General features: G+C 36.6%; 2 protein-coding genes and 1 long non-coding RNA gene across 8 annotated transcripts; all 3 read left to right on the top strand.

The window, feature by feature from the left end:
* Positions 1–14,901: 14,901 nt before the first annotated feature.
* Positions 14,902–16,198, top strand: LOC139784879 (uncharacterized). Its single transcript, XM_071724055.1, has 3 exons — positions 14,902–15,520; positions 15,596–16,031; positions 16,078–16,198. The coding sequence occupies exons 1-3, from the start codon at positions 14,902–14,904 to the stop codon at positions 16,196–16,198; spliced, it is 1,176 nt and encodes a 391-aa protein (XP_071580156.1).
* A 502-nt stretch (positions 16,199–16,700) lies between these two features.
* Positions 16,701–19,521, top strand: LOC139784881 (uncharacterized). Its single transcript, XR_011721708.1, has 2 exons — positions 16,701–16,791; positions 16,870–19,521. It is a non-coding gene; the product is annotated as an uncharacterized lncRNA (long non-coding RNA).
* Positions 19,522–20,138: 617 nt separating this feature from the next.
* Positions 20,139–67,712, top strand: LOC139784880 (neprilysin-1-like). Of its 6 annotated transcripts, none has more exons than XM_071724059.1 (6): positions 20,139–20,899; positions 23,512–23,847; positions 25,189–25,417; positions 26,649–26,687; positions 60,613–60,858; positions 67,280–67,712. In XM_071724059.1, exons 2-6 carry the CDS (start codon positions 23,734–23,736, stop codon positions 67,612–67,614), a joined length of 963 nt encoding a protein of 320 aa, XP_071580160.1. In that variant the 5' UTR covers positions 20,139–20,899; positions 23,512–23,733; the 3' UTR covers positions 67,615–67,712. The 6 variants fall into 6 exon arrangements, with proteins under 6 accessions (XP_071580160.1, XP_071580157.1, XP_071580158.1 ...); XM_071724056.1 differs by having other exon boundaries at positions 23,446–23,847; XM_071724057.1 differs by having other exon boundaries at positions 23,403–23,847.
* The last annotated feature ends 4,377 nt before the right edge of the window (positions 67,713–72,089 follow it).

Below are 72,089 nucleotides of genomic sequence, written 5' to 3'. Positions count from 1 at the left end.
CCGAGAGCGGCCAAGTCTTCCCCGAATCTTTGCCTGCGGTTTGTGAGCGCGGAATAATAATTCTGCGTTAAACGCTCCTCGCCGAAACGCAACTCGAGCTTCGTCTTCAACTCCGCAAAATTAAGACATTCAATGTCTTGTACCGTCTCCAGAATCGTGCGCGCCTTCCCTCTCAGACTCGAAGCCAGTGTGACGGTTTTCGTCGCGTCGTCCCAGGAATTTGCTCGCGCAATCAAATTAAATTGTGAAAAATACTCCTGCAATGGGACTGTCCCATCGTAAGTATCGGGCTTTAGCTTATAGCCGAGCCCGACATCTGCTCCTGTGGCAGCGACACCCGCATGTGCGGTTCGGATCCCGACATTGGCCACGTTCGTGCCCCTCCCACTCGAACATTCGACGAAGTCACTCACAGCGCTCGCGGTCGTGCTTCTCTCAATCGGACGTGTGTCTCTTTCACTCGCGCCGTCCGCGTCCGCGCTTCTTTCGGTCGGGCGTGCGCCACTCTCACTCGCGCCGCCCGCGATTGTGCTCCCTTCAGCCGGGCGCACGACGCTTTCACACGCACTACTCGCGTTCGCGCCCCCCGCGCGCGCGACCCGCGTCCCTTCGCCGTTCGCGCTTCGTGCCCCCATGTCCCCGGACGCTCTAATAATGGAAAGACTTAGCTGGGGATTGTCGTTGGAGTTCGTTCCTCGGAGTCGACGGAGCTCCTCCTCCTTTCGGCGGATCGTCGCCGCGTACTCCTCCTCCCTTCGGGCCTGTTCCACACGTAGTAGTCGGACTTCTTGAATGACGGCCTGGAGCGTCTCAGTGAGCGTCGTGATCAAGTCTGGCCGGGGCATTCGTGGAGGACGGACGTGCCTCACGAGCGCTCCGTATAATATATAAGAATAAGTGTCTTTAATATTAGTTTTCGGAAATTCCTATGCGTAGTGCTCTGTACCGTGTTTTTATATCACGTCACATAAATTTTGGTGAAATATTGTTTGAATTAAGGATATTATTGATAACTATGCATGTGGGATACGTACGCGTGCGTATGGGTGTGGCACTCGTGCTACACATCTTATTGTTAATTATAATTACGATCTGTATAATATCCTTAATAATGTGATTTGATTCGGTTTCTGGATATACATACGCAATTAACGATATATATATTATTAATATTTGTTGTGAATTTCTCCTATATTTAAACAAAATCTCTGCCACGTCACGTTACGATACCTCTCGACACTCATATAAGACCCCTGTAAATTAGTAATCCGCCTTTTATCCTAGGATATCCGATATTAATTATGTTCCGGGTGTGCTGGAGTGCTTGAGGATACATGTATATTTTGTTAATTTTCATAATTTTTGACAGCAATTTTGATAATTATCTGTGCCACGTACACGTGGCACATGGCCGATCTTATGAAGGGACGAAATGGTTTTGATGAGTGGACAGATATGGAGAAATGTGCTTTTTTTGATGCCTATAGCCCGATTCTGACAAGATGTCGTTTATTAAACTTTATTTTGGTGAGTCTTTGACCACCGTGTGGGTGCTGTGTTGCAAAATTGTCTGTTCTTAATGTGCCGTATAAGCAGCCATTTAGAGTACGTTCTCGTGTTACCGTCGAACGACACGTGCGATGCCTTTGGTATAGATAATGAATTAATTAAATTTTTTAAGACTGCCGAGCTCCATCGTTTCTCATTCGCGATACACGACGTATATATGCGTATCTGGCTTATAAATTTCATCTCTGCGCGTTCGTGGTCATTACATCATTCCGGGTTTTAGACGCGATGTCTTTTGAGGTTAAGTGGTGCTTGTATCTGGTGCCACCGGGATACTATGAGCTTGTGCAATGCGTGTTTGGCACACGTATTTATTTATATTTAATGTTTCTGCGACACAATTCCTTGTGATAAAATGTTTAAGGCTATGCGTTAGTGATAATTGTCAACTATACTATCTGACTTGAGTTACTTTAAGAAGTAAATTTAGTATTATTATTATTATTATTTTAAGCCCTAATTAAGCTCTCCTGCGTTAACTTTAAGTCTCGTTTGTATCTAATACGCGCTTAGAGGATGACAGGAAACTATACACATGTTATTGCTGTGATCGGGCTGTTTGAATTTGAATATGGCTTGTCTTTGTGACTGTGTCTTGGTTTTATGTGTATTGTTTTTCGTGTTGAAGCTGAGTGATACTTATTGTAATAAAAATTTATTAACTACGTTGATCTCACTTTATTTTCTATGTATAGAGTTATAGGATATATATACGGTCTGCAAAGCTCGAATAAACTCGACTAGAGTTTGCTATTGATTGATTGATGTAAAACTATTCGCAATAAGTGTTGACTTTATGCTGTTCTGGGTTGTTTTCGTGCTTCGAGTATATACGTTGAGATCCAATACGCACTCAATACTCAATATAAGCAACTTTAACGACGAAACTGTTATAATTTGACAATACATTATTGTCTTTTTGGCATGGGTATTTCGAGTTGCGTACTTAATCAGTATTCTTTTCAGGAGGCATAAAGGAAAGAAGAAATAAATAAACTTCTCATTTATTTATTATGAACAATATATATATTATTTACATGTGGATCTCTTCGTGTTCGTGTTTTAGTGCTTTGTGTTTAATATATGTACTTTTCACAGGCACCCCCCCCCCTCACATTCCTAAACTTTACTTATTTATTGCAATAAGTGATAAAATACACTTGTTACTCGATTGTTGTTGCGATTGGGTTATGTTTTTCGATAAGCGCGTGCGAACATCTAAGACTATGAGTATGAGTTTGAAGACATGCGGCCTGACCAGATATAGGGATTTCTTGCCTTATGGCCAACTCTCATGTGTGAAATATGGCGGATCTGAGGACGAACTAAATGATTTAATAAACTTAACCTTTTGATAATGTTATACTGAATAAACATATTTGGAATCGTCAGCTGATGACTTTATTCTAGATCAACCAAACAAAATTATGTAATATTGGAGAGATTAGTGGAATTGCGCTGCATTTCTCGGAAAAATCGTTAAACCGCGGATTCAATTGTCGTGGTTTTACTGTATTATTGTACATTGCCTGACATTTGTACAAGGAAAAAGAAAAACAAACAAACAAACAAATAAACAATTACACAAAATAAGCAGAACAAAAACATATATACAAACAAACAATTATAAGCAAAACAGACTAAACAAAACATTTTCACAAATGCCAGGCAATTTGATATGAAACAAATTCAAATTTAAGTGAACTCAGATAAATTTTCTTATTTGTGCAAGACACTGAGAAGTGAAGAACAAGACACTGACTTAGAAATAAATTAGATTAGTAGGCAAATTTCGATTTTGTCAAACCGCAGACGGCAGCTACGCATCAATTCTTCTTCAACAACAAAATCGAGCGAACCTCAAGATGTTGCGAATACTCAGCAAATTCGGACCCCTAGGAATGCTGGCAAGGAGGCTCCGCGTCGTGGCTCTAACAACGCCACTAACGCGGCTACCAAGGCTCCCCGAGGCACCCCTCGTCGTAGACCGCCTAAATCAGCGGCCGTAACTTTAACCAGCATAGACCCGGAGAAGGTATCATACGCCGCAATTCTTAAACAAGCGCGTGAGAAAATTGAGCTGAGGTCTTTGGGAATCGAAGATTCAAAAATACGACGCGGTATCAACGGTGGTTTCATTATTGAGATCCCCGGTGAAGACGGTGCCTCTAAGGCGGACGTTCTCTCAAGAAAACTCAGAGAGGTTTTGGATATTAGCACCGTACGTGTTAACAGACCAACGGCAACAGGCGAGATTCGTCTGTGGAATTTTGACGACTCGATATCCAGGTCGGACATTTTAGACAAGATCTCAGTCACTGGGGATTGTGACGAGGCTGACATCAAGATCGGCAATGTGAGACCGTTGCGTAGCGGACTCAATTCCGTATGGATAAAGTGTCCGTTGGCTGCGGCGCTCAGGATTTCCGACTTGGAGCGGATAAAAATCGGATGGACGGTGGCCCGTGTGGAGCTATTGGAGAAAAGACCGGTCCAATGCTTCAAGTGTTGGCGATTCGGTCACGTGAAGAACACTTGTAGTTTCCCGGAGGACCGCACTGGGTCCTGCTTTAGATGCGCGGCCAGGGATCACCAGATCGGCCAATGCAGTGCAGCTCCACACTGCGTTGTCTGCGCCGAGGCTGGGAAACAGTCTGGCCATCGTTTAGGCTCGTCACCTTCCTGTTTCGGAAAAGAAGGAAGATTAAACTCGCAACGAAATAACAATGGATAACTCGAAACTCCAGATTATCCAGACTAATTTAAACAGAAGTCGGGAGGCACAAGATCTCCTCTTACACCATGCTGAGGAACTGGGAGCTGCGATATGCGTGGTGTCGGAGCCCGCCCGCACGCCGAGCTCCCAGCAATGGTTTCGCAGCGATAATGGACTTGCCGCTCTCTTTATTAACGGTCGAGCTGCTCTTCATCCCGCAGTTTTGATCGCGAAAGGCCATTCTATTGTTGTCATAAGATACGGCAACATTTATATAGCATCTTGCTATGTCTCGCCTAACGTAGACTATAATGGATATGCTGGCTTTCTGGACGAGCTAACCACTTTGTGTCCGGCATCCTAAACAAACATCTTCTTATTTGTGGAGATTTCAACGCCCACGCAAGACTTTGGGGTTCGCGCCGCCGGGACTTTAAGGGCGACCTACTCGAGGACTGGGTGGCTCAGGCCGACGTTCGCCTGGCAAATGTTGGGAATTCGCCTACCTTCATGTCCGCCCAGGGTAGCTCTGTTATAGATCTCACCTGGGCTTCTCCAAGCCTGTTGGGGAAACTTCACAACTGGACGGTTCGCGATGACATGGAGTCACTCTCCGACCACATCTATATTACTTTTGACATTTCTGATTGTCCTCCGAGAAATCCTATAACAAGTCAGGCTCCACGTTGGAGCTTCCGTAATATGGATGTGGATCTGTACAAGGAGGTCCTCGAGTGGACATGTGCTGTTACTCCACTTGACGACGAATACTTGCTTCGGTTTGGACCGGATAAGTGGATCCACCGGAGTATCGTAAACGCTTGCGAGGTGGCGGTCCCGCGAGCCCGTAACCGCGAGCATGGAACATATTGGTGGAGCCGGGAAATCGCATGTCTCAGGAGATCGGCGATTGCGGCGAGGAGAGCGTGGACGAGGGCCCGTAACAAGGACACGCCTGATGAGGTTGCGCGGAAACGTATGGCCTTCCAGTTGGCAAATCAAGAGCTTAAGTCAGAAATCCGCAAAGCCAAGACTAAGTCCTGGCAGGAGCTAGTCAAAGCTCTGGATGACGACCCGTGGGGCCTACCTTATAGGATCGTGATGAATCGACTACGTAGGTCAACACCCGGACTTACTTATACTCTTGAGCCGGATGTATTGGAACAACTTCTAAATAATTTGTTCCCTCCTGGCAACCCACTGAGAGATTTGCATTTGGATGGTTCTGGTGAGGTTGTGCCGCGGGTTACTGTGGGTGAGGTTTCAGAGGCCATAGATGCAAAGAAGAGTTCGAGTACGGCCCCGGGACCTGACGGTCTTAAATTTGCGGCGCTTAAACAGCTACCTCCGGGCATGAGGCTAAGACTCGGCCAGTGTTACCACTTATGTTTAAAGTATGGTATTTTTCCACCCGCGTGGAAAACAGCCGATTTAGTGCTGATTCTTAAGGGTGAGGCTCCTCCTCTGGGTCAGGTCCCGAAGGCAAGGCCAATATGCCTGCTTAATGAAGTGGGGAAAACTTTTGAGCGCGTTATCGCCGGCAGGATGCACAACTTCTTGGAGGAGAATCTACCATCCGACCTATCAAGTAATCAATTTGGCTTTCGCAGGGCGCGGTCAACTACCGACGCTCTGCGCCTGTTTAAGGAGATTGTCACTGTTGCACGTGATAATGGCCGGGTCGCTCTTGCCTTCTCGTTGGACATCGAGAACGCGTTCAACTCCCTCAAACTTCCGGGAATCAGAAGGGCCTTGCGGGTCAAAAATTTTCCAATCTATATCCGCAAAATAATTGACTCTTTCCTTACTAATAGAAGGGTCAGGTTTAACACCAGCGGTGGACGACGTTTCCGTCGAGTAAATAGAGGCGTTCCACAGGGATCTGTTTTGGGTCCTCTATTGTGGAACTTGGCGTATGATTACGTCTTGAGAGCCCTGCTGTTCGACGATTGCCATCTTATCTCTTTTGCGGACGACACTTTGCTGGTGGTGGTTGCCGATGACTTCGACGACGCCTGCCAGTTGGTCATCGAGTGTCTGGAGAGGCTCCTTATAAACATCCGTTTTCTGGGCCTCCGCGTGTCCTGGTCTAAATCTGAGGCCATGTTCTTCGGCCGTGCACCGCGGAATTCATCCTTTGATTTTGAGGGAGGTAGGATTTGGATTAAGAATTCTATGAAGTACCTGGGTGTCCATATCGACAACAAGTGGGCTTTTAACACCCACTTTAAGTATCTGGCGGAGAAGGTCGGTAGGGTCGGGCGAGCGCTGTGCGGGATCCTCCCAAATCTTAGGGGACCCATCGAATGCAAGCGTCGACTCTATTATAGTGTTATAACATCTATTATCCTGTACGCCGCTCCTATTTGGGCTGACGAGCTGCGAAATTCTGGAAACAAACAACGTATCCTGCAGCGCGCTATTCGACTCATGGCCCAGAGGACCATAATGGCCTATAGGACGGTCTCGTACGAGGCGGCTACTCTGCTTGCGAGAATTCCGCCCATTCATCTGTATGCCTCTTTTATCAGCCGGGTGTATTATCGTCTCAGGGAGCTTAGACGGACTGGTGCCTATACAGTGGATTCTCCGTCGGACGTGCGTACGGAGGAGGAGTCCGTTCTCAGGAGAGAATGGGCAGCACACTTGGAGCGCGACGTATTGCCTGGAAGAAGAACCAGAGATGCGATATTGCCTAACCTGGTTGCTTGGCTTGATAGGCGGACTGGGTTTCTGACTTTTCGTGTTACTCAGCTGTAGACGGGGCACGGCTGCTTCGGGGCCTTCCTTCACAGGATTGGGAAGGAGGAATCCCCGATCTGCCGCTATTGCGACAGCAATGTGCCTGATACTTCGGAGCATACCCTGTCGGATTGTGACAGATGGAGTCTAGAGCGTGGTGAATTGACGGTTGCCCTCGGTCAGGATTTGTCCCTGGCAGCAGTCATTAGAGAGATATGCGGCTCGTGCGAGTCCTGGAAGGCCCTTCCGACCTTTGCGGAGAGGGTCATGTGCCGCAAGGAAGAGGACGAGAGACTTAGGGAGCAACAGCGACTTTATCAGGATCTTGCGGCGGAGGACGACGACCCAGACCCTCCGACTTAAATTTGTATTTCCCCTGCGAGATTTATCATTGTAATTCGTTCTTTTGCGCTCTGTAAATGTCTGTTATATCATGCGGCGTGGATCCTTCGTGGGCTCTCCCGGGTTTTTCTTTTGGGGGGGCGTGCGCCGGTCGTTCTTTGGGCTGCTTCCCTCTCGGGGTCCGGTGTGTCTCCTCTGGCGACGTTCCCGGATCTCTGGGGGGGGGGGGGAGTTCGGCCCTGGGGCGGCCGGCGCTCGCTCCCTCTGGGATGCCTGGGACTCTGCGTTTTCCCGCGAACATTCTCTCTTGTACCGGGAAGCCCCCTCCTCTGGTCGTGGGTCCTCCTCTTGGGGTCGGCCGGCCGTGGGTCCGTCACCTGCCGCTGTTTGGGCTCTGGACTCATTGCACGCCAATGGGCTCCACGAGCCTTTTGTGGTGTCGGGGCGCGGTTGGTCGTCCCCTGGGGGGGATCGCTCGATCTGGGACGGTGACTCTTCGTTGCGTTTTCCTTCGCTCCCTTCTCCCGGTTCTTGGGGTCGGGGAGGGTGAGCGATTTTGCTGTGGCCGAGCACTGCGATGGTTTGGCTCGGACAGGGTTGGTGTACCTGGTGCCTTCTGCTGTTGGTGATGGGTTCTTGTGACTTTGAATCCTTTTGCGCGGACGGATCGATCTTCGATTCGTACTATTGGTGGTGGGTCGTTGACTCTTTTGCGCGGACGGATCGGCTTAGATTCGTATATTGGTTTGTGAAATTCCTCATCCGGATGAGGAATTTCTGTTAGTTTTGTCCTTCGTCCACCTGGTGCACGATCCCGATCCTGGATTTCGTTTTTCACTGGAGGAATGGTCTCGTAACCGATGAAGAGATCCCGCAATGGTGTGGCTACCCGCAGCCACTACCATGCGGTTTCTCCGAGGTGGTCGAATGACGACACTTGTGCCAATGTCATTCAACTAGAGAGCCCTTCTCCCGGGGTTCGCGAGTCTGGTACCGGTAATCTTTCGTTGGTTTTCGTCTGGTTTACGTTTTTATTATCGCCTCTGCGTGAGGACCGTTGCGTGATGTGAAGTGTACCTCCAGTGTTCCATGTCACGTGACTTGTGTCCCGAGTGCTTTGTTTAAGGGAGAGGATGTTTAGTGGGTGCAAGCCCCACATATCCTGACGGCCGGGGTCAGGAATGCGCGAGGCATTTTACCTCTTCCCACGGAAACAAAAAAAAAAAGAGCGTCGTGATCGCTGGCGCTTCGGTGGCATCCCGGTGAGGCGTCTCCAGCCAAAGCCTCTTCCTCGTGGCCATGAGGATATTCCTGACCGTCGCTCGTCGTATCCCGGACGAGCCCCCAAAATGTTACGCTCGTCGCGCGTCCACCGCACTTCCACACTCACACTCACGCGCGACGCGTGCTCCGACACTCACACAAGGAAGTAAGGCTCGTTAAACAGAGAAAAGGAACTTGTTTATTAATCTAGCTCGTTTGTACAGGGAGCTCGGGTAAACACGCCCGAACGTGACGGATTCCCAGAGCGTAATCTGAACATCAATGATAAATAACAACCGTCGCTAAGGACGATTCGCGTCTTCTTTTACGGGAGAGACAGAATTCCAGAACATAGCGGGCGACTCGCATGACGCGCAGCACGGGCGTACAGCTCGGGTGTAACAATATAATTATGTCTATATTATGTTTTTTTTATATTTAAAACGTGCTCTACTGTGTATAGCAGCGGAAAATCGAAAAGAAGTTGAGCCATTAAAACTTGGCTGAGACGTGCAAAAGAAAGAGCAGGGAAAGAAGCAAAATAAAATAAATTAAACATATTCTTCATTGTAAACATTTGCATTTGCACATGCAATTTGTGAATTTATTTCACTTTTGCTCATTTTGAGTCATTTTTGTTTTTAAACAATGCAAATGTGTGAATTTGGAGTAAAATTTCTAGAAAATCTGGAATTTTTTTTTATAAAATTTGATTGTGAGTAAACACCCTTATTGAAATTTCCACATTAGTTTTTATAACTATTTTGAACAAATTGCTGTTTTCTTTATTTAATTTGGAATGCACGTGTGCAATACGTTTAACAATGTGTGTATGCAATGTTTGTGTGGATACATATATGTATATAATTTTATATAATTTTTAAAATAAATATTATTTTAAAATATTTATATATTTTATTGTTTTTATCTTTCTAATGTAAATTACAATTCTGGATGTTCCCTTTCATTTTGTCCATAGGACGTCCATCGGATATCCTGTGGACATGTTTTAGGGGTATAAGCATGTCCACCAATTTCATAAACAGAATACTATGAACGTCCATAGAATGTCCGAAGAACGTAAAACGGATAACCTATGGATATCGTCAATATCCTTAAAGGACGTTTTAAGTCTTAAGCCGATTCTACAATACGTTGCAAACGATGGCAACTGCTAGTTGAAAAGTGTTATTTCCACGTTGCGCTTGTCAATTGCGGTTGTCAAAAGAGAGTTGGCAAACTTTTAACTTTTTTGGCGACGGTAACTGGCAATCGGTAATCAGAAATAACACTTTTTAACTAGCAGTTGCCATCGTTTGCGACGTATTGTAAAACCGGCTTTAGAGTCAGAGGGTCCTCACTAGTCCATTCGATCGTCAATGTCAATCAACGTTGGGCGCAATTACTACTAGGGTGACCTGCTAAGAGAGCGGATTTTTTTTCGGGCGAACGCGCGGCTACCAATACAGACCTATTCAAATTGATAAGACAAAATGTGGCTATTTTTGAGGAATCTGATTTATATTTATAGAAACTTCTCCATTTCAGCGGGATAATTTCCAGTCAAATATAATAAAAACTGATTTAACATAGTTCGAAAACGCTATAAAAATTATTAAAAACCAGATTGTTTTTTTAATGGCATTTTATGATTAAACTCAGCCAAAATTAGTTGACTTCACCCGGGAAAAAATATCTCTGTAATGTCTTATATGCTCATATTCTGGCTATTTAATCTCTCTTCAAAGAAATATGGCCCTATAACTTCGTCACCAATAATACCCGCCCATACCGTGCAACTAAACTGTTGTTGATGCCTCCTTTGATCAATTGCTTTAGGAGATTAAATGACCAGAATTATGTACGATTTCTTAGAGAAGAGTTAGGCCACTTTCTTGAAAACGTCCCTTTAATATAATATGACAAAACATGTGGTTCATGCATGACGGTGCACCTGCGCATTTTAGCCGTGTAGCCAGAGATCATTTGAATCGAAATTATGGCCAGAGATGGATAAGGCGATAGGTCCGGTTGCCTGGCCCCCAAGATCACCAGACATGAATCTACTTGATTTTTATCTATGGAGTCACATAAAGTCAATAGTTTACATAAATGCGCCCAATAATATTGTTGACTTAAGACAAAGAATAAAATTCATGGATTCGAAGAAATAAGAAGGGATCCAAATGTTTTTCAAAGAGTTCGGAATTTCTTTGATAGAAGAATAAGGGCCTACATTCGTGCTGAAGGTGGTCATTTTGAACAACTTATTTAATTCTATAAATTATGATTTTTTAACATAAAAGTGGCTATAACTCGGAAACGACTTATTTCCGGACCTATGTTTATATAGCTTTTTTCCTTCTTTTTGGGTCCCGAATCACGTCTCAAAGTACTGCGGGCGATTTTCCGGACACCCTGTATACCCAGACAGCACATAAAACTAAAAGATGACGAAAAGATGTCTTTTTATAGTCGTCTTTTCGGCTAGACGAAAAAATGTTTAAAAGACGTCTTTCCGACTACACGAAAAGTCGACTGTTTAACTGAACGAAAAGTCGTCTAAAAGATGTCTTACTTGACGCTTTTTGTAATGCGCATGCGCAAGTTATGGAACAACCACCTAACCTAAAAGTAGGATCGACTTGAAGCGGAGTTCCGCTCGAACCGCCGTGCGAGTCGGACGGGTTTTGCTTTCGCTCTCCCCATATAGATAGATAGCTATTGGTGTGTGTGGCCTCATCTTTTCGCGTAAAACTTTTCTGCGCTCCCTGTCTTTTCGGGTGGGTTTTGCTCTGGTTTTTGTTGCTCCCCTTTCTGAGGGGGAGCGTCTATCGTAATTACTAATTAAGGATGGATTTTTCGGACTTGGATAAATCACAGTCATTGAGTGCTGACAACCGTGCACATGGTGACGACACACAGTGCAGTAAAAGACTGAGAACGTGTGTCTCCGAGGAGGAATTTAACGAATTCACGAAGGATATTGTAATTGACGAACAGCCAGATTCCATCCGTGCTGGAAATATTAATCGACGTATGACCGTTTCAAGACAACAGAGGGAGAAGGAGTTTTTTAAGAGACGACACGTATCTACCGCCCACGAGAACAAGATGGAAGTGGAGATTAATATAAATAAGGATTCTGACACGGGGGATCGCGAGCTTTTGATAAATAAAGCGACCCCGCCAACTAGTTTTTTAGATGTAGATAACAATAAGACACAGACTGATCGCATGATCGGTTCGTGCGATCACGTGAACACGAGCGACGAGCCGCGTGATACCAGTGCGGGACTTTCGACACTGACGACCGACAAGGAATCGTATTATGTTTACGATTTTGCTCTTCAGAAATGCTCTTTGAACAATAATACGGAGACACAGCGGTATGTGAGATTTGACGACGATTATTCAGGTAACGCTAAAGTTATTATTCGGTTCCCGCCAGAACATTCTACTACCAGAAAGGGCAGGAATAAATTTAAAATGTGGATGACCCTTTCTGAGCTTCAAATTTGTCCGTCCTCACTGGAGATGATCAATCATTTCTCTGCCGAAGCTGAGTTCGAGAAAGCAACTGACGCCAACCGGGCGCTTGATACCATAGATAGGATGCATGTCAAAAAAATTAAATCCCACGTTGAGCAACGCTCATTTATATGTAGAGGAGTTATTTCAGATTGGCCGGCTGGGATTCCTGAATTGTGGGAGGAGGTGCAGGACAAGTCCAACATCCTGAAATTAGAAAGGATGTATTGTCAAAAATAAAACCCGATTGAATCAAAATCGTCTCTGGTAGCCACCGATAACATCATAATTACTTTCAGGTCCAACAAGATCCGTGACCTGAAAATTTTTCGAAGCGGCGTCGGCCTAAGAGTAAGACCTTTTATTTCTCAAACACGGCAGTGCTTCAACTGCTTTAGGTTCGGGCATACGAAGATTGCATGCAAAAGCGAAACACGTTGCATAGTTTGTGGTGACAAATCACACGGTCATTGCGAAAAATCGGTATGTTGTCATAACTGTGGTGGACAACACAAGTCCACATTCCGCGGTTGCCCCGTGCATGTAAAAAATAAAAATATTAATGTTATTATGGCCTATAACAACATCTCTTTCCATAGAGCTCGACGAATTATGGAGGGGGAATCTTCAGTTCCCACTAAGCCAATGGTTAGCAGTGTGAATCCAATTGATTGGCCTGTTTTACCGACTCATAATTCAGTGCCTCCTGAGGTAACGGGCGGTCGGGAGAAACTGTAGTGTCCGACCGACATATGACCGGAATATTGCTCCCCGACCTAGAGAGAAAGAACGCGCCTTGTCCAAGGGTATTGGGAACTATTTTGGACAATTTAATACTCGAGAGGAGGACATCACTTCAGATAGGAGAGGCCTTGCACTGTCCTCGGCTCGTAATGGGGCCTCTTGGGCACAAGTACTGCAGCAGGGTACTGTTGGGGTCGGCGATAGCACGGCACAAGGATCGGTCGGCGAAATGGTCGATAGCATCATGCTATTATTGCGGAGATTCCCATCGGCGAGGGAGTGTTTAATTGACGCTTTGAGGAGCGACGGGTGGACTGCCTGCCCGCCTCGTAGGGATATGCCTGAAAGAGATGAGAGAAACAGAAGATCAACAGTAGATAATAAGAATAAAGAGCATAACATGGTTGGTTCGGGGGGGTCCACACTCCCCCCTTCAGTATAATTCCAGCTTCTCCTATGGAATTGTCGAGGCTATGGCAGCTGCAAGGAAGAGCTATCTAGACATGTCATGGAATACGACATTGTCGTCCTGACAGAGACCAGATGCACGGGTCCTCGTCGTGTTTCTTTCCCTAATTTTAATTCTGTATGCAGTGGTAACAGACTGGGCAGCGGAGGCGTATCTGTGTCCTTGCGAAGCACCCTGGGTTTTGATATGGTGCCTGTTCCCGGTGTTCTTCCCGTTGGATATGATGTTGTGTGCGTCAAAACTAACAATCTTACTCGTAATTTCAATATTGTTGCCATTTATAGGCATCCCAGCGAACCGATGACCAGACGTGATCTAAGACCTATTTTTGACGCTATTGGGGAGAACAGTTTAGATACGATCTTCCTCGGTGACTTTAATGCTCGCAATGTGGCATGGAACTGCCCGACTACAGATGCTAAAGGGGACTTACTGCAGGAAATCATGGACGACGAGGGCCTCATCTGCGTCAATATCGACACGAGTTCTCGGAGCGGAGTCAGGGGACAACGTGACTCCAATCTGGACTTACTCTTTGGCTCGCCTTCTGTATCGGGAGACATATCCTATTGTCAACTTGCGGACTCGTGGGGTAGTGACCACCACCCCATTTCCTTTTTATTTGACAATTCTCCATTAATTTATGGGAAAACTACGAACCGGCTGTCTACCAAAAAGACCGACTGGAGTCGATTTACTGAGCTTGTGAAGACTGAGATCAAGACATTATTCTATACTTGTCGGGATTTCTTGAAGGAGGACTTTGAATCGTACTACTCTACATTTATCGATATTATCAAGAATGCGGTTATAAAGGCATCGGGTAGACGGGCTGGGACTCTACCAGCTCTTATCGCTCCTGAGAAGAGAAAGCGGTCACACAAATGGTGGGACGTACAGTGTGATGAGGTTATCCGGAATAGAAGGAAGTCTTTGTCCACGTTTAAGAACTCCAAGAGTCTGCGAGATTGGTTGATATACAAGAGGGACGCTGCGATAGCACGACAAACTATCAAACTTAAGAAAAAAGTCAGTTTTGATAAGTTTTGAGATAAATAGATTCACAAGTCTGTCTTACGTCTGGAAAATTATGAGCATTATCAAGAATGCGAGAAAAAATGTGGACTGGAATGCTTGGCCGACTAAAAATAGAGAGGAAGTTGTCAGATCGACCATAGATGGACTTGCTCCCCCCTCGGCGGGGGTTGAACCTGTCACGGATTTTGGCGAATGTTGAGTCGACGATGAGTTGGATGCCCCATTTTCCCGATCAGAGTTTGACAGAGCAATGGAAATGATTAGGAGGGATTCGTCTCCTGGCTTGGACGGCATCGAGTACCAAACTATCAGGGCCCTCCCGGAGAATGCCAGGGAGTGCCTTTTGGATATCTTTAATAGAGTGTGGGCCACGGGTTTCCTACCCAGTGACTGGCTGAATTACTAGGTAATTTTTATTGACAAGATAGGCCGGGAGAAGGTGCGGCCTATATCACTGTCCTCCTGTATCGGTAAGCTTATGGAAAGGATGATAAACGAGAGGTTGATCTGGTGGGCGGAGAAGGAAGAGAGGTTTAGCCCGTCGCAGAGTGGTTTTCGCAGAGGCAAATCCTGTATGGACAACCTTACAAGAATCGTTGCTGACATCAGAGCGGCCATGTGCTTGGGTGAATATACCCTTGCTGCCTTTTTGAATGTCTCGTCTGCGTATGACTGCGTTGACTATCGGATCATGCTGGCGAAGCTGTTAGCGCTTGACTGCCCCCCTGCCATAGCCAGATTCATCAGCAACTGGCTGTATCGGAGAAAGGTGCGATTTATTGTAAACACCCGGGATTTCGTGGATCGCTTCGTCTATAGGGGGCTCCCGCAGGGTGCTGTGCTGAGCCCGGCACTGTATTCGCTATATACGCGGGATCTATGCGCGGACCTTCCGGAGGGTATTGAAGCGGTGGAGTTTGCGGACGACATCGGACTGTATGTTGGCGGACCTAACCGGGAGCGAAATCGTCTCTTACTTCAGCAGGCGGTGAACATTATCGCTGAGCGTCTCCGCAAGATAGGACTGGATCTTGAACCCAAGAAGACCGTACTCGTGGAATTTTCCAGGAGCGGATATATCGATAGAAGGATGAGCATTCGCATTGGTGAGTGTGAGGTTCCCAACTGTGGGGCTGCCAAATTCTTGGGAGTGTGGCAACAAGCTGAGTTTTGATGGACAGATACAGGCGTTGAGAGGCAAGGTGAGCCGCGCCAATTCGATTGTCAGGTAGCTATGTGGAATGTCCAGGGGTATGGAAGTAAACACATCCTTGATGCTGTTAGGTCCATCATTGACTATGGAAGTTTTGTATTTTTTCTCAGAGACTCTTCGTTACAGTTAAAACTGGAAAGAGCCCAGTTTATGGGTATCCGCACAGCTCTAGGATACAGGAATTCTACGCCTAATAATGTGATTGTGGCTGAGGCGAAGGTTATGCATTTGAGAGCTCGAGCAATGATGTTGGGCACCAATTTCGTCAACAAAGCGATCGCTCATAATCGTAATGGCATATGTGATAAGCTGCGAGCTCTGGTGGACGGCGAGAACTATATCCGATTCAGACAACCCGCCTATAAACCATCACTTCTTTCGGAGATCTGGAGAAGGGCCGTTCGGTTTGGCCATCTCATTGGCCCTGTAGAAAAATTTGCTATTTTCCAGGATACATATGGCGCCCATACTTTCAAACCAATGGTTGACCTGTCCACTGGTGCTCAGAGAAAATGTGAAAGGTTTTCAGACCGCTCTCTCATATGTAGGATCGCTGAGAAACATCATTTAGGTACGGATCTCGATATTATTTATACGGATGGATCTTTCAGCGAATCAGCTGTATCCACGGGGGCGAGCATTGTTATTTGCGACTCAGACGAGGCTTACAAAATAAGTCTCCCTAGACTCTGCTCTTCTTTTACCGCTGAGGCATTCGCGGTTTGCGCTGCGCTTCAACTCTTATGGCTTCGGTGTGACGCGATGAGAAAAGAGATAATTATTCTTTCAGACTGTCAATCGGTCCTTAAATCAATTAAGAACAATCATCTGAACGTACATAAAAACAAATACGTTACTGAAGCTAGAATTCTCATTTATAAATTGGAAAAATGCCGCGGTAAAAAGATCGTGTTAGTGTGGATCCCAGCTCACGTGGGAATTCTGGGTAATGAGATGGCCGACGGCTTGGCTAAGGAGGTGGCAGAGGAGGAGGCTGACCCCACCATTTCTGTTCCGGTGGGGGATCTCTTGGCGCATGCCAGGAGGGAGACATGGGAGTCAACTCAGATATCGATCGTGCGCGATGCGCAACATAAGGGCACTTTCTATTTCGATCTATTCTTATTCTATGACCGAGAATCTGCGAAGCCATGATTCCATAAGGTTAGAGCTAAGAGATATTTTATTACATTAATCAACAGATTGAGAGCCAACCATTATAATCTTGGTGCTTCCCTCAAGAGAAAAGGTTACGTTGACAGCGAGAGATGTGAATGTGGATGCGAACGTGAAGATATTCACCACCTACTATTGAGATGTCATACATATGATGAGCGAAGAGCTGTTTTGGATTTTGAACTAAGAGAGGCTGGTTTCACCGAGGAAATCGACATTTTCCGCCTTATCCAAACAAAGAACTGGGACGTTTTATATATAATTTTTAAATTCATCAGGTCTACAGGCAAAGTGATCTAGCGTTTGAGTTATGGATAATCTTTTCAAGTTCACGGGCTAAGTGACTTAGTGCTAGAGCTATAAAATCTATTAGGACTAGACTATATGTGCCAATTGCCATATGTGCACAAGGCACCTAACCGTCCTCACCCGAGGACACCAATGAAAAAACCCCTCGACTCGAAGCTACAATTAAGGCTTTGGAGTATTGAAAAATCATGGAAGCGTTCAGCACAGAAAGGAGCTTGCAGTGAGCGTTTGGTGATTAATTTTATTGTTCCTGATTAGTATATATTATACGTTCTTCTAGATCTATCAAAGGTTTAAAAGAATACTCCAAATCACAGAGCGCTCATTAATCTGCTTTCTCTGCTGAACATAACCTAAAATTTTTCAACGGAGCGGAGGTCACAAATTGACGCTAAGCAATTCCCTTTGCGATCTCACTTTTAATCGCAACGCTATATCATGTGGAGGTGTTTATTAAGACTAGACCCACCCAGCTAGAAAGGACCCATCGAATCGACGTCTATCGACGTCTAATTGACGTCAATTAGACGTCGATAGACGTCGATTCGATGGGTCATTTCTCGCTGGGCAGATAGCAGAGTGACGTCAAATGACGTATTAATTCCGTTTTAATGACGTCCTCTAACGTCATCAAGACGTCTTTAGACGTCATCTTGCTACTTGGGGAGCTTATTGCGTAAAATATATGTTATAACATTGGTTGATTCATATGATGTGTTATTGTACGTGCAATCTATATAAAAGTGATTATATTAAGTATGTTTCCATCGAGGGTTAGAATCGAGTCAAAGTCGGGTCAGACAGAGTCGAATTGGGGTGAGCGCTCTTACGGTGGAAACACCAAACTCGAATCTGTGTGAACCCTACCCAACAAAATTTTAAGGTAAGGTCCAAATGAGGTTCGGTGGAAACAACAAGAGTCGAGTTAGGGTTACTGTAGTGTTGCCAACGAGATAACCTTTGTGCTGATTTTCGTCGCCGATCTTGGAATAAAAAATAATTTCTGCATATTACTTGTTAACTTGTAAAATTAACATTATCGTTTTCAGGTCCATGATATTTTATGATGTTCTTAGTCGCATAATCTTAATATCAGGCTACTGTTGTATACAGCTGATATTTTGCACATTTGGTTATGTTCAACCTTGCCGCAACCCTGGTGTAACTCTGATCCGGTGGAAACAGATAAACCACCCTGACTCTCTAACCTGACTCTGACTCGACTCTGACCCGATTCTAACCCTCGCTGGAATACTCATTGAAATAAAATGTTCTTTTGTTGCAATAAAATGTTTTTTAAAATTATAACTTTAAGTTTTATTAACATAAACTTTTCATTTATAAATTAAATTTATATACAATTTAAAGAACGAAAACATGTCTACAATACAATTTTAAAGGATGGCTAAAAGATGTCTAATATCAGATGTTTTTTAGTCATCTTATAAATTTCAGCTATAAGACGACATTTAGTGGGACATAAGTCATCTTTTAGTCATCTTTTAGTCGACTTTAAGCTTTAACGAAAAGACATCTAAGCCGAGAATTTGTCATCTTTTAGTCATCTTTTAGACATCTTTGTGCTGTCTGGATAGCTATATAATATTGTTCAAGATTATATTTTCATTTTTTATATGACCATATATATATCTTTATTATACCATTATATGATTATATATCTACTAATATGAACAAATAAGAGGTATTTTTTCTTAGATATATAATTATATATGCTTATATACAGTCTGTTAAGTAAGAGCGTGTACAGGTTAATGTGTAGAAAAATTTATTTCAAATGATTTTTAAATACATGGGTTTGTTGTACTCCATCAGAAGAAAGATGCTTTTCCATCAATAATGTGTCCAGTCACCACCGGCGTCGATAATTGCCTGGCATCTTCGAGGCATGCTTTCGACTAAATGCGGCACTCATGGCGGTTTACGTATTTCTCAGGCAAGAATTCAACGCCAACTGAATCTTTTGTGACAAAGCATCCAGGACAAAGGTTCCATCTATCGACTCACGCAAAAATTAGAGCGATATTTTAAAACCAACTGCCAGTTATTCTGTACACGCTCTTACTTAAAAAAAAAACGGGTCACAGAGAAACGGTTATTCCATATTCTCAAATAAATAACGAAATTATTTTCTCAGGCAAGAATTCAACACCAACTGAATCTTTCGTGACAAAGCATCCAGGACAAAAGTTCCATCTATCGACTCACGCAAAAATTAGGGCGATATTTTAAAACCAGCTGCCAGTTATGCTGTACACGCTCTTACTTAACTGACTGTATAGCCATATATAATTATACATTCTCATATAATATTGTTTAAGATTATATTTTCTATTTCTTATATGATCATGTATAATCATATATCTACTAATATAAACTAATATGAACTAATATGAACAAATAAGAGGTTTTTTTTCCCGGGCAATGAAAGCGATAGGATATTGAAAGGATATATTTGTATTAAATCCGATGCAAACCGTTAGAATTATATATTCGTTCCACAGTGATAATTTCCAATTATACATTTTAAATTCCGGTTCAACATGGTTCAAAAACGTTAATAAAAACTGTTAAGATTTTGATTACTATTTTACGATTGAGCGTAATCGGAACCAATATAGACATATTAAAACATATAGGACGGAATGTGAATGTTTCTTATATCGAATCTGATTCAAAACCATAGAGACTTTATTTATACTATCGGCATAAGTTCCAGTTCAACAAAGTATAATCGATTTGAGAGTAGTAATTATGTTTTAATAGAAAATGCAGGTTTAAAAACACAATTTAATCTTATTAGACTAAATAGGGATTTTCTAATGGTTTTAATCAAGCTTTTTCGGCAGGGATAACTAAGAAAATACGTAATAAAAAGAGCTTGGAATCCAGCCAGACCCTGCCAGTGTACTTAAGGGTTAATACTTTTGGCAATAAGAGCAAGGCGTAGTAGTTTGTGCGCAATATAATTTATTACATTTCACAAATAGGATTTGTACGTTTCAACCCTTTCTTTGGGTCATCTCTTCAGTGTCTTATATAATATGCATGGTTACAAAATGACACACTCTATTCAGTTTTTATATAGTCAATCCGACATATTATGTTACCAAATTTTGTTATATTTCTGGTGATATTTTGCTAACAAAATTTGTTAGCAGACACTTTGTAAAATTTATTTTCAATTTCGAGTTATCTGGATTTATTCTCGACAAGTTGGTTGTAGATCTGAAAATTTTTGTAGATTTGTATTGAATAAATTCTGTCGCGCGCCACATTGTCAATTATGTCAATCGCCTTGATAGAGTAAAATCTAAACAGCTTCGCGCCGTCGCCGCTACGCGACGTAGCACGAGTGAGATCACCGCTGCATTGCAGCATCGACCGGTTCTTTTTTTTCCCTGACTTGACCTCATAGCATCCCCACACCTTTGCATGATGCTACCCCTCTCACACGCACCCTCTCTTGTGCCCCTTATCGTAATCGTGTCGCCACCAATGGTAGTAGTGGTGGCGGTAGTGGCGGCTTCGATCGACATCCTCGACAGTTTTTCGCAGGACGCTTGTTGCTTCTATACACGAGCGACGAATGTGAACTCGCCCTACCGCGAGTTTTTTCACGCGTTTTGACATCGCTCGGTTGCGTTTCGTTTCGATCATCATCTGTTTGTTCCTTGTTTGTCACGGAATAAATTACGTTAAAATTGTCATCTCGGTGTGGATAATTTTCGATAAACGTTGATTGCTAACTAATCAATTAATGATAAATGTAAACACCAGTTAATGATTCTTATCGTCCAGAATCCAAATCCTATGAAGCATTCATTAGCTGATTTATAAAAAAATTATCACAAAATTAATTTATTATAAATAATTTTCATCTGAGTTTTATTTTATTTGGTATCACTGTAAAGTATACTTATACATATTCTTATTAGTATATTTTAATTGACAATGAGTGATAGAAGTTATGGCTATATACGTTAATTCAATAATGTATGAAAGAAAATAAAAAATCTTGGTTATGTTTTTTTTTCAGTGTTATAATTAAAATAACTTTCAAGCTATAAGTGATTGAAGTTTACAACACATAAACTAATTAGATGTATCAAATTTTTAACATATAATTAGTCAATAAAACCTTTGTTTTTTTTCAATTTAACATATATTTATTTCAATATTTATATAAGAGAATTATCACACACACACACACTGAAAAAAAATTTTCTGCATTTTAGTAAACATTAGTTTGCATACAACTGTGACTCCATTTACTAAAATAAATAAAATTTTTTTCTTTATTAGTATATGTGTATTCACTGAGAAAAAATATACTAATAAAAAGGAAAATTTTCTTTATTTTAGTAAATGGAGTCACAGTTGTATGCAATTAATACTTACTAAAATGCAGAATATTTTTTCTCAGTGTCAAATTAGAGAGAGAGAAAGAGATAAAGTTCTTTCTACTATATTATATGTTTTGTATTCTTTTCCTATGTACTCTGTTATTTTTAATTTATCAAGAAGAAATTCTATATAAATTGAAAATTTTTGTCTATCCCATTTTATGTTACGTCTGTCAATATTTGAAATTAAATACCTGCTTTTTAAAAAAATGGTTATTAGTATTAAATAGTTATATAAATAAGAATTTTCGAGCAAAATTTTTTTAATCAAAAAGTGTTTTACTATTTATTTATATTTTTATTATTTTACTTAAAATTTCTTTAATTTATGATGCTAAAGATATCTATATATTTAAAAACTTACATAAGATACATTGCTTGCAGTATACTAAAACTTTGAAACTTGCTTATTTAATTAATCTACACGTAAAGGAAAATGGGCTAATTAAGAGCCAATCGTGCCGTACGTTTCGGTCCCTATTCGGACCATCTTCAGCATCTAACATCTTCGGTCCGAAGTTAGTATTCAATAAAGAAGAATGAGCGTTTCTAAAGAAGAATAAATGTTTTTCGCACGGTCAACAGCGATTGGCTCTTAATTAGCCCGTTTTCCTTTACGTGTGGATGTCCAACAGAGCCTCAACTTTCCAATTAATTAATCTAGTACTGTAAAATTAGAAGCTCCATATTACATACATAAAACCATGTTTAAGATTACCATTGTTATGAAAATCGTAAAAAACTTCATTGTTAAGATTTGTACATTCTAAGTCTAGCATGTTTTATGAACAAGTATTATGAATGAATTAAATTTATGAAATATATAACAACGTACACATTGCTCAATAGAAATTTGAAAATTTCTGAAATAAATTAAGGCGTTCCAGTTTATTAGCCATAGAAATTTTTTTATTAGCTTTATTGAACGTTTTCTTAATAGAACGGTTGAGTACCTATCATTCAATAATGTTATAATTCAGAAAAAATATAATTGCAATGCAAAATAGATACGAGATATTTTATATTATTATACTCAAGTTCCATAATATTATCATCTACTCTATTTATATAATTAAATATCAGCATAAAGTTTATGTATGATTTGTCTCAGAATTTTAAAAAGATTTAACAAATGAGCGCAATACGAGAAAACAATCTTTATACAAACCAGTTTATGTCAAAATATGTTCTTTGTTTTTTTCATGTGACTTTTATTGTATTTTTTGGTCAAATACAGATTTTACCAATCATACATTTTACTACGTACACGGAGAGAAAAATCAAGTCGTAATACTATGTGAACCTGTATTATAAATACCTTATACTTTTCTCATGTTATATTTACAATAAATTCAACTTCTTATCCTACAAAATTCATGCTTTTAGAAGGTGGATACTGTTTTTATTAGAAAAGCTTTATAAATATATGTATTATCATACGATTACCAAGTTTTAGTTACTAGCGTCGCCATGGCACCAATGCGTGTCATTCAGCTGTCTTACAGTTACTATTGACCCACGACATTTTTCGGTGGGCGTTTAGTAAAAATACGTATATACGTATATGTATATCTATAGGGATCCATGGTGCTAGGCGGCTGAAACTTTACATGAGCGACACGGTAAAATCCGGTGGGTCGCATGTAAATTTAAAGAGGCAGAGCGTCTGCTGTTTTTATAGTGGCGTTGTTATTAAATAAAGATTTATTTCGAGTAATAATCCTAGGACAAGCGTACTTAGTATAAGATAGCTGTCAAACACGTTAAAAATACTTCAATTCACAGGATAATAACATGAGAAATAGATAGAAATTTAAGGTGAAAAAATTATCACGTAAAAATAATTTGATTTTTCTCTCCGTGTAGATATTGATTTTTTCCGAGAAGTGAAAAATTTGTCTTAATGTAGCTTTGGTCAACAATTGGTTGAAAATATTTTCATTGTTCCAACGACTGACAATCGACCGGCGACAAGAATTGTGGCACATCCGCACCGTCTTCGTCTTAATCGGAAGAAAATATACGGATGAATTTTATTCTACGTGTCTTGTGTGGTCGTACGAGCCTGGAATTTTCTTCCCGTCTTCTCCAATTCTCGCAGAAAGCCGCGTCGTGAATCGTTAATTGCCCCTCCAATGAGCGAGTGCTACCTATCGCTTGTTTCAAGGTGTCTCGCGAGGAACTCAGCAAAGCAACAATGAAGTCCGAGAGGAATAATGGCTATCTAGCTTCGACCGTCGTTACCGAACAATCGGCTGATTTGCCGGAATCGACTAGTCAAGATAGTATATCTACTCCGAATTCTCTTCAAGTATGTAGACTATTTCGATAATTAAGATTTCTGAAAAATGTTTGAATTTCACATGTTTCCTAAGGACTGCCAATATTTCTTAATATTACGGTCTTAACCATCTCTACTTCTACCATGTTATTCTACCTTTAAAGACCGATTTTTTGTGATACACAGAGAGAGAAAGAAAAAAAAGAGAGAGAGAGAGATGTATAAATTATTATATTATACGTATAACATTATTAGAGAATATTCCATTAAAATGGTGAATAAAGATATACTTTTAATGATTATATAATATATAATGCCACATTATCGTGGTAATATATTAAGCAGAATATTTCTTATTCGCTAAAAAAGCTGTAGTGCAAAAGTAAAAAGTAACATTTTCTTATCCTATCACTAGTTTTTATATCACTTGACTTTTTATTATGCATTTAGAGAATATAGCTTATAATGATGTTTCTCTTCATATCCCTTTCCCTCCTCCCCTCTCTCTCTCTCCTTCTCTATCCTTTTCTTCACCCCCCCCCCCCATATCATTCTACCGCTCTTCCTCACTCTTTCCGTTCCATTGTTTCTCCCCTCTTCCTCCCTTACTCTTTCATTTTTTTTCTCTGCTTTTCCCTTTTCTACACTTTATTTATAACAATAGAAGAGGTGCACAAAAAAAATTCGAAGTACATGCAATACAATCCAAAAGCGATCAATAGTCTAAAGAAAGTGTTTATTTATCATATTCAAGAACGTTTCAAGTTATTGATATTTCGAACCTAATTATTTATAAATGATTATGTATAGATATTTTAAACTAGAAGGAATAAGCATTTATTTTTCTAAACTAATATTATAAGAAATATGTATACTTTTGAATATGTTTCTACTTTTTACAAATAAGCAATTTTCTTTACTGATAAAGATTATTCGAAGAGAAACTTATTACGTATCATGGAATTCTTAATTTTGTTTAACAATTTCAGCTCAACATATGATATTAATAAAAATGTCTTTTTTATTAAAAAAAATATAAACAATTAAACATTGAAAGGTTATTGATATTTCTAACTTTTACTAATCTTTTTACATTAAATTTTTACATGAAATTTGTGCTTTTTTTTAAATAGAAAATTCTTGCTGTGTTTATTAATTTATATTATCAAAAATAAAGAGATGCTTTAAATGATCAAACCAAATGATACAGTCATATACGGATCTATTAATAGAATTACTCTTAAAATCAAAGTTATAGAGGTATATCTTTTTGTCACTTTTCTTCTTTTCTTCTTTCTTTTCTCTTTTATTTGAAGAAATGAAAATGCAAACGATCCGTTTCCGCTATTTTATCCAACTGATTACGTTTAGGTAACTTATGGGTCACGTGGTGGAACTACCACATCTGTTCTTCAGCATCCGATTAAGCCACAGAGGCCGATCGGTGTGACACGTGTTACCTCAATCACACGAAGACGAAGAGGAACAGTGAGTAGGCAACGTTTACTCGGCGTATTAGCCATCACTCTGCTGGCTACTTGCCTGTTTATACTTCTATTACTGGCATTGAACACCACTCGCGAATGCGTTCGAGAGCCTCGTAAGTTTCACCCTTTATATTTACCTCTTATGTACAACTTGGATTCTGTTCATATATATGGAAATTAGTGATTACGATATCAGTATTTTATAGCATCACTTTTTTTTACAATATCGAAATATCGATAATGTTTTAATAAATCTTAAAATAAAAAAACTCTCAACTTATACTGTCAACCAAAAGTTTGAAACTATTAGTTGAAAATGTCTATATAAAATAAAATCAAGCTTATGCATTATAATTTAATATATTTTTATTATTTTGTTCATGAAAAATGGTATAAAATGTTTAAAAGTTTTATAAAAAAATATTTTTTACAAGATGAAAAGAGTATTAGACACTAAAGAGTATTAGACACTTTTTTGTCAAAGTATTCACTCCTATATTTAATCACTTTTTTTACCAAATTAGGTAACCTAGATACAAATTTATTTATTTTTTTTAAGCGAAAGATCGATTTTTTCACCCATCTTCTAAAATATTCCAGAGCTCAATTTTGGAAGAAAGACTTTAGTCATAAGCCATTTTTTTAAATTAAACAATGCTATGTTAACTACACAACTACGCTAAATATAATACCATATTTACTTTTAAATTTAAAAAAATTGAGTAAAATATGAATCAGATTTTTAAGTAGCGTTTTATTAAATATTTTTAAATTATATATGTGGTCTCAAACTTTTGGCCGGGTATCTAAAGAAATAGTAATTAGTCCAGTCGCCAGGTCGATTGAGCATTTTTTTCGAGGTTGATAGCTTAAGTTAATGTTTTTTTATGTTTTTTGGGTTGTAGAACAAGAATCTGTAAATAGTTTTTTCGTAAATCGATGCAATAAAAAGTTATTAACAATTTATTTGTTTAAATTGCCCTAGCGATCAAACTATACATCCTATAAAAAAATGAAAAGAGGAACAAATTTTCTCCAGTTCATTTTTTTATAGGATGTATAGTTTGATCGCTAGGGCAATTTAAACAAATAAATTGTTAATAACTTTTTATTGCATCGACTTATGAAAAAACTATTTACAGATTCTTGTTCTACGACCCAAAAAACATAAAAAAAACATTAACTTAAGCCATCAACCTCGAAAAAAATGCTCAATCGACCTGGCGCGGCGACTGGACTAAATTCAAGAATTTTCGAGTATAAAAGGATCAAACGATGAGAACATGAGAATACAATTCTCATATTTTTAAATTTTAGTACATCTCTACCGCTTTTTATTTTCAGATCCAAACGTTTGTATGACAGAAGAATGCGTCCAAACAGGTATATTTTTAAAATTTACATGTAGGGGAGACCGGGGCTAAAAGGTCAGTTTTTTTTCGGTGCCGATTTTTAACAACAAAATAAATAATTTTAGTTAAATGTGGTATACCACTGTAAAGAGTGAACCTTTAGCTACAAAATTTATATAGGAAATTTTTGTCTATGTCGCTTTGTTTAACCGGTATAGAGCAAAAACGACAACGGTGGAAAAATTGAAATCTAAAAAATGCCGGGGTTTAAACGTCACACTGCATTTTCAATACATATACGTACATCTAATCCTGAAAAATGATAGGATACATTTTAATAATTGTTTTTTAAGAGAAAAATATAAAAATTTATTTAAAATTTTTATGCGAAACATTATTAAAAAATAGTTACGAGTGTTCCTCTTTCCGCAGAAGTCACTCGCCCGACTTGTTTCACTCCTCGACGTCCGATGACTCTATTCGGTGTCTGAACGGTTGTAATTCCCGTCTCATCCATATTCCATATGCAATGAGCCTGGAAATGCCCGGAAATGCCTTGGAAATGCATCTGGACTGCTTACTGACCGATTAGCCCCAAACACAAGTTTTAGGTTTGATCGCCCACGAAATATTAGACATCAACGATAATGAAAAAACTACACTGGATTCGTGTTCAGCATGCATTACTCTTTATAATCACGTACCTCGAGATTTGGAGAGCAAATATTATTGCAGATATTACAAAATTTCCACGCGCAGAAAATGTAACTTTCACCTTCCGAAAACACGTTTGCCCTCGTAAAAATCATAATACGGCAGGTAACCTGCCGAAACTCCGTTGGTCACATGGGTACCATAAGCAGCGTTTACAATGTTAATAGCGAGTTCACACAATATACAGGTTCCGAGATATTTGATTTGACGCTTCAACCCCGTTGACCTTTTAGCCCCGGTCTCCCCTACTTACATGTAATATTTAATTTTTTATTTATAATTTGCAACACAATATTAGAAGTATCATTATTCAAAGAACACAAAGAACAACGCAAAAGAAATCTACAAGTCATCTAAAATGTATTTTTTTTTACAAAATTCCTAGTTATTTATTCAGACTGACAGGTTACCCAGAAAACGATCTCAATATTGTTTTGTTATGGATTATTTTGTTAATAAAATAACTAATGTCGCTCTCTATAATAATAATAATATTGTTGTGTAATATAGGTGTCTTGATTAATGTTTCATATGACATATTTGGGCAAACTGATAAATAATATAATCCATAACAAATTTAAGATAATAATTAATTTTAAGGCTCCTGGGTAGTCACCGCGGCCATATTGGATTCTTACTATCGAGGCGAGGAAAACACCCAATTTTGTTGTGCGTGCCATTTTCAAATAAAAAGACATTTCAATAAAACATCACTATAGATTGTTTCAGAACACTTCCGAAATTGGCCGAAAACTACCCTTTTCCCTCGACAATAAACAAACAACCATAAAACGAAGCCTAAACATACGGGAAAAACAGCCGTTTAACGACTATCGAAAGGAGGTGAAAACGTTCCTTCCGCGTGCAAATCTTACTTTTCGGCCAATTTTACGACTTTCACGAATACGTTAAACGTTAGAGCACAAGCACAGAGCGAATAATAAAGAAATAGCACGCACAACAAAATAGGTTGTCAACATGTCACAAAGGACTGAAAGGACAGAATTCTCCATTGGAGAGAGTGAGAGGAGAGAGTTCTTATTTCTACCGCGACGGTACGTCGCCACCGTCGCTTCGGAGTTCTCGGCTCAGGGACCAGGAGCCTTAAGAGTACTAGGATTTAGCATTGTCGACATTGCCCACTTGGAACCGAGCAAAGTCCGCAATGTGATAATAGTTGCTGACATTGCCATCGCTGGATGGGCAGTGTTAACTTTGCCCACATCAAACCGGGCAATGTCCGCTAATAAACTACTTTGTCCAGTCGCGTTGTGCAATGCTGACATTGCCCGGGCAATGCCGACACTGTACCCCTTACGGAAAGAAACTACAGCCAGTAAATATTACACTTGTGTAGTTACTACAGGACCACCTGTAGTTATCACAGAAAGGAACACAATAATCTGTAGTTATTACACGCTGTAATTACTTAGTGCGTGAAATCCCTGTAATATGGAATACACGTCTAATCATGAAGGGTGAAATCCACTACACGTGTAATCCACTATATATGTAATATACTACACGTGTGGTAATAAGTGACTTGTGTAGTAGACTACACGTGTAATCCATTATATGTGTAATATACTACACGGGTGGTAAGTGACTTGTGTAGTAGACTACACATGTAATCTACAAAATGTGTAATACACTACTACACATGTGTATTAAACGTAATGCTACCAGTAATCCATAAAATTTGAAATAGCGAGTCTTATCATATATGGAGGGGTAAAAACCACAGTGGTGTAAGTCAAATTTTTAAAAATATTTTCTCGTGTGCATAGATGCAATTTATATATTGTACAGATTGCATCTATGCACACGAGAAAATATTTTTAAAAATTTGAGTTACACCACTGTGGTTTTTACCCCTCCACCTCCATATATAGTATACTTTTACTTCAATGCAGCTGTATATATATAAATTATTTCTATAAATATTGTTTGAAATTTATTAGATTTAATGTATCACTTTTTAACCACATTTTATTATTTTTTAATTTCATATTTTATAAGTAATTTCATAATGAGCCGGCACTGGTTTCTGACATTCACCCGACTTTAAGAAATATTATATCATATATCCAATTTAAAATTTTATTACTCTTTTTAAACTGAATTTATTTCTTAAGATGATTTTTGAAAAATTATATATTTGTGCTAGTTATGACATATGTAGACTATATATAACACTTACATCAAATTAAGAAGTAGTCTACCACGTAAGGCAGTTGGCTCACGATCCAGAGGTCCCGAGGTCCCGAGTTCGAATCCCACCAAGGTAAGTGTGTTTTTCAAATACAAGAAAATATTTATAATCATAGACTGCATCTTAAGAAACAAATTTAGTTATAAAAAAGTAATAAAACTAAGAAAAAAATAATTTTTTTTTATGCCGGGTGAATATCAGAAATCAGTGTCCTCTAGTATTAAGAGGACTGCAATCTTGTAGTCCTGTAATCCTGTAATATTTTCCTGTAATCCGAGCGTATAGTACGAAAATATTACAGTATATTACAATACTTCAGTCTGTAATTTTGTGTAATACTTTTATGTAGTTCCTGTAATATAATTTTCTGTAATCCGCTGTAGTTTCTTTCCGTAAGGGACACCATGCGGACTTTGCCCGTAACATATATACATATATCCCACCTGTTTAGGATATATGGCATTTTTAGCGTACGGGATTTATGCCATATTACAAACACTCTGTAAAAATCGAAATCTCCTATATGTTCTTTTTCTTTCTCTTTTTTGGATCATATAACAATAACCTTTAATGGATCTATCGTTCGTCTATTTTCTTTTTAAATTTTTTCAGTTTTATATTAGGTTAAGTTAGATAACGCAATTTTGTATTATAATAATTTTGTTAAGAAGAAATTAAAATTGCAACCACTTAGGTTGGATTTTTGGATTTACAAAATACATTGCGCGTGTACTTGGCGCTTTTAAGGTCGTTCTCCGGTCCTTATACTAGAGAAAATCGATTTTCTCTAGATTTTTTTGAAACTGTGAATATACGTTAATTTAGGTGTGCTTTATGCGTGGTATAAATTTCAGTACCTCTTCCGGTATAAAAAATAAAGATACTGAGCCTCAAAGTTTCAACTTTTACTAATGAAAAGGTTTTCCAGGCCAAACGGTAAGAGATACGAGGTTGGCCAAAAGGACCAAAGTTGCTCCTCTCGTCGAGTTCTATAAGGAAAAAATGCCAAAATTAAAAAAAAATAAATTTAAAAATTTTTTTTGGTAAAAATTGAAACTTTGAGACTCAGTATCTTGATTTTTTATACCGGAAGAGGTTCTAAAATTTATACCACGCATAAAGCACACCTAAATTAACGTATATTCACAGTTTCAAGAAAATCTAGAGAAAATCGATTTTCTCTAGTATAAGGACCGGAGAACGACCTTAACGGTATTTATATTCTTTTATATTAATTAATGTTTTTCGATATATATATATATATATATATATATATATATTTAAAATAATAATAAGAATATAAAGGCTCTTTCTATTAAATCAATATATTCCGTAATTTGTGTGGCAATAAAAGCCAGGCACAGTTATTCTTGTGCAATCTATACTTTATTACAATTAATTATATAAAGACTCGCGTACGTTTCGACCTTCTCTTCGGGTTATCTTCAGCGCATCACAATAATAAATATAACACCTTACATCAAACGTAAATTTTACAATCTATTAGTTGTCCATTTCTAATTGATAACATCGTCACTGAAATTGGAGATGAATACAGGCTCTGAAGTACACCCAAGCATCTTCGAATTACCTCTCTTCCCCGGTTGTAAAGCCAGGAAGAGCGAGAAAGCTCTGCGTATATTTCTCTAGCCATTGCAGAAGATACCTGCATCGGAGTCGGAGCAAACATACACCATAAATTGAAATTCCACACAATGCAAACATTAACCAAGATCGTAGAAGAAGCAACTTACAGATATCGCACGATCAATTATGTCTCTGACTTAAATTACGAAATTATAGCTGTGCGGCAGTCTTGCGTCTTGACAACTTAACGTTTAGAGAGACAATGACTTGTCTATTATGTCACAAGGTCATATATATGATACATGTTCAATAAATAAAATAAACGTTAAATCGTCAATATATGGTTATCGAAGATGCTTGGGTGTACTTCGACGCTGCATTCACCTCCAATTTAAGTGACGACGTTATCAATTAGAGATGGACAACTAATCCTATATAAAAAAAGGCATGTTAAGTCGATAGTCGAATTTATTGTTGCCGCTTTTCCGCGATGCTGATTGGTTTTCTCGCTGCGCTTACTTCATTTGCAGCTGTCATCGTATATTTTGACAGTTGTGTGTATCAAGAAATTAATAGTGTAATAGTAATAGCATAATGTTAAAGCTAAATAGCGCGCGCGAAGCGCGCGTCTGTGGTGCTAGTAGATTGTAAAATTCACGTTTGATGTAAGGTGTTATACTTATTATTGTAATGCGCTGAAGATGACCCCAAGAGAGGGTCGAAACGTATGCGAGTCTTTATATAATTAATTGTAATAAAGTAGATTGCACAAGAACTGATGAGATATGAGGTGCGGTCCCAATATTAAAGGTCAGAATGACAATGAAAATTACAAGCTCTTCTTTAATGTGTTACCTCTTACAATACAGAGGATAAAAAGAGAGTCTCAATGAGAGTATCGATTTGAATATCGAACAGAATATAGAATTGAGTATCGAAAGTAAAGAAACAAATATGGCGCTCATCTCAAAAAGTAATAAAACAAAATAAACTTAAACCATGTAGTATGTAGACTTTAGTAATGTCTGATTACTTTTCAATGTATAACTAACAAGAACAACTGTGCCTGGCTCTTATTGCCAAATTACGGAATATATTGATATATTTAAAATGATTAAAAAGCCAATGACCTGCATAACTAAAACTAAAATTATAATATATGTACGTGTAGACAGTAAAATATAATAAATAGATTTGTGATTGATAATGACAAAAATAGATTTAATAATGAACCTTTAACCTAATAGACTACAACGCAAGGCTAACATAACTCAGGTTTATTGAAATCTTATGCATTACAATTTTTGATTAAATATGGATATTTAATGGGTCAATGGGAAAAATTTTCAAAAGACACCCAGACTGGTTGGGTAGTGTGGGATTTTTACCCACTAAAAAACACCTCCCCAGGTCGCGACCAATCAATAAGACCGACTAGCGATTTTTACTTCGTTTATTAGTATCGCGTGAGTGGAGTTCTTATTATCGATAAGTCTCCTAACAGGTTTTAAGCCATCAGTTCGTGGGGTTTAGTTCTCTTGAGTCTACGGGGATTATTTTCTATATTAAGGACAGTCTCTATGATGGTCCTGCAATCTTAGGTTGTGGTTGATTGCATATTTCCTAATCACATCCGTGACTAGTTCAATCTGCAAGTCACGGTGCAGATCGTTGTTACGTACGTACCAGGGGGCGTTAACAATGCCTCGTAGTACTTTGTTCTGGAATATTTGAATCTGATTGACGTTTGTTTTCCTACATACTGCATCCCCAAATTTGGATGCCATAAGTCCAGGCTAGTTTTAAGATTTGGTTGTATATCCTAAATTTATTCTCCATTGAAAGCTCTGAATTCCGTCCTAGCAGGCAGTAAAGTTGTCTATATTTTATTTAACACTACAAAATGGGTGATATCGGTACAAAATTACCTTTTTCAAAAAAGGTAAAAAAAAAGGCGCCAAGTACACGCAATGTATTTTGTAAATTCAAAAATCCAACCTAAGTGGTAGCTTTAGTTCTTCTTCACAAAATTATATTACCTAACTTAATAACTCAAGTGACATGTATTTCAAAAAAAGATGTGAAATTTTTAAATTAAATTGCGCCAATTGCAAAGAGAATATGTATTTATATTGCTTTGAAAGATAATTGTTGTGCAACTACTTTAAAAAAATTAAACCCAAATGGTATCTTTGTGTTCCTATTCAAGGGTCTTCCTATTCGAACCCAAGTGGTAATAGCTTCTTAATTCTCTTTAACAAACTTTTAATATTATTGTACAAAGAATCATTTTACAAAGAATTAAAGAAGTAACAGTACAAAATAAAAATATTTAATTAAAACAAAAGAAATAAATTTTTCTTGTAAAAAAACTTGGCGTTGCTAGACTTTGAAATTTAAACATTAAAATTTAAAAATTAGTACTAAGATTTTTGATTGAATAAAAAAAAATCGGTAATCCCTTCACCGATCCTCGCCAAACTCAGAACAACCTTCCTTTAATGATACTCTATATACGTATAAGATTACATGTATAACTTGTCCACTTTTTAGGCAAAAATCGGTAAGCCCTTCACCGATCCTAAAAAAATTCAAAATTTTATAAAAAAAGAACCCTTTTACTGATTATCAGATATACCGATAATCAACCAAATCTTAAAGTATTATATATGAAATAGGGATAGAAAAGACTGAAGAATATAATAAAAAGAAAGAACTCTTTTACCGATTATTAGATATACCGATAATCAACCAAATCTTAAAGTATTATATATGAAATAGGGGTAGAAAAGACTGAAGAATATAATAAAATTAGAAATAGCCCAATATTTAAAAAAGAACCCCTTTACTGATCATCGCCAAATTCAATACCAACCTTCCTTGAATGATACTTTATCGATTAAAAAAAAATTCAGCCCGATATCTCAATATTTACGGAAGTTAGGGCAAACAGGGACATTTATAAAAAAATTCAAAATTTTTTTAAAAAAGAACCCCTTTACCGATCATCGCCAAATTCAATACCAACCTTCCTTGAATGATACTCTATCGATTAAAAAAAAATTCAGCCCGATATCTCAATATTTGCGGAAGTTAGAACAACCACGGACATCAAATCCACACATACACACACACACACATACGGACATGCGATTTTAATGCGATATTTCGACATTTTAGAACACTCTGAACATACTATATTAACATCAAAAACTCAAAAAACAATCTTTTCTTTGGTTTCTTCTACCCCTATTTCATATATAAATCATTTAAATTTGGTTGATTAGACCCAACTTTATACGCAATCAAAGGTTCATATACGAAATTCACAAAAACAAAGCTTCCTCTATGAGGAAGCAATAAACATAATTTAGGGAAGAATGCGACAGAAGTAAAAAAGCAGCGCCAAGTTTTTTTACAAGAAAAATTTATTTATTTTGTTTTAATTAAATATGTTTATTTTGTACTGTTACTTCTTTAATTCTTTGTAAAATGATTCTTTGTAATATTAAAAATTTGTTAAAGAGAATTAAGAAGCTATTACCACTTGGGTTGGAATAGGAAGACCCTTGAATAGGAACACAAAGATACCACTTGGGTTTTATTTTTTTAAAGTAGTTGCACAACAATTATCTTTCAAAGCAATATACATATTCTCTTTGCAATTGGCGCAATTTAATTTAAAGATTTCACATCTTTTTTTGAAATACATGTCACTTGAGTTAAGTTAGGTAATATAATTTTGTGAAAAAGAACTAAAGCTACCACTTAGGTTGGATTTTTGAATTTACAAAATACATTGCGTGTACTTGGCGCCTTTTTTTACCTTTTTTGAAAAAGGTAATTTTGTACTGATATCACCCATTTTGTAGTGTTAAGCAAGGATCTGCAAACATTTTGTTTATTTATTTAATTATTCACGAATTAGCAATAACAACAAATTAAATTTTTATTGAATTAGCAAATTAGTAATCACAAAAATTAAAGGAAGACTAAATTTATCTTTAAAAATAGGCGAAATTCAAGCAGCTGTAACTTTGTTAAAAATAAACGAAATTTAAATTTAAAGCTTAAAACCTCTACTTTCGAAAGGTTACTATTACACAGGACCACAAAAAAAATTTTGGAAAATTAACTGGGATCAGAGTAGGTGTTTCTTTATAGATTTTGGGTCACTGAATCCGAATTCGTAAACCGTTTTGCTCCATCACGTCTAGGTTTTTAGATAATCGAGAAAAATAGCGGAAAATCTGTGAAAATTGAAATAAACATTTGAAGAAAGAGCAAAAGTATAACATCAAAGAAAGAGAAAAGGTATAACATTAAAATGCGGTCGCAGAACTGATTTAAATATATTTTAGTAAGTTAAATAAAGTGCAAAAAAAAGGAGGATGTTAAAAAAGGGCCGATTTTTGCCCAAAAAGGTGTAAGTAAAAGAAATAGTGTTTTTTGTAGATTTTGATCTCCTAAATACGATAAAGCTATTAAAAAGTTCGTGGTGCTTGGGAAACACCTTGAAAATTGAGCATAAATTGAGCACTTTATTTAACTTACCAAAATATATTTAAATCAGTTCTGCGACCGCATTTTGATGTTATACCTTTTCTCTTTTTTTGATGTTATACTTTTGCTCTTTCTTCAAATGTTTATTTCAATTTTCACAGATTTTCCGCTATTTTTCTCGATTATCTAAAAACCTAGACGTGATGGAGCAAAACGGTTTACGAATTCGAATTCAGTGACCCAAAATCTATAAGAAACACCTACTCTAATCCCAGTTAATTTTCCAAATTTTTTTTTGTGGTCCTGTGTTATCAAGGAAAAAATTAAGTTCTATTTAAGAAATTAGTCGTCTTTAAAATTTCTTGAAAACGATGATACTTACGACATAACTCACGTAAGAATCATGTTTTCCCCTTCAAACTAAACAACTTTCGTCTGAAGCATTTCTTTCTAAAATCACAAATAAACATGGTTTTTGGGGGTGATCGATTAAAATGAGACACCCTATATACGTATATATATTGTATATATATATATAACCTTTTATTTTTTGCAAATATACGTATATGTGTATTTATATTCATATTATATAGAGAATCGCAATAATAACATTAAATGTAATAATAGTTATAATATAGAACTATTGTCTCCTATTTTTAAAATTTATTAAATATGTATTGATTAAATACGTATTTATTATATTTAATGTTATTCTTGCAATTCTCTATATTAAGTGGATATACACATATATATCGTATATACACATATACATATATAACATTAACATTAATGTTTTTTAAATCGTGTTTAACTGCAATAATTAAATTATTTATATTAAACCAATTAATAATTTTTAAAATAAGTAATTTACCTGACAATGAGACTAATTGTTCCTTATCCACTAATTATTAATTTTCAAATAAGTAATAATTCATTTTTTACAAACTATTAGTTACTTTAATATTAAAGAATTTATTTTTACTATACAAATTTTTACGTAATTAGAAATTTTTCTCTGACAAATTAACTTTTTTTTGTAATGCGTAATTCACTTTTACCTAACTATTATTAATTTTGGCTGTAGTTTCGAAAAGCCCATACCTCCGATCGCTCTAAAATTTTGTACACTATTATATTTTGATATGCTAATTATGAATATGTCAATGAAAATTGGCGCAAAGGTCATTTTCTAAATAAAAATTTAAAAAAAAATTTTTTGCATATTTTTTAATTATCTAAATAAATATACATTTTAGAACAAAAAGTTTCAAATAAAAATTGTATATCTCTTAAAAACGCAACTTTTATATTCTATACGCTATTACTGTAAAAGCAGTATTTAACGAGAAAAATATAATGTAAGAAAAAACGAGATAACAAAAAGTTATTAAGGCACAGGAGGGGCGCAGGGGGGGGGGGCAAAGCCCTCACGCTTAAAGCGAAATACATTTCCTAAACGGGCACGCCGAAGGCGTGTCCATGGGGGGGTGCGGGGGGGGCAAAGCCCCCCCCTGCCCACCCATCAACCCAACCCACACTGCCAGGTGCATAGGGAGGGTGCGGGGGCGAAGCCCCCCCGCCTACACTCCTAGGTTTGTTTTATATTATTTACTGACAGTTGACGTAGCCCTACGTCTAGTTTCCTTCGCTGAATACTTTAACATGAAATAGTACTATATGGTTATCGATATCTGCGTATGCGCATTGCGGACGATTAGGCTTCACTACCTTTCTCTCTAGCACAATTAACGTTTCTCTCTCGCACGATGTCGGACACAGACTCGATGTTCAATGCCTCTTCCATATATGTTCTATTCTAATAGACGTAGTTCTACGTGTTGATTGCGGCACAGTTGTTACTGTGCCTGTTTATTTTATTTATTTATTTATTTGTTTATTATTTATTTATTTATTTATTTATTTATTATTTATTAATTTATTAATTTATTTATTTATCTATCTATTTTTTAAATTGAAGAATCATGTAGCTTACATCCAGAACTTTCTAAAACTATATAATAAAGTATATTTTTCTTTATGCACTCTTAAACTATTTGACCGAATTTTTACCAAAAGTATATAAAGTAGGGGTAGAAGTCGTTTAAAAAAAAACGACTACCGGGCAAAGGCTGTTCATCCATTCATTCATTCATCCATTCATTCATTCATTTATTTATTAAATCCATTCGTCCATTCACCCATTCATCCATTCATCCATTCATTCATTCATTCATTAATCCATTCATCCATTCATTCATTCATTTATTAAATCCATTCATCCATTCACCCATTCATCCATTCATCCATTCATCCATTCACCCATTCCATTGATTCATTCATTCATTTATTTATTTATTAAATCCATTCATCCATTCACCCATTCATCCATTCATCCATTCATTCACTCATTCATTCATCCATTCATTCATTCATTTATTTATTTATTAAATATATTCATTCATTCACCCATTCATCCATTCATCCATTCATTCACTCATTTATTCATCCATTCATCCATTCATCCATTCATCCATTCATTCATTCATTTATTTATTTATTAAATCCATTCATTCATTCACCCATTCATCCATTCATCCATTCATCCATTCATTCATTCATTAATTTATTTATTAAATCCATTCATCAATTCACCCATTCATCCATTCACCCATTCATCCATTCATCCATTCATCCATCCATTCATTCATTCATTCATTTATTTATTTATTAAATCCATTCACCCATTCACCCATTCATCCATTCATCCATTCATCCATTCATCCATTCATCCATTCATCCATTCATCCATTCATCCATTCATTCATTCATCCATTCATCCATTCATTCGTTTATTTATTAAATCCATTCATCCATTCATCCATTCACCCATTCATCCATTCATCCATTCATCCATTCATCCATTCATTCATTTATTTATTTATTAAATCCATTCATCCATTCACCCACTTATCCATTCACCATTCATCCATTCATCCATTCATCCATTCATTCATTTATTTATTAAATCCATTCATCCATTCATTTATTCATTTATTTATTTAAATTGCAAAAACATTTAGCTTACATCGAGAGCTTTCAAAAACTATATAATAAAGTATATTTTCCTTTAATACTTTTCAAGAAGGTTTAAAAAAAATCGGTATCGAAAAATTAACCCCGAAAACATTTAGCTTACATCAAAAGCTTTCCAAAACTATATAATAAAGTATATTTTTCTTTAATACTTTTCGAGAAAAAGAAAACGTTGCATGAAAACGTTGCAAGAAAACGTTGCAAGAAAACGTTGCAATCGTGCCCCCCAAATTTCCCCATACCCCCCGAGAAAGACGTAGTTCTACGTCAAAATTACAAAAGTTAGAGCAACCACGGGCATTTCTAAAAAAAATTCAAAATTTTATAAAGAAAGAACCTTTTTACCGATTATCGCCAAATTCAATACCAACCTTCTTTTAATGATACTCTATATAAAATTACATATATAACTTATACATGTAACTTTTTGAGCAGAAATCGGTAACTCCTTCACTGATCATCGCCAAATTCAATACCTTCCTTAAATAATATTCTATCCATCAAATAACTTACACATTTTTTAAGCAAAAATCGATAACCCTTTCACCGACCCTCGCAAAATTTAAAATTATTTTAATGATACTCTATATAAAATTACATGTACATCTTATACACTTTTTAAGCAGAAATCGGTAATCCCTTCACCGATCCTCGCCAAATTAAATAACAATCTTCCTTTAATGATACTCTATCCATCAAATAACTTAGGGTAGATTGAGGCGAATCGGATTAATATAAGTTTTAAGACAATTTTCGTTAGTGTTTTATTTTAAACGAGCTATTTTATCGTGCTAATTAGTAATCCGATTTGCCTCGGTCTACCCTATACATTTTTTAGGCAGAAATCGGTAACCCTTTCAATAATCTTCGCCAAATTCAAAACAACCTCCCTTTAATGATACCTTATATATAAGATTACATGTATGACTTGTACACTTTTTTGCCAAATACAACACCAATCTATCTTTAATGATACTCTATCCATAAAAAAAGTGTGCAAGTAGAAACTTGCACATTGCTTCCTCATAGTTTTTAAATGTGTAAGTAGAAACTTGTACATTGCTTCCTCATAGTTTTTAAGTGTGCAAGTGGAAACTTGCACATTGCTTTCTCATAGTTTTTAAGTGTGCAAGTAGAAACTTGTTTAAGTGAGCAAGTAGAAACTTGCACATTGCTTCCTTATAGTTTTTAAGTGTGCAAGTAGAAACCTGCACATTGCTTCCTCTATGAGGAAGCCAAATTAATAAATATCTACTAATAATGATGCATAAAGAAACAGGCTTCCTCATAAAGGAAGCAATGTGCAGGTTTCTACTTGCTCACTTAAACAAGTTTCTACTTGCTCACTTAAACAAGTTTCTACTTGCACACTTAAAAACTATGAGAAAGCAATGTACAAGTTTCCACTTGCACACTTAAAAACTATGAAGAAGCAATGTACAAGTTTCTACTTCCACATTTAAAAACTATGAGGAGCAATGTGCAAGTTTCTACTTACACACTTAAAAACTATGAGAAAGCAATGTGCAAGTTTCTACTTGCACACTTTTACGTAATTAGTAATTTTTTGTGACTAATTACTAATTTGCTAATTCAATAAAACTTTAGGTAAATATGTATGTATTACGGCACTTTCTCCGTTTTCTTTTCAAATTTTATGTATTTTGGGTAGTAAAAAATATTCTCAAAAGAAAAATTGTTGTTTTGTTTGTTTATAATTAATACTTAAAACTTAAAATATCACGATATCAGTAAGTAAAGAAATAATAATTTATATATGTATATTTCACTTCTTACTATTAGATCATATGTTATTTACAACTTCATTCAATTATATATTTTAAAATTATCAATCTTTGTTAAAGCAGAGAATAGTAGAAAGGATAAATACAGAGTATTCTCTGCTTTAACCAAAAGCACAAACTGTTTTCTGCTTAAATAGTGATCCTTTATATTTTTATCCCAAAACATTTTTCGAATGGGCCATGTATTCACATTACCAATTACATCTTGAATTTCAAGCAAGGACTATTATTAATCTCAAAATCTCGGGTACTTGCAACTCGTGCGTTCGCGTAAAAGAGTCGCGGCGGTTTCGCGATGCGCGTGTACTTGGCGCGAGACACTACCGTGTCTCTTGATTTGTTCTACTGAATATAACACAGCTCAACAAAAAAAAAATTTTTTTTGTTGCCCTGGATATCTCTGCGGATTTCTATGTTTTCAAGTCCCCAGTTTTCGAATATATTCATGAAAGTACTAAATTGGCTCTGGTTTTTATTATTTTGGCGTATTTTATATTTTCAATAATTAACACTTTAAGTCGGCTCTTCAGAACACTAATTATTATTAAGTGTTTGTTATCTAGTTAAAATTCGCTTTCTGCGCATTGATTTCGCGCATAGACACATTACGTGATCCCCCTTCCCGGCTCCGCGCCCCTCACTCCGTGTAACTGCCCGAGAACTCAGTGATTTGACAAGGTTGGAGGACGCACGACGCGCTTTCGGGTAAGTTGCTAATGTGAGGTTAATACTTTGTTTTATTTGTTGAATTTTGATTCTAATATACTTTTTTGTTCTAGAAATAAGAGTTCATCGCGAAGAAAATGCAAATATAGCCCTGATGTATTTTGTTATATTTGTGGTGTTTATATAACAACAAAACAGACACGAAATATCACAGACTTTGTCAAGGAGGTTTATACTGATTATTTCGGATTAAATATTGAAAAACTAGATAAGTCATGGGTTCCTCATAAGGTTTGTAAATCTTGTGTTGAGTCTTTACGTTTGTAATTATAAAAGAAGAGCTTATAAAAGGTGTTTCTCTGAAGTATAACATAAGTTTTATAAATTTTTCTCTCTGTCAACTTCTATGTACATTAATTAAACACTAAAACAAAACAATTAGTAATAATTTTCAATAAAAATTTGATATTTAAGAATATAGGGGAGACCGGGGCCTAACCGTCGCCGGGGTTGAACCGTCAAATCAAATATCTCGGAACCTGTATATTGTGCGAACTCGCTATTAACATTGTAAACGCTGCTTATGGTACCCATGTGACCAACGGAGTTTCGATAGGTTACCTGCCGTGTTATGATTTTTACGAGGGCAAACGTGTTTTCGGAAGGTGAAAGTTACATTTTCTGCGCGTGGAAATTTTGTAATATCTGCAATAATATTTGCTCTCCAAATCTCGAGGTACGTGATTATAAAGAGTAATGCATGCTGAACACGAATCCAGTGTAGTTTTTTCATTATCGTTGATGTCTAATATTTCGTGGGCGATCAAACCTGAAACTTGTGTTTGGGGTTAATCCGTCAGTAAGCAGTCCGGGTGCATTTCCAAGGCATTTCCGGGCATTTCCAGGCTCATTGCATATGGAATATGGATGAGACGGGAATTACAACCGTTCAGACACCGAATAGAGTCATCGGACGTCGAGGAGTGAAACAAGTCGGGCGAGTGACTTCTGCGGAAAGAGGAACCCTCGTAACTATTTTTTAATAATGTTTCGCATAAAAATTTTAAATAAATTTTTATATTTTTCTCTTAAAAAACAATTATTAAGATGTATCCTATCATTTTTCAAGATTAGATGTACGTATATGTATTGAAAATGCAGTGTGACGGTTAAACCCCGGCATTTTTGAGATTTCAATTTTTCCACCGTTGTCGTTTTTGCTCTATACCGGTTAAACAAAGCGACGTAGATAAAAATTTCCTATATAAATTTTGTAGCTAAAGGTTCACTCTTTACAGTGGTATACCACATTTAACTAAAATTATTTATTTTCTTGTTAAAAATCGGCACCGAAAAAAAACTGACGGTTAGGCCCCGGTCTCCCCTACTTGTTATTTCTTTCTCATACTTACTGCTTTTTTTTAGTATAATATGAAAATGAAGATTTAAAAAAAACCAGAGCCAATATTCTAAAACCATCCATAGTTTCGTGAATTGTTGGCATAAAAGTATTCGAAACCACTCTTACATCAAGGGCAACAAAACCATTGTTGACCAGTGTAATATATCAATCAGATACTATATTGAAGTTTAAATAACCCCTGGTGGAAATAATTTTACAAATTTTCACGCAAAAATTATGCGAAAACTACAATTTCTTATAATATAATTACAACTTTTCACGCTATTTTCACGTAATTTTTACGTCAAAAGTACGCGATTTGGGCCATGTTTGTAATTTTTCATAAATTTACGTAGAAATTTTTATGAATAACTACAACTTTTTGGATATACTACAAAATAAAATATAAAATTTACTTAAATTCTCTCGTTGAACATTATTTTATTGCTGAAAATCTTGATTACGTGCAAGCTTAATTAAATAAATTTATATTGTACTTAGAAAATTTGATTACCACCGCTGGATTTGAACCTGAAACCCCTGGCTCTTGAGTCAGTCACCTTCCGCACTGTGCTACAATATTGATTGATGAAGACGTTTCGTATTGTCTATATATGTTACACTAATTGTTAGCAGACGTACGGAAGGTGTCAGCTCTTAATAGGGTCGGCTCATTATATATATATATATATATATATATATATATATATATATTTCTTACAAAATTGATGTCGGTCATCTATTCGATATCGAATCGATGACTTATCGACATCGAATTTGACATTGAAAATCAGCCGATTTCAATCAAATTGTTTTGGCATTAAGTTGCTTTTTTCTAAGTTACTTGTGTTCAAAACTCTAAAAATTTTGTCTAAAATTAAGAGACTATCACCATATAGTATGCAGATAGTCATCGATTCAATGTCGATCGATATCGAACCGATGACTATGCATACTCTCATATGGTGACAGGCCGATATTCATAGTCGGTTCTTATATTCAAGTCCGTCTTAAGTTGAATCTTAAAATGTCATGAACCAATCGCATAGCCGTACGGCTATGAATAACTACAATTCACGGTTGGCAACAGGCAATAGGCACAGAATTTCCAACGTGACGGAAACTCTGTGTCTATTGCCTGTGTCACTGTTTATTCTGTATTTATACATGTATTTATACATGATTTCTGATTTCTATTCCCTGTTCCTATTGCCTGTTGCCTGGCATTGTGCAACCCAGTGAGAAACGATACATCGGATCGGCGTCGATTCGATATCGATCTTATCAGATCTCATCGATGCGGTTCTGCAGGTTGTTGAACATCGATAGTTTCAAATATTTCGAGGTTATTTCGATGTTATGATAACTTTGCAAACAATCTGTTTTGGTAGCATGTAGCAATATAATATAATATTTTCTTTCAAGATTTTCAATGTTTTTCATGTTTGTCCATTATCAACGATTCGATATCGGTTCGATATCGATTCGACTTATGAGATGAAAAGAACTAAATTGTTTCCTGAATCGAAGAAAACTGAAAATTATTGTGTTTTAAATTATACATTAACCAAGTATGCGGTCTAATATATATATTTATATATATATTTATATATAATTTATATAAATTATATATACATATATATATATATATATATATATATATATATATATCATATAATGTCCATTTTAGAAAAGGATTATATACATTTATATACGGGGTGGGAGAAAAGTATGGAAACCCTGAAAAATCTCGAAAACTATAAGTTTTACAGAAAAATGTTTCAGACAAAAGTTGTTTGGTTTCGAGGGGGCCATAAGATGGTATCATTGGTTTGACCTTGGATGGTCGTTTAAAGCTCACGTAAACGACACCTTTAATTTCTTAAATGGAAACCCCTATTTTTCAATGCATATTCTTGTAGCTAATCTCGAGAGCTTTTCAAAACACTATAATAAAGTATTTTTTCATTAAGAACTTTTGGAATTATGAGGCTTGAAAGTTCTAGTATTTTGACATAAAATACAAAATATCTTGTAAAACATTAAGTTTTCGGTAATGTTACCTTAATACTTTTATGCACAGAATAATGAGACGAATCAATTGGTATGAAAAAAAGGCACAGTTCCTTTAAGAAAAAATGTGTAATTTGCAACACGCATCTGCATACTTTTTCTTAAAAGCAACTATGTCTTTTTTTCATACCAATTGATTCGTCTCATTATTCTGTGCATAAAAGTATTAAGGTAACATTACCGAAAACTTAATGTTTTACAAGATATTTTGTATTTTATGTCAAAATACTAGAACTTTCAAGCCTCATAATTCCAAAAGTTCTTAATGAAAAAATACTTTATTATAGTGTTTTGAAAAGCTCTCAAGATTCGCTACAAGAATATGCATTGAAAAATAGGGGTTTCCATTTAAGAAATTAAAGGTGTCGTTTACGTGAGCTTTAAACGACCATCCAAGGTCAAACCAATGGTACCATCTTATGGCCCCCTCGAAACCAAACAACTTTTGTGTGAAACATTTTTCTGTAAAACTTATAGTTTTCGAGATTTTGCAGGGTTTCCATACTTTTCTCCCACTCTGTATATGTTGTTATATGAAAAATTTGTTGCCGGGGATTACGTTTTTCAATGAGAAAAACGAGTTATGGTAACGCTAAGTTACTTTTTTAAATGAGAATAATGAGTTATTATTATATTATTAATTAATTATAAATTTATTTAAAAAATATTATAAACATTTAAAATATATTATTATAACATATTCTTAAAATATATTGGGACAACTTCGCCGAATAATTAAGAATCATGCATGATGTACGCAATCAAATCGTTGTTGAAACGATGTCGAATCGATGTCGATTTGAACTCTTTGACATCAATTTGACATAGTTTCGACATCGATTCGATTACTATTTCCCACTAGTTAGAGACGGAGCACGCGCTCTGAATATGTTTCGAGTGCAATTTCATGTGAGAAGGCATTTTCATGTCGTGAGTATGGTTAATACACACATCAAGACTGTCATTATTCTATTATTCTGTCAATAGGCCTATTTGTAATGAGCCGGCACTGGTTTCTGACATTTACCCGACATTAAGAAAAAATTATATTCGTATATCCGATTTGAAATTGTATTACTTTTTTTAAACTAAATTTGTTTCTTAAGAATTTTTGAAAAATTATATATTTGTGCTGGTTATGACACATGTAGACTATATATAACACTTACATCAAATTAAGAAGTAGTCTACCACGTAAGACGGTTGGCTCACGATCCCGAGGTCCCGAGTTCGAATCCCATTAAGGTAAGTGTGTTTTTCAAGTACGAGAAAATATTTATAATCATAGGTTGCATCTTAAGAAACAAATTTAGTTAAAAAGTAGTAATAAAATTTCAAAATAAATATAATTTTTTTTTATGTCGGGTGAATTTCCTCATTAGAGTTCAAATTGACATTGATTCGACATTGTTTCGACATTGATTCGATTGCTATATTTTTCATAAATATCAAATAATTCTTCAAACAAAGAGGTTGGAATCCCTCCGTTTGCAGACTCTATTATGACATCAAAAAACGTTATAAAAGCGCTCTAGCTGTCATACGAAATATATCGATTTTTCAAAGATTTCGATATCGATGAATGTCAAAGCTGTGACCACCTGAATACCGAAATTGATGTGAAGATCGATTTTATATTGATATCGAGATTTCGATATCTAATCGACGTCGATCCGATGTATTATTTCTCACTGGGAAGGGGCTTTGGCGTCTTAAGACATAACTTAAGACGGTCTTGAAATAAGATCCGACTATGAATACCGGCCATTAGTCTTTTAATTTTAGACAAAATTTTTAGAGTATTGAACACAGGTAACTTAGAAAGAAGCAACTCTTGATGCCAAAACAATTTGATTGAAATCAGCTGATTTTTTATGTTAATTTCGATGTCGATGAGTTTCCGGTGAATCGACGTTGAATTGACGTCGATTCGACATCAACCTTCTCACTGGATAAACATACTAAATATGCGACATGTTCGACATTTTTACATCAGGCTATGCTGAAATCTACAACTTTCAATAAGATCTGTTTCTATTCCTGCACTGCTAAACTAGTGCACACTGATGCAGTATAAGTTAGAGTGGGACAAGTATACTTTGTTTATATCTTACATTTAATCATAAAAATATTTTTAGAATATTGTAGAAAGTTGTAAATAGTTGTAATTTTTACAATAATTTGCAACTTCTACAAATTACTAAAATTTTTATAAAAAATTTTGTTAGAACGTTGTAGAAAGTTGTAAATAGTTGTGATTTTTACAATAATCTACAACTTCTACAATTTACTACGTTCTCATAAAAAATATTCGCAGAATGTTGTAGATAGTTATAAATAGTTATGATTTTTACAATAATCTACAACTTCTACGATTTACTACGTCTCATAAAAATGTTCGTAAAAAAGTTGTTACAATTTTCTATTACTTTTTACAACTTACTACAATTTACTACAATTCACCATGAATTTCTACAATTTTCACAAATTTGTAGAAATTTGTGATTTGTTGTAGAAGATTGTAATTTTTCATAGAAATGCGTAAATTGTTGTAAAATTATTTCCACCAGGGACATAATATAATATCTAATTAAAGTAAGAAGCGAAATATACTTATATCCCTTAATTGTCATTTTAAATATCATTTCCTTACTTATTGACATTGTGATACTTTAAGTATTAATCATAATCTTTTTTACTACACAAAGTGTATTAAAAATAATTAACATACTTCGGAGAAATCTTCATTATGCGATAGTGTCTGTTACACGTGAATATAAATACGATAGATTTTTCAGAAAAATAGTGCCTGTCAAACGAGCATATAGATACAGATCACTTTTTCGTTCTCTTTAACTTTAGCAACTTTTACAAGACAGCATATACGTACGTGTGCGATTTTGGGTACACGTTCCTTCTTAGAGTCTGTTCACACGAGGCGGTTTTGACGCGCGCTGTCGCGCGGCAACCGCGCGGCAGAAACGCCTCGTGTGAACAGGCTCCTTGATCTCCTCGGTATCAGCTCCCTGCCGTCAATATATATTTCACTATTTATCACGCGGCGACGGTTACGATCGTCACTATTTCTAGGTTATAACTGACTGACAGCGCGCTGAACGCACTGACTGCACTGAGCGCAGTACGCACACGTACATACATATATCGATATATCGACTCGAATGGATTTTACTCGCTGGGTTGATAATACCTAATTTACCTAAATAGAAATCTTTCTCCTGACCGATAAGTCTATCGACCTAATTTATCTACTAGATCGATAATAATGCGCGCGACTTATCGGAAAACAAGAAAGAGCCATCTACCGTTGAAAGTAGTGAAAGTTACATTTCTCTGATATATATATGTGTTATATTATTGAGAGACGTCGACGTATCTTACGTATCTTAATATAAAATTTTCACATTTGGACTTTGCGTCGCAATATCTCCGCTCGTAGGGCACGTAAGGGAAAAAAAACACTTTTCTTTATAAATCGATCCCAAGCTATCGATCAAGCCTACTTAAAACTTGATCCGTTCACTCGTTATATGAGATCTCAACATCTCGAGTACTCGCAACTCGTCGCGTCGCGTAAAAAAGTCACGGTCGGTCTCTACTACCGTTACTCTGGTTACTCTACTACCGTCTCTACTACCGGTACTCTACTTTGTTGTATGTGAAATTGACATGAACCGACTTGGTTTCATTTAATTTAATGCGCCATTTCCGTGTCCAGTGGCTTATTTTATTAACTGCATTTTGAAGTTTTTTAGTGGAGTTGGTTACGTGTTGGTCAACTGCGATAATGGCCGTGTCATCCGCAAACGTCGCTGTCATTAAATTTATATCAATTGCCAGATCTCTTGTGTAGAGGAGGTACAGTATTGGGCCAAGGACGCTGCCCTGCGGAACTCCGGTCAGAATCTGCTTCAGTTCGGAGTATCGATTATTATAGCGTACCTTAAAATATCTGTCTGCTAAGTACGATTTGAGAATCTCGTAATATTGTCTTGGCAAATTTCTATGGAGTTTGAATTCTAGGCCTTCGTGCCAGACTTTATCGAATGCCTGTGCTACATCCAGAAATACTGCTGTACAGACTTTTTTCTCTTCGAATGCTTTTTCGATCATATTTGTGATACGATGGACCTGATCTATTGTAGAATGCTTAGTTCTAAATCCAAATTGGTAGTTCGGGAGCAATTGCCTTTCCTCAATGATTTTGCCTAATCTCTTCAGTAATACTTTCTCAAAGATCTTAGACATAATTGGGAGTAGGTATATCGGCCGGTACAAGGTCAACTCTGTTGGCGGTTTTCTTGGCTTTGGTATAACAATTACTTCTGCGATTTTTCAATGTCGCGGGACATATCTTAGTTTAAAACATGCATTTATTATATGCTGTAGCTTCCGCAGAGCTAGCTCCGGTAGCTGTTTCATAATTTGTTCAGTAATAAGATCGTATCCTGGTGCTTTCTTATTACTCAAGTTCCCAAGTAGCAAAGAAATATTTTTTAAACGTTTTTAAAAACGTTTTTAGTAATGAAAAAAAAAGTTTAAAAAACGTTTAAATTAATGGGATAAATCTTTTTTTTCTTATTAAAAAAATATTTGATTTAATATTGTAAAAAACGTCTTTTTAACATTGAAAAAATGTGTTTTTAATATTAAATAAACGTTTGTTAACATTAAAAAATGTTTTATTAACATTAAATAAATGTTTTATTGGTTGTTGAGCTGGAAATACGACCGCGGAAAGGAGAGTAAGGCACGGAGAAACGAAAGAAAGTGGATTGAAAAGGAGGATAAAGAAGAAAGGGCGAGAGGAAGGAGGTGAAGGCGAAAGGCGAAATAGCGTAAGAGGAGAGGAAGAGGAAAAGATGGACGGAAAAATGGAGTGCAAAGGGACGATAACAATTGATAAAGAGGTGATAGAAATGATAGTGGAAAGGCGCGCAATGAAAATGATGAAGGATTGCAAAGAGGAGATAAAAGAACTGAAAGAAGAAGTAGAGAGGTTAAAAGGAAAGGTGTAAAGAATGGAGCAGAGTACAGGTAAAAGGAAGAGGGATGAAAGTGAAGAGAGGAAGGATAAAGTATATAGGAGAAAATGGTGATCCGAGGAATCCGAAGGGAGCGAGGATGAAAAGAGAAGGATCGAAGAACCTAATAATTAGAGTCGAGAAAGAAAGATGGCAAGGAAGTGACTCGGACTGGTACAAGGTAAAGCGACTATTCGCAGAAGGACTAAAAGTGAAGACGGAGGTGAAAGAGGTAAACATGATAGGGCAGAGAGGAGACTGGATAACGATAAAGGAAAAAGGAAGGAGTATAAAAAATGATTCTTGGTTTATTTTGTTCTGTGTTGTTATGTTATAGGTGTAGACGGTTATGAATGGAAGAAAGGAAAGACAGGAGACAGTGGAATGGAATGATAGAAAAGGGAAGGAAGGAGAGCAACAAATGAGGAGCCGATAGGAGGACCAGGAAGGAAGGCCGGAGGGAGGTTAAAGGAAGGGGCGGGGAGGGTATTAGTATGTGAGGCCGCCCAAAGGCCAGATTTTATCAGGGTATAAATAGCATGTAAAGGTTTGGGTACGTTCCTTAAAAACGTCTTGTAAACCCGAGAGGGACACAATAAACGATTGATTGAAATAAATGTTTTATTAACATTAAATAAATGTTTTGTTAACATTAAATATACGTTTTTTTTAAAATTGAATAAATAATTTATTAATATTAAATATATATAATTTATTAGCACTTTGAAGAATGTTTTTTCTAACGTAAAAGTAAATATAGATATATCTTTTTATAGCATACAATTAAGAAACTTAGGCAAACAGATTCTAATAAAATATCCTTCCCGTAATGCAACATTCGATAGAAATCATGAATAGTTGAGTGGTATTAGATAACAATCTGCTGTTCAATTATAAGCCTCACAATTACTACGTTTACGCGAGCGTTACTTCTGTAGTAACTTACAATAATTCCTTCGCGTAAACGGGATTTTGTAGTAACTTGCGATAATTTACTCCGCGTAAACGAGTGATATATCGTAAGTTACTACAGAAGTAACGCTCGCGTAAACGTAGTAAATGAGAGGTATAAACTCTACCAATGCCATATAACTCCAAATATAAAAATACTGTAGACGACTGGTTAAGAACACCAGGAACCAAACTGACTACCCGGTAAAAATTTTTTTATATAAAAACATCTATAATATATACATATATATATATGTATATATTGTCCGCGTTCGGTTAAACTCGGAAACATTCGGGACGCTCGACAGCACACGGATGTACCTTCGCTTTGGTGTGCGTTGGCAGCATGTGGAGGGGATGCGCTGCTAGCGCATGCCCAGGGGCCCTATTCTGTTTGTCGTCGGTGTCGTTAACGGTGTCGGCGCAGTTTTTACACGATATGAAAAACCTGCGCAACGACGCTTATCGAACCGACAATTATCGGTAGGTAAGAACGGAATACGGGCCTAGCGCATCTCCTCCACATGCTGCAAACACACACCACAAAGTGAAGGCATATCCGGTGTCGCACATATGTGTCTGGTATATTTATAGTCAAGGTCGATAAATGGACGCGGCGACAGCGTCGCATGGTCGCCATTTTTGACCAGTGAGTATGTATCAGTCCGCGTCATACTATAAGTATTACACTGTATGTGCGTGCAAGCAGCAGTTGAAAAAGAGTGTAAAATGGTGTAAGACAAACAGTTACAATGCCAGCCTGCTGTGCAAAAAATTGCAAAAACCGCACTGAAAATGGTTTTTGTATGTATGGTTTTACTTCCTTTATGGAAAAATACACTCAACTTTTGGTGTTAACCGTTAAAAAAACACCATAGAAAAACCCTTAAAGTTGGGTGTGATTTCGGACCGCCAATTGAAGGTTAACCATCATTTGAAGGTTTCTGCCATTTCTGCCGCGGGAATCGCGTGGAAAGTTGTAAACCCATGTGGCGCCTCGTTTCGCGTGGAAAGTGTATGCGTGGAGGCAGTAGGTTCCGCCCCCCTGCGGGGGGCTCCACTATTATTAAACTAGACACATAGTGTGCCTTCAAAGTACATGCGTGGGCTTTCCACGCGTGGAAAGTTGTAAACCCATGTGGCACCTCGTTTCGCGTGGAAAGTGTATGCGTAAACTATTTCGACATATATATAAGTCATTTATGCCTTCTAATACTCAAAATTACATGTAATGCCCTCTAGCAGGATCACTTGTCACTCGAATCAATTGTCCTAAGGATAATTTATCATCGGATATTTCGTCGCTAGATCGAATGTCATTTGAATCAATTGTCGCGGATCAAATATCGCGGATCATTTGTCCTCGGGCCAGCAGTCGTGTCACCATTTAATGGAAATGGAAGCCTAAAAAAATTAATATTGTAACGCAATTATTATAATGCTCAAATCATAAAATATTTACATTATCTATGTCTGCCAATACAATATAATTTTTTATTCATATTGCATTCTATATAATGGCAATGTTATTATATATTTGACAGGCGAATCAAAATAGCTTCGAATCGATATCGAAATGATGAAATATCGATGTCTTAACAAAAAATACATAATTTGCCTGTTTAAAGTCTGGCGCGATGAATGTATGTCACAAATAATCTCTTCTTTTAAAAAATGTCATATAGCACAAACATCGAAATAAGCTTCAAATTTCGAGGATTATTTCGATATGCATATCGAAATTACATCATGATGTAATATCGATGATTTCGACGTCAAATAGACGTCGATTCGATGGGTCATTTCTCTCTGGGTAGGGCCTAAGTCAAATTTTTTAAATAAAAACCCCTATTTTTTATTGTACCATCTTTCTCTATTAATTAATTTGAACAACTTTTGTTTGAAAAATTCTTTTAGATAGATAGATAAATAAGTTTTATTTCAGCTTATATGGCCACGAAATGGACCTACATCAATAACAATACCGCAGCTCAGATTTAACGCAGTTTACCGACACGCACGCCGTTCCCAAATTTTCATTTACTATCCCTTAATAGAGCGCTTTTCTTTTCTTTCTCAAATCTATTTAACTAATCTACGCTTTCAGGTTTACAAGTTCCATCCGTTATTCCTCTAATTTCCAGGTTTGATTTCTCAAATTTAGTACAGTCTTTTAGAAAATGTTCCAGGTTCCCTAATTTTTCTTTACAAAAAACACACTTTCTCGCCTCCTCATTCGGCCAATATTTATTACATTCCTCTGCGTTCCCGCATCTTACTCTCGCTACCATCCTTTGCACACCCTTCTCTCCGCTCACGCCGAGATATCTCGGTAATTTAAATTTACATAACAGTTTGTAACTTACATTATATTTTGACTTTTGGATATCATTGAATATTTTCTGACCAGTCACATCTCGCAGCTTCCTATTTCCCCACTCACGTTTAATCTTCTGCTTTCTAATTCAATTATTCCCGCTGGACTATACCCGGCTTCCAACAATAATTTATCTCTTGTGATCGCGCTCTTTATTCTACAGTCTTTATCGTTTTTCTCTTTCAGGCATTCTTTTAACAGTGTATTGCACCCGGTCTCAATTTTCTCTTCAAAGTTTAGAGCCCTACAAACGGTCTTTAAAAGAAGTTTGTCTCTCATAGTTTCTGCATAAATAATATAGTTCGGCGTCCAGATATCTAGTCCTAACACCCACTTAATATATCTAATTTGTAAATTCTCTATACCTTTCCATTCCTTCATACCCCAAATTTCAGCACCATAAGATATCACACTCTCGACTAGCCTTTCAAACAGCCACATTCTCTTCTTAAAACTATTACTAAAATTTCTCTCTCCAAACCTCCAGACGCATCGCGAACCCTCCCTTCTTAACCAATTTGTCTATGTGTTTGTTATGCTCCGCATTCTTTCTAAACATATATCCTAAATATTTGACCTCTTTGACCTCTTCTAATTCCGCATTGCCCCATCTCCAAGTTCTTTGTTTCCTTTTTCCTCTCCCTCTCTCGAACACCAGGATTTTTTATTTTTCACTGTTCAAAATTAGATCTTTTCGTTTCAAATATCTCTTTAGCAAGGCCATCATATCCTCCATAGCTTCTTTATTCTTCGCTATAATCACCACATCGTCCGCGTATGCCAGGCTAAATATTCTCTCCTTACTACCTCTATTCCTCCTACTCCTCTCCTTTCCAGCTCCTCCTCCAGATCTGCCGTAAATAGTGCAAACAAAATTGGGCTCAACGGGCAGCCCTGACGGACTCCTTCCTTTTGCCAAAATCTGCCTGTATTCACCCCGCTTATTGTAACCTCTGAAAAATTCTTTTATTTGCTTAATACTTTTTGAGATATTCAAGAAAAACTTGGTAACTTTTTCAATATTTAGCTTATGATATTTTGATAATTGTTTGCCAGAGGAAAAAGTGGTATAGAGGACTTTTTGACTTGATTTTGTCTTAAGAATATGCTGTAGCACTCCAATTTTTTTAAATATTTGTAAACACTCCAAGAAGATGCATACACAAATATTTAAAAAAAATTGGAGTATACTATTGCAACAGCACATTTTTGAAATAAAATTAAGTTAAAAAGTCCTCTGTACCACTTTTTTCTCTGGCAAACAATCATCAAGATATCACAAGCTAAATATATATTGAAAAAGTTACCAAGTTTTCCTTGAATATTTCAAAAAGTATTATATATTATATAAAAGTATTATATAGAAAGATGGTACAATAAAAATAGGGGTTTTTATTTAAAAAATTTGACTTAGGCCCTATTGGGCTCAATACAGGCCCTGGATCCAAAATCCAATAAGATCGTCCAAACCTTTCAACTTTTATCTGAAACACTTTTCCAATAAACCAAGCCGTCAATTGACACTTAACGAAAATTAACACAATAACATTTAAACGACACCCAACGATAAAGGAATCATGGCGACACTGATTAAATCGACATAGAACATTAAAGGTTAACACTCTGTTAACACCAAACCAACATCCAACGATGAGGATCAATCTCCAACCTACATTAAACATTGAGGCTTAATCCTCAACCTACACTAATTATTGAGAATAAACTCCCAATATACACTCATCATTGAAGATTAAACCCATAATTTACCTAAACCTTAATGGTCAACACTCAATCTACACCTAAATTTAAGTGTTGACACTTAACTTTGATGACAAACACTAAACTTACGCCCAAATTTGAGTGTTAACCATCAAAGTTGAGTGTACTTTTTCATAAGGGTTTCTCTATCGAATCCGCTCCGGTCAAAAGATCGTCCACATAGAACTCTTCTCTAATGATTTTCGCTATTTCTGGCCATAGTTGCTCGCATTGCTCCGCTAATTCCAAGAGGCACTTTACGGCCAGATACAGTGCTGCCGCTGTACTATATGTCACTACGTTTTGTTCGAATACTTCTACCGGATCATGGGGATTCGCGCGCCACAATATCCTCAGTAACGAACGCTGTTCCGGATCCACTAATATCTGTCTAAACATTTTCTCCACGTCTGCTGATACAACGTATAAGTACATTCTGAATCTCAGAAGTATTGAGAATAAGTCCTCTTGGAGCTTGGGCCCTATCATTTGAATGTGATTCAATGAAATACCGTTATCTGTAGGGGCTGATGCGTTAAAGACTACACGAATTTTAGTAGTTATACTATCGTTACGAATGACACAATGGTGTGGCATGTAATAGGCTATTTCGGTATCTGAGATATTTGGTACTTTACTCATATGTTGTAGACTCTCATATTCCTTAAGAAATGCTATGTATTGTTCCTTAAGTACAGGGTTCCTTTTTAATCTTGCTTCTAGTCTCTCCAAAGATCGCATAGCGCCCTTGTATGATTCGCCTAACACGCTTGGATTTTCTTTCAGTGGCATGCTGACTACAAATATGCCGCTTATGTCGCGTTTGCATGTTTGTGAGAAATGCAATTCACACTCCTTCTCTTCTTGGGAAAGTACACCTTTTGGGTTGAGTATTCTTCAAGCTCCCAGAACTTGGCTACTTGCTCGTGTATGTCAACAGACTTGCTCAAATGACACCGTGTTGAAGTCATACTACTACCGACTAAGGCTGAAGTCACATGGCATGCATTTTCCGCGTAACGCGTAACCGCGTAACCAATTAGAAGCGTTTCGCATTTTCGGTTACGCATATTCGCGCTTCTGATTGGTTACGCGATACGCGTTACGCGGAAAATATCAGTCCATGTGACCGCACCCTAACGGTCCCGCTGCTATCCATCCTAATTTCGTCTTTTGCATTGTAAGCTGCGACTTGCCTATCTTAATTTGTCCAATACACAGGAGGCTCCAAAACCAATCCGCACCAATAAGAATGTCTACTCTATCAGGTATATAAAATCGGGGATCTGCTAATTTAATGTTCGAGGGGATTGGAATGCTACGTTAATCTTACTGTTGGGTAGGCTACCTGTTATTTTTGGGATGACAAGACACGACAAGTAAAACTCGTGTTTGCCGTAACATGGAGCAATTTTAACTCTACACTTGTGTTTTATTTGGCAAGATGCGCTATTGATAGCCTCCAGATTTATTCTCACCTCAGTTTTATCGAGTTGTAGATCATCGCAAAGTTTGTTTATAATCAGATTAGACTGCGACCCGGGATCAAGTATTGCACGAGCCTTATATGTCTTGCTATGTCTATCCTCTACTAATACTATTGCGGTCAACAAGAGAACGTGATAGTCATTGGTCCTATGCTGAGAACACAAGACTGACGAAGGATTAATGTTCTCCACTGCGTTTGTAGCCTGCTCCGATGAAGGCTTCTCAAAATGTATAAGTGTATTGTGCTTGCTAGAGCACTTTTCTACATGTGCCACCCTTGCAGTTTTTTATAAAGTGTCCTGGTTTTATGCAGTTCAGGCACAACTTCGCGTTTTTTAAAGATTCTACTCGTTCCTGCGGAGAGAACTGTAGGAACTTGGAGCAGTTTGATAAACGATGTGCTTCCTTGCACACCACACATTCCTGTTTTTTAAGAAGAAACGATTTAGATTTTACGGAATCTGATTGTTTAGATTTGTACGTGCCTTTCTTATTTAACTCTAACGTGTCTAACATATTTGCTCTTAGGTTAAGAAAACTCTTGAACTCTTCTAATGTTGGGAGATCTCTATCCGCGCGTTGCTTCTCCCACTCCCTCGCCGTGATACTATCTACTTTGCTCGAAGCTAAATATATTAGTAATGCGTCCCAATGTTCCGTTGATGGACCCAATACATTTAATGCTCTTAGATGCTTGTTGAGAGTATCTATCATATTACGAATTTGACTAGCTGACTCCTCTTTCATTAAACTTATGCTGAAAATGGCTTTAATGTGATTGTTTGTCAGTAAACTTTTATTGTCAAACCGATCGCAAATGGTTTGCCACGCTATCGTATAGTTCGCAGCTGAAAATTCCAATGATTTAATGATTTGAGCGGCATTACCCTCTAACGCGGCCTTTAAGTAATGGAATTTCTGTATTAGATCTATAGTTTCATTGCTATGTATGAGTGACTCGAAAGTATCTCTAAACCCAAGCCATTCGTCAATATCACCCTTGAACTTTAGCAACTCTATTGTTGGTAGTCTAATACCCGGCGTTTTAAAAATGATATGTTGGTTTGCTTGCCTCGCTACGTTCGGAGTAGGATCCGCCTGTTCATGCGTTGTGTGTGCGGATGTTCCTTGTACAGGCACTGAATTACGGACTTCGTTTGTTACTGCACTCGGAGGCTGTATTGTCGCTACGCCTCGAACCAGTAAGCCTTCTGCCTGCGCTATTAATCTAAAATAATCTTCCTCGAATTTCTCGCGATACTGCACTGTTTCTCGTTCGTCATCAGTGAGCGCGTCAATGTCTGCTTGTACTGCGTTGTATCTTTCATATGCTTCTCGTATAGTACTGAGGCGTTCTCGTATCTCTAATTTGTTTACTTCCTCTAACGCTTGTGTCGTATCTGGAAAGCTATTTATTACCTTAGCGATATAATTCTTAAATGTAGTAACTCTACCTTTAATGTGACCTCGCCTTTTAATTAACGCTTCCATTTTGTTTGTGTCACTACAATGACTACAATGTGATTACGGCGCAATGTATACAATTTTACGTGTCGCGTGTCGCGGTTATGACCATCGAATAAGGTTATTAATGACTACAATGTGATTACTGCGCAATGTATACAATAACTATCGAATAAGGTTATGAGTGACTACCATGTGATTACTCCGTAATGTATACAATAACTATCGAATAAGGTTATGAGAGAGGGGAAGGGATTAACCTGCTCACTTATCTGCGTTACGCGCTGCTTCCTGAGCTGCCGATGCGTCGATGCTAGCGATTTGCACCTCCGCTCCGTCATTGTTGTACCGACTGCGCCAACCGCTACTTCTGCTTGCTCGATGTTCGGAAGATCGCCTGATTCCCTCTCTGCATGATCGATATATGCTCGATGCTCGGATCGTCTGATTCCCTCTCTGCGTAATCGATAGACGATCGATACACAATTTTCGTCTGTGCGTTCTCTTGATTGATTTCCGATGCAATTCCAAGACCAGAATTGCGCCTTGCACACCACGAGGCCTGCGTATTTCTTTCAGCGGGCTCACTATTTGCGAATCGAAGGTGGCTACTGGCTTTGTTCGACTCGATTCATGAGTCTTGATCTCACGCTTCTTTATACCTTGTGTGTCTGCTATTCGAGTGCCGAACTGTCCTTGTTGCTTGACATCCGGTTCGAAGGACCAAATTATGATGAGGTATTGAATGCGTACAGTGGACTGTATACATTGGATTTCACGAGACGTACAATGCGGTTCAACGTCTTCTCGCCATCTTGTCGTCTTCCTTTCGCGCACGCGCAGTTACATAACCGTCACAGAGTTAACAGGCGCTAGAGGCGTTATAGCCGACTACTATTAGACCACCGTTACAACGAAACCAAAATACAAGAATTATATGAAACTCAACACTGTGTAAGTTGTATTTTGTACAGCTTGAGTTTGGCCGCGATGAAATTTTCTGTAACATATTACGCATTTAAAAACGTTATCGCCTACAAAACGTTTTTGGCCAGACTCACGCTGCAAATGCTACAAATCTTACCCATCTCGACAAATAAAAGAATGAAAAAATATGCTACAAAGTCGGAGTGTTTATTGCCGGAAATGAGAAAAAATAATTGTAGAAAAACTCAAACAAAAATAGTTTTTCTTGAAATAGAAACGAAAATGTACGTCAGTCTTCTTCGGGTGACCTCCATTTGGACACGTAACGATTGGACACTGCTCGATTGGACACTGCACGATTGGACACAGTACGATTGGACACGCACATTGTACGATTGGACACCGCACGATTGGACACCACATGATTGGACACCATTCTATTGGACACCGCGTGTGACTGCAGTGGGTTCCGCCCCTCCTACGGGGGGGGGGGGCATCACCTTCAAAAAACTAACTTATCCTAACCCAACCCTGTTGTATGTGTGACTCTCTCACACAACAATTGGATTGGCATACGTGTCCAATAGTGCGGTGTCTAATCGTGCGGTGTCCAATCGAACAGTGTCCAATAAAACGTGTCTAATTGAGCGGTGTCCAATCGTTACGTGTCCAAACGGGATACGGGGATATCTGTCTTCTTCTTTAAGCCGCTTGATCGATTCCGAGCGTTGCGGACTTATCTGCATATATCTGTTTATCGGATATATGTGGGACCTACAGTTTAACGCCGATTCCGAAAGTATATGCAGGGAGAGAGAATGTAAGTGTGTGTGTGAGACAGAAGGAGAGAAGAGGGTGGGAAGAGGGGTGGAAAGGGGAAAAAGGAGAGAGGGAGGGAAACGGATTAGTTTGGGGCAGTTTCGGGTAGGTTTAGTTGTATTGAATTAGGTTAAGTGATAGGTTGAACTGGGTTTTTTATGTTAGAATGGGTAATGTTAGGTTAAATAAGAGTAGTGAGGGTGGGGTGGGAGGTAGAAAGGGAAAGAAAGCATAAGAAAATGTTATATATTCTTAAGTTTTTGGTCAGATTTTTACAAATCTGCTACTTTAAATGCGATTTTCACTATTTTCCCTTCATATCAGCTTGAAATAAACGTTTGATAACAATTTAGCACATAAAGAAATATAAGAAAACATTCATAAGAAACGTTTCATCGCCAAAATCGGCGAAAATCAGGTTACTTTACATTCTCCTTTACATTTTATATTTGTTAAATTTAATTAACGTAGCGGACATATGTTAAATCTACACATGTATGTGTTGATTACTTTACACAAAAACTTTAACCAGCAGATTTTTTTACAAAAGGAAAAAAATTTTTCAACCGTGTAACAATTACACACACACACACACACACACATACACACACACACACACACTCCCGCGCGCGCGCGCGCAGGATCGCTGCCATTACCTCTCTACAACTGAAAACCTTATGTGATGCAAGTCGTGCTATTCCAATGATGGCATGTTAGCATCTAGTTTAGTATAGACATTTGTGGTAAACAGACGTGCCACTTTGAAGCGCCTCAGAAAAGCCTGTGCATTACTTATACGTGCCTGTAGTGCATCTCTGAAGCGCTACAAAGTGGCCTGTTTGTAGAGGTCTGTAGCGCTACAAAGTGGCCCGTTTGTACGAATTTGTAGCGCTTCTCTGTGGTGCTTCAGAGTGGCCCGTCTATACGGGTCTATAGCGTTTCTCTGAAGTGCTACAAAGTATCTCGTCTGTTTGGGCCCTAGCTGTACTTGCGTTATAAGTAACGCGCATATTATTCCTCAACCCTGATTTTGTGAGAGCGAGAAAAAATAATCAGAGAATTTATTGTAATTTAGCGGCGAGTTTATTAGCGGCGATGGATCGAACCGTGGCGCCCTGCATCGACTTTTTTCAATACGCTTGCGGCACGTGGAATCGATTGCATGTGATACCAGAGGATCGGAGTGCCATCAGCACCTTCGAGATACTAGCTGATCAGCTGCAAGTGATCCTGAAACGCGTTCTCGAGGAACCTCCAAATGAGAACGACAATAATGCCACTCTTAAAGCGAAGATGTTCTACAGGTCGTGTATGGATATCCGTGGGTATAAATGATTCATAGGATGTCTCAAATGATCGTAATCTGTCTCTCTTTTTTTATTATATATTTTGATAAAAAATTTAGGACCGATTTTATTTAGAGGCTAGAATTTGAAGAAACGTCTAACTATACATAATAGAATGTCTATATAAATATTTAATACTGATATTAAAGACTTCCGAATTAAATTTTATGCATCTATATATATATATATATATATATATATATATGAATAACGAAATATTAAATTAAATTTTTGGACACACAAATCGTGTTTTATTGACATATTTTTAACCAAAAATACTTGAAATGACTTCTGATAAATATCTTTAAATTCTCGATAAACAAAATAGCAGTATGCCAGCAGATTCTAGCAGAATATGCAACGGATTGATTAACATCAGTTATGTTCATATTAGGCATATGTTCTGCTAACAAAATCTATTGATATAATTTGATGGTAGATTGCCAGTAGAAATTGAGCATTTGTCACTTTATAATCATTTAAATAGTTGCGAATGGTAAATTCTGCTCAATTTTTGTAATCAATCAATCATTACATTCTATTAGCAGATTCTGATATATGATATTTCTGCTGGCACAAAACCAGCCATGTAAGTATTTATTTTTTGTTGATTTTGCAGCAGATACTTTGCAAAATTTGTTTTCGACAGGTTTGGATATTTAATTTTTTGCTACAAAAGGCTATAGCTATACCTATTTAAAATAAATAATATTTAAAAAACTCTAAATTTATATTATTATTGTTAGTTTATGTTTTAAACGCAGAGTTAAAAATTATATAAAAGAGTTAAGCATATATATATATTTATTCTATGTCTTATATGATACGCGCGCTATATATAGATTAACCTAATACTTACTAACGATTGGTGGAGACATAAATTACTAGCATAAGACTGTCTTTTCTATATATTTTTATGTTTCCGGACCTTGCTAGCTTCCGCTTTCTTCTTGCAAGCACTTACCTGTTCTTCCGTCGTTCGTGCAATAGCGACCTTTTGTATTTCTTTATAGTAATAAATTAGTGGAAAATAGATATCCTTGATTATTCTGCGCCATCAATTATCAAGTGTTTATTTATACGCATCAGATTGAAAGATGTTGTGTAAAAGCGATAAATCGGTTTATAATCGGCTGATCTCGGGTTTGATTCCAACATATGCTTTGTTTAATATATGTCTCGGTTTATAAGAGGTTGATTAGAAAGATAAAATTTGTATGGCCAAATAGAAGATAAAATTTGCGAATTTATTTCAGAGAAAGGAATAAATGGATACAATTCTTCGCTTAGATGTTATTTATTTTTATATTTGAGATGTAGAAAATTAATTTTGTGATATAAAACTTATTAAGAATATAGGAGTTTTCTCATTGAAGACAGGGCCAAAAATTTCAAGTTTTGCCATGATTCCGTAATTTCTAAGAAAGCGACCTGTTATTTTTTTATCTAGTTTTCCTCAAGACATTTTGCTCTATATGTAGATTGAACTTAGATATGGAATTTATAAAAATTGTTTTGTCTCTGTTATTATTATAAATAACATCAATTTTTATGCAAAAATTAGAGTTTTATATTTATGTTGTTATCATTTTGTAGCAACATTTCTTTAATGGTTCATTTTAAGTTTAATCTGTAAAGCAAAATATCCTGAGAAAAACTAAACAAGAAAATAGCAGATTATTTTTTTTAGAAGTCCTTAGAAATTGTGATAAAATGCAAAATTTTTGGTTACGTCTTCGATGACAGAAAATCCTATATTTTTAATAAGTTTTGTAATCCAAATTAATTTTCTACGTCTTAAATCTAGTATAGTAAATAACGTCTAAACGGAAAACTATCTATTCATTCCTTTTCCTGAAATAAATTTGCAAATATTACGTCTTCAATTTGATTTCCGATACTCCCCTAAAGGATTAAAAGTTTTGAGTGCAGTATTTTTGTATAAGCAAATATTGTCGTCAGTGACAGCTTTATGTGCCCAAATTTTTAATTTTTTTTTTCGTTTTTGATGTAAAACCGACCCTAGCCCTCTACATTTTTTGTGCATAGGGGAGACCGGGGCGAAGTCGGCCCTTTTTTTTCGGTGCCAATTTTCAACAATAAAATAAATCATTTTAGTGAAATACAGTATACCATTGTAAAGAGTGAACCCTTGGCTACAAAATTTATATAGGCATTTTTGGTCTACGTCGCTTTGTTCAACCGGTATAGAGTAAAAACGACAAAAGTGCAAAAATCGAAAAGTCCAAATTCCCGGGGCGGAGTCGTGTCTTCATTCTCGGACTGGATTTTAAATAAAGATACATAATTTTGATCATAAAAAATAATAGAATACACTTTATTAATTGTTTTTTAGTAGAAAATGGAAAGCGGAAGATAATTTCAAGAAAATTAATTTTCTTTTTTGCTAACGGTTAAAGCATGTAAAAACAGAGTCTGACGAGCGCACGCACTCGTTGTGTGCCTTACGCTTGCACGAAATGCACTGTTTTTCATCGGCTCTGTTTTCTATTATCTCCGAGCATACGCAGCACATATTATTTAGCTTTCTTGACTTCGTTTTGGCTTGGAAACGACTTCGCCCCGAACACAAGTTTTAGGTTTGGTCGTTTATAAAATAATAGAAATCAATGAAAATAAAAAAACTGCACTGGATTCGTGTTCAGCATGCATTACTCTTTAGAATCGCTTACTTTGAGATTCGGAGACTATAATACTTAAGATATTACAAACTTTCGACGCGGAAGAAATTTTACTTTCGACCTGCGAAAACACGTTTGCTTCGATAAGAATCACAACATGGCACGTAACCTCACTAAACTTTGTTTGTTACGTGGGCACCATAAGCCGCGCTTACAGTATTAAGCGTCGTATACAATGGCAGCAGGAGTATTAGTCTAAGAGCTGACGACACTTTTGGCCAAGTGATTTTGTAAAATACGATTTTCCGTTTTAACCTGCGTGGACGACTCTCCTTCGATAATCCGAACACCTGGCTGGCCGTACCTGGGGGGTTCAGAAGTACGCAGGTAAGAAAAAAAAACAGATTTTCAAGTCATAGTATAAGTCTCAATTTTTATCGGATATTGATAATTGGTCACTCAGGAACATGCAAATAAATTGCCAGTTCGATTGCTCGGGGGAATTAGTCGCCAGGCTTAATTATAAAGAATTAAAAACAATTATTTTCAAGTCCCCTTACGAAAAAGTAGTATTAGCAATCAGTACTCAGTACTGAGTGATCAGTACTCGTAGTATTGAGAGTATTAGTATGTTAATACTTATGAATACTGCAGAATGGTCAGTACTGTGTCTGTCAGTGCTTACAGTACTGGCAAGTACTACAAGCAATAATACTCATTAGTACTTCAAAGTATTGAAGTGGTCAGTACTTTATCAGATTAATATTCGGAGTACTATCATGATAGTACTGCCAGTACTGTAAGAACTAATAGGCACAGTACTGACCATTCTGCAATATTCATGAGTATTAACATACTAATACTGTCAATACTACGAGTACTGATCACTCAGTACTGAGCACTGATTGCTAGTACTACTTTTCGTAACGTATCTTGGAAATATTAAATTAATAAAATACTAAATTAACACACTAAACTATCAATATGACGTTATTTTGATATCATCTTGACTTTTTGTTCTACTTGGATAGTACTGCGCAAGTAGGGGAGAGTGGGCTCCCTTGAGCCACGGGGTCCAATGTGACAGTGCGAGTTTTCTGTATTAACGTTCTGCAAAATAGTGACGGTGGGTATGAAAACTTTCGTTTTCACAAAACATATAACTTCCATCAAAAAATTATGCCGAAATAAGCATATATACTTTAGTTAAAGGCAGATATGTAATTGGAGCCTTGCAAAGTAAATTTTTACTTGTCATAACTTTTTGATATGTATAATATGGATTTCTAAGGATTCTACAGTTAAAAAAAAATTCATAAGACGTTCGTCTAGGATCTAGGTTCAATACCAACGTGCGCACAAAAACGTTTAATTGTTCTGTATCTGAAATATTTGCGATAAATAATATCGATGTTCAGTGGGGTCCAATGTGACGCAGGTTGATAGGGTCCTCTGTGCCACGCTTACAGAACTACCTAACCTACCAACGTGACAGCGCGAGTTTCCGTAGTGTGTTTCGATCGCGGAATAGTAAATGTTAGTGCCTAAATTTTCCTATAAAATGAAATAATTTTCATCGATAAATCATATCCACACTTTCATTTTCTCTTTTTTTCACCCTTTAGTTACAGATCACATGTAATCGAGTCGCTGTGAGGCAATATTCGTTGATCTCTGCTAGGTTACGACAAAAAGTGAGGTTATAGGACTTTGTTTTCAGTTTTCAATTTCTTAGGTCATCTGATGAAACAAATATGACACGATTATTGATAAATTGGTTCTCTAGCACAGTCTTGGTTTTTCAATTGACCAAAGATTTGTAATAAACAGGATTTAAACAGATCTCTTCTACGTGTCACAGGGTACCCTACCTTTCACATTACATGTCACAGTGTACCCTACGCTATGGCTCAATTGACCCCACGCGTGGGATCCACTGTGACAAACGCAGCATTTCGAAATATCATTATTTTTCCAAAATATTTCTGAAAATTTACTTCTTAAATCATTTACAAACAAAGTTTATTATATTAAACATCGAATAGTCTCATTTATATTATAATGAAGTTATTAAAAACCATTTTTAATGTAATTTAAAAAAAACGTGGTTCAAGGGTGCCCACTGCGCCTGTACCACACGTTAGTATCCCACGAGTATTCGATAAGTACTAAAAGAGTACTGGAGGGAGTACTGGTGGGAGTACTGGAGAGAGTACTGGGGAGAGTACTGGAGGGAGTACAGGGGGAGTACTGGGGGGGAGAGTACTGGAGAAAGTACTGGAGGGAGTACTGGAGGGAGTACACTAGAAGAAGTACTGAAGGGAGTACTGAATGAGTATTGGATGAGTACTGGGAAGGAGTACTGACGAAGTCAGTATGGTCGAATTTAGTAGTACTTTGAGTACTTATGTCTCCAGTACTTTCACCAATACTTTTTCCAGTATTAAAACCAGTACTACTTTTTCATAAGGGTCATACTATAAAAGCTGGGTTTTTTTTAGGAACAAGTATAGTGCTAACACATGCCACCAAAAAAAGCCAAATAAATATTTTGGTGGCAACATCTCTAAAAAAATTATTGAAAATGCACAAAGCCGGCGCGCGGCGGAGAGGTCTGACGATGACCTCAATTGTTTTTAGCGTCCATGAGTTTTTAAAAACGTGTATTATTAACTATCATTATCGTATCAATTTATGAAAAGATTGATAAACAATAAATAGTGTGTGAAAATAAAAAAATGGCTGGAACGAACCCACTGAATAGCACGCTATCCCCTCCACGTGGCCATCGTCAGACCCCTCCGCCGGCTTTGTGCATTTTCAATAATTTTTTTAGAGATGTTGCTACCAAAATTTTCATTTGGCTTTTTTTGGGTGGTATGTGTTAGCACTATACTTGTTAGTAAAAGAAACCCAGCTTTTATAGTATGACTTGAAAATAATTATTTTTAATTATTTATAATTAAGTCTGGCGACTAATTCCCCCGAGCAATCGAACTGGCAATTTATTTGCATGTTTCTGAGTGATCAATTATTTATCAATATCCGATAAAAATTAAAACTTATACTATGACTTGAAAATTCGTTTTTTTTTTCAACTGCGTACTTCTAAACCCCCCAGGTACGGCCAGCCAAGTGTTCGGATTATCGAAGGAGAGTTGTCCACGCAGGTTAAAACGGAAAATCGTATTTTACAAAATCACTTGGCCAAAAGTGTCGTCAGCTCCCCGACTATATGCAGTAAGACGTAAGCAGTAAGTTATTGACCAATCACAGTCGATTATTTTTAAATTATGAAAATCCCATTAGTCAATAACTTACTGCTTACGTCTTACTGTATACTCCTGCTGCCATTGTAGACGACGCTTTAATGGCGAGTTCACACAACATACAGATTTCGAGATAATTGCAAAAACGACTCCGCCTCGGAGCCGACTTTGCCCTGGTCTCCCCTACTTTAATTCTGTACAAGAATTTTGTAATTCCGTAAAGCCAATTAAAAGTTGTATGCTTTTAACTAAATGTCGGTAATTACTGCCACTATAGGATCCCTTTAAGACTGTCTTAAATACAATTTTAAGATATTATAAATATAATCTAATTACAAGAGCCATATTAGCATCTTAAAACATTACTTGAGACGGTCTTGAAATAAGAACGGACTATGAATACGGCCACAGTGTCTATATGAGTAAGATATGTGTCTTATGTCTTGCATATTTTACTACAAAAACGAATTAACATAAAAACGTAGCTCGCATACGAGAGATCGGGGACGCCCCTTTGAAGAAAATCTTGGAACGTCTTGGTGGCTGGCCGGCGGTGGTGGGTACATCTTGGAGGCCACCGACTTATCCACTGGAGGTTCTCTTAGGTCGTCTACGCGGCGAATACAACGTAGGCGTCTTGATGGAACAATGGGTCGGTCCAGATGATAAGAACTCTTCAGCTAACATCCTCCAGGTGCGCCGGCAAAGTAAGGCCCCGTCAATCGACGGCTATACAACACGTCAATGTTCTAATGAACGGGAGTCGTTCAAATTTCACCTGAACTTTATTTTATTTAAAAGATTGCAAAATAAGGTTTAAAATAATCATGTTCTCTCCACTTTTTCAAATAATCTGTCTTCTTTGGGATACGCACTTATATTGCCCAAAAACTGATTACAATAAAACGATCAAATAGTTGTGTGTGTATTATATCATAAACCTCATATTACAGATACAATACGTAACACATTAAATAATTTTTGCGTTAATTATTTATTTAGATACTACTTAAGAAAAAAGTTCGGGTCATATCTGCACGCTCCTCATATCATATTACCGAAGTCTTTGTGATAAGAATATTTATAATTTCTCTTTCCTCACAATTATCCAGACTATACTCCGTTCAACGAGAGATTGAGAGTGGTTCTGCGCATAGATGGGCAAAGTGGGGAGAGCGTAGCGCGCTCGTATACGGCACCGCAGTGTTAGGGAAAGCTTTCTAGGCCTTCTGTGGGGGGAGACCTGCACGAGACGGACGAGTTTTCGTCCGATCTACTCTCAATCTCTCGTTGAACGGAGTATAGCAAAATATATACACTCACCCGCAAAAAATGGGTCACTTAAAATCAGCGCTAAAAAGCACCAAATTCAAAGTTACATATCTTTGTGAAAAATGATCGCAGAGTGATGTTTAAAAAAGCGTTTTAAAGCTTGAATCCTCAGCTTTCGAATGCTTTAAGGCTCGTTTCTCTACTAAGATTGTACTACAAACGGTGCTAATTTAAAGTCGACCTTGCAAAATTGAAGAAAAAACTTCAACTTTTATAGCATGCACGTTGAAAACAAAATTTATTCTCCAAATTTTATCAATTGCATCGTAAAATTTAACATTTTCTCTTTAAAATGTTTTTTTAATCATTGCGCTATCATTTTTTTTCACTGAGTTATGACAATTTGAAGTGAAGTAGTGCATTTTCAGGTCTTTTTTCTAAAAATCTGTATTCTGCCGCCGATATTTGTATCTTTTGAAACTGCTCTGTTGGCAAAATGGTGCAAATAATAAATTGCAATGTTTATACGGGAGTGACGAACCGCAGGGTACTTATCTCCGCTGTGACACACACACACACACACACACACACACACACACACACACACACACACACACACACACACACACACACACACACACACACACGCACACACACACACACACACATACACGAGGTGTAAGTCGGACCATGTAACCTCCCCATGAAAGAAGATAATTATTCAATTTTTTTCTCAAAATCGATCGAAGTTATTGTGTTTGAAAAGCTCTCACATCATTAAAATGACCACTGTCATTATCTGTATCAGTCGTGATCTGTATAAATTACTCGACCCAAAATACTCCATTTAGTCAGATTTAAATCTTGTGTGAGTGGCGTGTGTGTGTGTGTGTGTATGTCACAGCGGAGATAAGTACCCCGCGGTTTGTCACTCCCGTATAAACATTGCAATTTATTATTTGCACCATTTTGCCAACAAAGCAGTTTCAAAAGATACAAATATCGGCGGCAGAATACAGATTTGTAGAGAAAAGACCTAAAAATGCACTAGGTACTCACTTCAAATTGTCATAATTCAGTGAACAAAAATAGTAGTGCAATGATTAAAAAAGCATTTTAAAGAGAAATTGTTAAATTTTACGATACAATTGATAAAATTTGAAGAATAAATTTCGTTTTCAACGTGCCGCTATGAAAGTTGAAGTTTTTTCTTCAATTTTGCAAGGTCGACTTTAAATTAGCACTGTTTGTAGTAAAATTTTCGTAGAAAAACGAGCCATAAAGTATTCGAAAGCTGAGGATTCAATCTTTAAAAACGCTTTTAAAACGTTTTTTTAAACATCACTCTGCAATCATTTTTCACAAAGATATGTACCCTTATGAAAAAGTAGTACTGGTTTTAATACTGGAAAAAGTATTGGTGAAAGTACTGGAGACATAAGTACTCAAAGTACTACTAAATTCGACCATACTGACTTTGTCAGTACTCCTTCCCAGTACTCATCCAATACTCATTCAGTACTCCCTTCAGTACTTTCTCTAGTACTCCCTCCAGTACTCCCTCCAGTACTTTCTCCAGTGTACTCCCCCCAGTACTCCCACCAGTACTCCCTCCAGTACTCTTTTAGTACTTATCGAATACGTGGGATACTAACGTGTGGTACAGGTGCAGTACTTGCGCAGTACTGTCCAAGTAGAACAAAAAGTCAAGATGATATCAAAATAACGTCATATTGATAGTTTAGTGTGTTAATTTAGTATTTTATTAATTTAGTATTTCCAAGATACGTTACGAAAAAGTAGTACTAGCAATCAGTACTCGTAGTATTGACAGTATATTAGTATGTTAATACTCAAGAATATTGCAGAATGGTCAGTACTGTGCCTATTAGTTCTTACAGTACTGGCAGTACTATCATGATAGTACTCCGAATATTAATCTGATAAAGTACTGACCACTTCAATACTTTGAAGTACTAATGAGTATTATTGCTTGTAGTACTGCCAGTACTGTAAGCACTGACAGTCACAGTACTGACCATTCTGCAATATTCATGAGTATTAACATACTAATACTGTCAATACTACGAGTACTGATCACTCAGTACTGAGTACTGATTGCTAGTACTACTTTTTCGCAATTATTAATTGCATATTTTAAAAAAGCAGTCGGGAGACGCCATGCCAAGTGTTTCTCAATCACGTTTTAGATGTCAAAGAAAATTCTGTATTTAAGTTGTTTAACTGCGTACAGAAAAAGAGAAGCAAAAATATATGTTGAAATATTAAGTATAAAATTTGGCGTGGCGTCTCCCGACTGCTTTTTTAAAATATGCAATTAATAATTATATCTGTAATGCCTAATATAATAATAAGAAGAATAAATTGTAGTAAGTAATCAAGTATTTGTATATATTTTAAATCATATTTGTTATTAGATAATATTTCCTAATAATGTGTCAATTGTCTTAATATTTTATAATTAATATTATTTTAAATTTTTAGAAGTTTTTAATTTTGTACTTTGTACTTATTATTATATGTGTATTACATTTTTATTACCAAATAAACCTGTCTTATATACCAATTAATTTTTAAGACTTGTTTTTATTATTTAAACTTTTTAAACCTGTTTTTGGTTAAATTTATTTTGTATAAGTTTTTGTTTTTAAATTTTTTTATTATTTTAAACTTTTAAACCTGTTTTTGTTGGTAAAGTTTTTGTTTTTAAATTTTTTTAAATTATTATTTTAAACTTTTTAAACTTGTTTTTAGTTAAATTTATTTTTGTATAAATTTTTGTTTTTAAATTTTTTTTGTATGTTTTTGTTTTTACATTTTATTTTAAATTTTAGTTATTAAATTTATTTTTTTTATAAGTTTGTTTTTATTTATTAATTTTTATTTTCTGCATTTAATTTAACCTAGTTTAGGCAGCAGTCGGGAGTCTTTTTTTTTTTTAAACAATTTTTTTATTTAATTTTTTTATATAAGTTTTTGTTTGAAAATGTTTATTTTAACGTTTGAGAAAATGTTTTTTTTATGTTACAAAAACATCTATTTTAACGTGTTCTAAAATGTTTTTTTAACGTTTGAAAAACGTTAATTTAAGATTTGAATAAATATTTCTTTCACATTTAAAAAGTTTTTTTAAATATTTGAAAAACATCTTAAAAATTGTTTTTTTATGTATTTATTTTATTAGTTGTATAAAAATCTTAGTATTCGTATTAAAAGAACATTTTTCAAACGTAAGATGTTTTTCAAACATTTAAACAACTTTTCAAATGTGAAACAATTATTTTTAAAATCTAAAATAAACGTTTTATAAACGTTAAGAAACATTTTTTATTTATAAACTTAAGGATGTATGTGTGCCATCTCAAAAGCATTATCAAAAATCTAAAAATTTCATAGATTGTTCTATTATTACGTCTAAGTATCTGTGTAAAATTTCAGCACAATTCTCTTACTGGTTTAAAAGTTATTGTAATTAAGGATGTATTGGAGGTATTTCAAATATATTCAGAAAGTGCTGTAAATTGTTTCTAAATTAAATTAAAAATACTCTGTAAAATTTTGAAGTTATTTAAGAGTTATTTAAGTTTAAAGTTGATAAAATTAACATTATCCCTTATAGAGAATCGACACTTTGCTGTAAATATAAATAAAATATAAATAAACCATTAAGGTATTTCTTAAACTTTTTTTATGTGTAAAACATACAACATTGATATTGTATTTTAAGTTTCAAAATTTTTTGCCACAAAAAATCTCTTACTTCGAAGCATAGTATATCGTTTTCTGAACAACTATATTTTAAATATCTTCGTTGGCCGGTGAATGCAATCTATTAAAAAAAAAAAATATGTGAAATCTTTTAATACTGCGCCAATTACAAAGAGAAAATCTATATATATAAAGGAAGATGTCCTGACTCACTCACTCACTCATTCACTCATCAACGCCCAGCCCAAACCCCTGAATCGAATTTTCACCAAAAGTATATGAAATAGGGGTAGA

The sequence above is a fragment of the Temnothorax nylanderi genome, unplaced genomic scaffold, assembly GCF_030848795.1.
Source record: "Temnothorax nylanderi isolate EJ_2023f unplaced genomic scaffold, tnyl_v1.0 TNYL_tig0696_pilon, whole genome shotgun sequence".
Lineage (NCBI taxonomy): Eukaryota > Metazoa > Arthropoda > Insecta > Hymenoptera > Formicidae > Temnothorax > Temnothorax nylanderi.
This window is presented reverse-complemented; position numbering and strand designations above follow the sequence as displayed.

Coding starts and splice junctions, on each gene's coding strand:
- LOC139784879 (XM_071724055.1), top strand. CDS start 14,902: ATGATAAACGAGAGGTTGATCTGGTGGGCGGAGAAGGAAGAGAGGTTT. Junction 15,521..15,595: donor AAGGATGAGCATTCGCATTG/GTGAGTGTGAGG, acceptor TTTGATGGACAG/ATACAGGCGTTGAGAGGCAA. Junction 16,032..16,077: donor ATCTGGAGAAGGGCCGTTCG/GTTTGGCCATCT, acceptor GCTATTTTCCAG/GATACATATGGCGCCCATAC.
- LOC139784880 (XM_071724059.1), top strand. CDS start 23,734: ATGAAGTCCGAGAGGAATAATGGCTATCTAGCTTCGACCGTCGTTACC. Junction 25,418..26,648: donor CGAATGCGTTCGAGAGCCTC/GTAAGTTTCACC, acceptor TTTTATTTTCAG/ATCCAAACGTTTGTATGACA. Junction 26,688..60,612: donor AGAAGAATGCGTCCAAACAG/GTATATTTTTAA, acceptor ATTGTAATTTAG/CGGCGAGTTTATTAGCGGCG.